The 67,194-nt window shown below is 40.4% G+C and overlaps 1 protein-coding gene across 1 annotated transcript; it reads left to right on the top strand.

Moving 5' to 3' along the window:
- The first annotated feature begins 28,196 nt into the window (after window positions 1-28,196).
- On the top strand, window positions 28,197-43,476 carry LOC104088300 (uncharacterized). Its single transcript, XM_009592955.4, has 3 exons — window positions 28,197-28,600; window positions 33,582-33,740; window positions 42,846-43,476. Exons 1-3 carry the CDS (start codon window positions 28,343-28,345, stop codon window positions 43,200-43,202), a joined length of 774 nt encoding a protein of 257 aa, XP_009591250.1. The 5' UTR covers window positions 28,197-28,342; the 3' UTR covers window positions 43,203-43,476.
- The last annotated feature ends 23,718 nt before the right edge of the window (window positions 43,477-67,194 follow it).

The raw sequence follows: 67,194 nt of genomic DNA, 5'->3' as shown, positions 1-67,194 counted from the left end.
TTTGTTAATGAATTTTAAGCTTTTCTTGTCCATAATTGAGCCCAAATTCGAATCTTCCACCTGAGCCCAATCCCTTGACCCAACAGCCCTTTTGGAGGAATTAATCCAAGCCATGCACTCCATCCCCATCTGATGGCCAAGGTCATTTTTCATAGCCATATAAAAATATCATCTTCCTAATTTCAAGAACCCTAGATGAGCCGCAACCCCCTCACTCTGAAGACTCCTAACAGCGCCTCCCCCTTCTGATTTTATCTTCTTCTTGTTCTCAACTTAAAAAGAGGCACACATATACAAATATAGGGGGTCACGAAATAGAGGGAGGGAAAACGAGCGAGGAACATAATAGAAAAAAAACAGAGTGAGAGGGGAATTGGGGGGAATTAGAGAAACAGATGAAGGGACGGTGAGGAGAACGGATAGAGTTCAAGAGGAGAGAGCGAAAAAACCGAGTATTGGAAATTCCCTAGAGCCGTAGACTCTCATCCTCACCGTAACTAATTACGTTTTCCCTTCTCAATCCAGCTTCTCCATAAAAGCTCATCATTAAATAAACACCATCCAACCACAACTAGTAAAACTCATAAAAACCCAGTAACACCACCTTGAACAAAGATTGGTAACCATTATTTCTCCTACCGCCATGTGAATCACCTACAACACCAGCATCTTTCCCCTTCACTGTTAGCTAGCCAAATCCTTTGAGTTGAAGCTTGGGATATTCAGATCTAAGCAAAAGAAGTCGAGTAAGTTGAAGTCTTTCATTAGAGGTTCTGGCTGCCGGTTCTATTTGTTTGCCATGAGGTTCAATACATTTGGTTGATTTTCTAAAGAGATTTTCAGCAGCTTCAAAAGGTCTGCTCTCATCTTACTTCTATTGATTGATATTTCAATAATTTAGTGTTGAAATTTCTTGTTATTAATTCTCTGTTGAGTTTCGTGCTAGATTAAAATGTGAAAATGCTTCTGCTTGTTTGTTTTAGTTTTAATATAAGATGAAGAGGGTTAAATTACAGCAACTCATTTGAATTTAAGTGTTTGGATGCTATTCTAAAATAAAGAATATTAGTTAGAGTATATTGGAAATAAAATGACGTAAAGCATTGATGCAAAATTTTGGAGTAACAAGGTGTGTCGTAAGGTTCGGGAATTAAAAAGTAAAAATTGATTTAGTAATTTGATCGCTAGGAGCATATTTAGGCCGTAACTTGGCTAGGCAAATCTTAGGTTTTCTTTATTTTATTTTTAATCGAGGCGAGAGGTCGTTCCCTTTAGTTCATATTCAGGGGAATGCCCCGTAGACCTTGTAAATATGTTTTATCCGGGGTATGCCCCGTAGTATCATGTATTTGGAGGCCATGACGAACCTCGTGGAAAAGTATAGTATATATTAGTGTTTAGGATTTTACTTTACTTTTCCTTTTATACTTTCTTTTATTAGGCGGGGACTACCTCGAGCCTCTTTTTGTGTTTATTTTCTTTTTTATATATTTTTTTTACCTCAATTGAAATATTTTAAAAGCCAACTAGATCGAGTACGCAATCGTACTAGTTACGGGACCCGGTGAATGCCTAACATCTTCTCTCCGAGTCAAATGAACCCCCTTACCTGAATCTCTGGTGCAAACTGGTTTAAGAGTCAAATGTATTTTCAAAGGAAATTATTATTTTAAAAATATGGTGACCTGACACACCGAAATCAAATGTCAGGTGGCGACTCTGAAAATCCTTTAAAACACGAATTTTGTCACTTTTAAATTGAAAACCCTTTTGAGCTTTATAATCCCTTTATTATCTTTTAAAGCGTCGTTAAGGTAAAAAAAAGGGGTGTGACAGCTTTGGCGACTCTGCTGGGGAGTTGCAGGTTCGAGCTGGTACTTAATCTTGTTGGCTTTTTAGAATATTCGATTGAGGTTTTTATGATTTTATTTGCTTTATTTGATTTTTATTTTTGTATATGTCATTTTATTATTTTTTAGTTGTTTACCTGTTTACAGTTTTTCCTTTATGTGTTAATGCTTTATAACTATCATCATTTGCATTACCCGGTCAATTTTTTCTGCAACAAGTCTCGTAGTACGCGTCGCGTACACGAACTCTTTGTTGAGTCACCCTTATTTTAGGAGGGGGCCGTCGGACGTATGGAGTCGGTGGAAAGCTTGAGCAACCACTATCGACCATACGCTCCCCCGAATTGCCTTGTTAGTGAACCCCAAACGTAGGTCAGCCTTTAGGTCATTTTTATTTGCATCATATCATTATGACCTAGCAGGGCCCGGTTCTAGTACCGTGTCCTTTGTAAAAAGCCTGTCCAAATTGTGTCAAATGGGTCGATGGCCCAAGAGGACATTCAATCATCCTATGTGCTAAATGTTGCATCTTTGAGGGTAGAATGGTCATTTAGCGGACTGATGTTTGGGAAAGAAGGGTGAAAAATGAAGCAAGAGAGAATATTGAGGGTTTTATCACTTTTAGTTTCTCGCTCCGTTTTCGAAAAGAAAAAAAAAACAACAAAAAGATTTTACACTTTCTCATCATTTTTCAAAAAAGACAAAAGTATTTTTTCTAAATCAATTGCATTTTTCAAGCTTTCCCTCATATCCAATCTTCCCGAACTATGCATACCTGATTATCTTCTTTCGGGGCGGGATACGTAGGCAACCCACATAGGGTCTGGTCTTCTTAGTGAGTCTTAGGTTCTTGGCTTCGTGGGGTTTTAGCCAAATCTTGCATGTCTAGCCACGTTCGGCCACATCGACCTTTTTTGCAAAATAGGGATATTTTCGCAAAAAGTGATTTGTTAACCCATGTCTTAGAGTCGTAAGTCTATCACAATGTGTCCTCTCTGTCTAAGGACCATTCCTATTGAATTTGCATGCTTAGCCATTTTTCGACCACATAGGCCATTTCTGCAAAGTGGGGTCATTTTCACAAAGCAACTTTAGGGACCGCGATTCCCGAGAGTTTATGGGCCTTCGTGAGGTGTTTTCATGTTTTAGAGGTGGTCCTAATTGAGTTTTCACTTCTAGGCACCTTTTGGCCACGTAAGTCATTTTGTAAAAATAGCCTTAATCATGTCTTGCATATGTCCAACAGGAAGTGTTATTGTCTCATATAGTGTTTTAAGTCTTTAACTCTATTTGGTCTTATTTTTCTCATACAGGTATAGATCCATTTACCAGAGCTCGAGCATGACAGACACCCCAGGACCATTCCAATCAGGGTCATTGCATACCTAAGCTGCTTGAAGATACTTTTATGTTTTGAGTCTGTCATCCATGTTGTCTTTTAGTTTCTAGTCTTGTACAATAGTATCTAGTATTTTAGGGGATGTCGGAGTCTGTCATAGTCTAGTTGAGTTCGTCGAGTCTTTTGTTATCGTATTTCCTATTTTGTATGTGAAAACCAAAAAAAACTTATAAATGAAAAAATCCAAAAAGATTCTTGTTTTTTTGTTTTTTCTGTCCATTACTTTTTCAGAACTACGCTTGGTCTGATTCATATAGAACATGATACGTAGGCAACCTACATCAGGTTCGATCGAATCATTTTAAAAATTAAAAGAAAAAAAGAGAAAAGAAAAAAGAGAAAAAAAGGGGATGTGAGAAGTGAGAGGAAAGAAAAGAGTGATAATCAGAAAGAAAAAGATAGGAAAGAAAATGAGCAAACCAAGGAGTGTTAAAGAGGAAAGAAAAGAGGGAGGCTAGAACAAGCAAATTGGGATGATGCCCTATGACCTTCGTACCCTCGAAGTCATTTTAGAACCGTTAACTGTGACTAGGTGCATTGCACATAATGTGAGATTATCTTATGTTAAATGCCCTAACACTAACGTGATGACTTCACTTTGTTCCTCTTTGTTGCTTCAAAATAAGGGTGGTTGGTTTGTTGTTCTTAAACTGTTAACTCTTCCCTACAACATAAAGTCAAAAGGCAATGGCAGATGATAACGGAATTGAATTGGTTGATACTAGTGCCCAAAAGCAATTGTCTGAACGAGACACTGGGTTGGTTGAAGAGGTAAGGATGTTAAGACAACACATGACAGACATGTATCAGGCTTGGATGACTGGTAAGGCACCACCCCCGCCACCACCTAGCTTCCTAGATGCTACCCTTACCCAAGCTCCAGTCATAGTGTCAGATGATCCACCATACTCTCTAGAATTTCCCGCTTATCATCGCCTTCCCAACCTTTATAGTAGCTCCATCACTCGTCCTCCAACTACCTTTCCCAAAAATAGCCCTCCTCATGTTGTTGAGCCCCGCCAACGACAAGATCCAGTGGGCGTTCCTGCTCAATGCTTTCAGCCTCAACATCGACCCCATAAATATCCACGTACTCCAGATAATCCTCCCAAATTCTACTTCTCTCCACAAAATCCCCAAAGTCATACCTCACCTTCCCACTACTCTATCCATAATGCACCACCATATGCTCCACATCCACAGGACTCGTATTGGCCTGCACCACCTCCACAAATGTTTTACGCGCCTCCTCAAGCATGTCAACCACCTACCCGCAAGAGGTTCCAACCGAGGCCGGAGTACAAAATAAAAAGGCAGCAGCAAAGAGAAAAGTCTTTCACTCCTATTGGAGAATCATATGCTAGTTTGTTCCAAAGGTTGAGGCAATTGGACATGTTGAAGCCGATTCAGATAAAAATGCCGAACCCCCTTCCAAAGAATTTTGATTTTTCTAAAAGATGCGCATATTGTTCTAACACCCTGGGGCACGTCATAGAAAAATGTTGGCATCTGAAAAGAGCAGTCGAGAAACTTGTTGATGCATGTGACATTACCGTGCAAAATCCAAATGCAGCAGATACTAGCCAAAGTTCATTGCTTGTTCATAACGAGACGTATATGGTGGGTATGATTTGTGTTGAAAAGGAATATGAGAACTTTCCTGAATCCCTTGGAGGGCCACTTACCGCAAAGTTTTCAGCGCTATCAGTCTCAATTCCAGAAGTTGATCTTGAGAATGAGTTGGCAAAGGGGACCCCAAAGCCACTTGCCGAGGTCAATGTGATGGAGACTTGTGAAGGTCCTAGTAATGTCGATGTGCGACTCAGTGGCTAAGATCTCGAGCTTGGTAATTGGAAAGACACTTCTTTCTTAGCTAGCCAGGGAGGAGTTTTGGTGGTTTATTTTGTTGTCATTTCTGTTGTCCGGGTTATTTCAGGGTTGTAATCCGGATATTGTCTTGTGGCTCAAACCCTCATTCCTCTTATTTTTCCTAGTTTGTTTAGTTGTAGTAACTCATCTAGTGTTATCTAGGATTGTTCCAGGGTTGTAACCCATGTCTATTTTGCCTGTTTTGTTTTTCAAACCTTTTCACCGCCTGTCTAATGCAATCTCCCATTTTCTGTTATTTCTAGTCAGTTTTTGTTTAGTTCTCTTTTTCTTTTATAGTTCTTTTCATGGTGACTCTAGTGACATGACATGCACGTGGAATTCTCAGCCTGGTCTTGAAAGTTAGTCTAATCATGAAGCAATGAAATAAGTTTTGAAGATGACATAGACATTTGAGGGAAACAAATAAAGATTTGGACATTTTGAGATCATTTAAAGCCCGAATTATGTGAAACTAGGGCAGATAGGTTGGGAAGTTAATAAGACGACAAGAAATTATTACAAGAGAGTGCATCCAGATGATTTGAAACAAGTAACTTGGAGTTCAAGTGCATCTCAAGTTACAAGATAAGGCCAAGGGAGTTTGTCCCAAGTTGACAAATGGTATCCATTGTAAAGAAGAAATCTCCCAAAGAAGGTTCTGTACTTGACATGGCACTAAAGAAAAGTGGAAGGCATATCAGTGATATCAATGCCGAAGCTACAAAAGAAATATTATGCATGATCTTCATTTTTCATCCTCAAGTTGCATGTGTCGTGCTTGGCATTTTCAGAGATTGGGAGGCCCTCTTTCAGCTACCCAAACACTTTATACCCTTCGGTACTCTTTTGAGCCTATGCTGATCTCTTTGACCTCCCCTCTTTTGGAATCAAGTTAGAGTCATATAAAAAAAAAAAAGAAGTTCGTGTCCCCATAGGTTTGTTTTAGAAAGTTCATTCCAAGAGAAAAATTCAAAAAAAAAAAAGAAAAAGAAAAAAGAAAAACGAAGAAAAAGAAAAATAGCAACAACAAAAAAGTAGTCGTTTGAACTACGTTCGACCTGATTCTTGTCCCCACAAGATACGTAGGCAGCCTTACAGTTCGGTCGCACCAAATAAAATATTTCATAATCCCACGAAGTCAAGAGTGGGGCAATTTTCTTAGAAATTCCATCTAAAAAAAAAAAGAAGAGGTTCAAATTCTCTTGTTTTAGAAACCGGGGCAAAGTTTTAAAATAGATTCCAAAAGTTGTAAATAAATTAACCATTTTGTCTTAGTTTGAATTTGAGCCTTCATGCCTTTCTTTCTTTCTTTCTTTCTAACCCTGTCCAAAAGCCACATTACAGTCCAAAAAAGACCTCCCAAATGATCTTTGAGAGTGCCGAGTTAGACATGCGAGGAGCATAAGATATTTTTACCATGGTTAATGCTTTGTCATCTGCAGAATAAGAGGAAATAAGAAGAAAAGAACAAAATAAGAGAGTCTTATCGGTGAAAACTCTCACGGGCACCATAAGGCGACAGTGAGTTGAGAGAAAGAACAAAATGAGAGAGGCTTGATAGTGGAAACCCCTCAGGGCACTACAAGTCGACTAAGGATCATGAATTAGATAGGACAATTGGAGCATTGAAGCCTAGTTTCACAACTTAGAGGTATGACAAGAATGAAAGATTAAACTTGCTTGACAGATCAGACCACTTAATCCAAGATGCACGTCATGGTCATTAGAGTTGGTGTCACATCAGATAAGTTTCTACTTGGTAATTCTCTTGTTAGATATCATCTCTTTCCACTGTCCCCTTACTTTGTTCTTCTTGCTTTGTTTAAGTCCTTTTTTTTTTTGAGTCTGCTCTGTCAGAACAAGTAAGAAATGACTTCAAAATTTACTACCAGCTTTCCAATTGCACAAAGTGGAGTGTGACTAACACATCAAAGTGGCATAAGTCAGGGAAAAGTGGCATGCGTACTGAGTTGATAACAATTGAAGTGCTTTGGGATTCATGTGAAATACAAAGGTTCGGTAAATGTCAATTCATGGGCAAATTGCAACAGATAAAGGATTTGGGCTTGAACGGATCATAGGTATTTTCTGTGATAAGGGTGATAGAGAAAGTGGTTAGCCAATAACAATCAAGGTCTTCCAAGATGAAATCAAAGTTATCATGGCAAGTGTAGGAGCAATCGCCCTCAAGATCAAGGCCACAAACAAACCACTATGTTTTAAACTCACAAGTCTTCTTTGCTTGAAACAGGGACGAAGACTATGTCCAAATCAAAGATTGGAAGCTTGAATTTTTCAGGTGTCGTGCCCAAATTTTCTAAGCACAAAGGTTGTTTGAGAAGGTTTTTACCTGCTAGAATTTTTACCTAGTTGAGAAGATCATACCTCCTAGGAATTCTCCCTAGTCGCAAGAATTTTTAGTTTTTCCGTAAGTTCAGGGGTCCTGCCTGGAGAATAGGGTCAATTGTTAGCTTAGTCAAGCTCAGTTTATAGTTTTCCTCAAGCACAATTTTAAATCCAGGAGATGCACTTCCTAGTTTGAGTTTTTCAGATTTTATTTCTTTAGGAGACGTACTTCCTAGTTTGAATCATCGAAGTTTCACCCCTAGGAGACGCACTTCCTAGTCTGGGTCTTTCAGGACATACTTTTAGGAGACACACTTCCTAAATTGAGTTTTACAATTTTGCTAACAACTCACAAATCCTCCTAGTGCAAACTGGGGCAGAAAATTTTGTTTGTTTTGTTGTTTTAATTGCAGGCACCCACCTGGAGAACGAGGGTCAATATTTCAGAAATTGGTTTCAAGTTCAAGTCAGAGAGGCATTAGGAGCCCGCCTGAAAAATAGGGTAAACTTTCAATTTTTAAGTTCAAGAAGCATCATGGGCCCGCCTGAAGAACAGGGTCAACTTTCAGTTTTCAAGTTCAAGTTCAAGAAGCATTAGGGGCCCGCCTGAAGAACAGGGTCAACTTTCAATTTTCAAGTTCAAGCTAGAGAGGCATCAGAAGCTCACCTGGAGAACAGGGTCAACTTACTATTTCAAGTCAGAGAGGCATCAGGAGCCCGCCTGAACAACATAGTCAACTTTTAATTTTCAAGTTCAAGAAGCATCAGGGGCCCGCCTGAAGAACAAGGTCAACTTTCAATTTTCAAGTTCAAGTTAGAGAGGCATCAGGAGCTCACCTGGAGAACAGGGTCAACTTACAATTTCAAGTCAAAGAGGCATCAGGAGCCCGCCTAAACAACAGGGTCAACTTTCAATTTTCAAGTTTAAGAAGCATCAGGAGCCCGCCTGAAGAACAAGGTCAACTTTTAATTTTCAGGTTCAAGTTAGAGAGGCATCGGGAGCCCGCCTGAAAAACAGGGTCAACTTTCAATTTTCTAGTTCGAGAAGCATCAGGGACCCACCTGAAGAACAGGGTCAGCTTTCAGTTTTTAAGTTCAAGTTAGAGAGGTATCAGGAACCCGCCTGAAGAACATGGTCAACTTTCAATTTTCAAGTTCAAAAAGCATCAGGAGGCCGCTTGAAGAACAAGGCCAACATTCAATTTTACTTTCAAGATCAAGAGGCATCAGGAGGCCGCCTGAAGAACAGGGTCAACTTTCAGTTTTCAAGTTCAAGTTAGAGAGGCATCAGGAGCGCGCCTGAAGAACAGGGTCAACTTTCCAAGTTCAAGTTAGAGAAGCATCAGGAGCCCGCCTGAAGAATAGGGACAACTTTCAGTTTACAAGTTCAAGTCAGAGAGTCATCAGGAGCCCGCCTGAAGAACAGGGTCAACTTTTTGTTTACAAGTTCAAGTTAGAGAGGCATCAGGAGCCCGCCTGAAAAATAGAGTCAATTTTTAGTTTCACATTTAAGTCAGAAGCAGCAGGAACCCACCTGAAGAATAGGGTCGACCTATGGTCTTTAAGTAAAATCAAAAGTAGCACGAGCCGCCTGAAGGATAAGGTTTGCAAGCTCAAGTCTACTCCAAATTCAAGTTTATTTCAAGTTCAAGCAGCAGGATGCCCGCCTAAATAACAGGGACAACTTCCAGTTTTCTTCAAATCCAAGTCAGCAGGATGGCCACCTGAAGAATAGGGTAAATTTTTAATTTCATGTTGAAGGATCAAATGGAGATTCAAGGAAGATTCGAGACAAGAAGTAGATAGGATCTTGTATTTTTCTTTTATTTTTGCTGTAATTTTCCATTTTATTCTTGATGTAATGGCAGGAACCGCGGATCAGAACTTCAACGGCACCTCAATCGGCTCTCTACCTCGGTATACTCCATCACTCTTCTCACTTTTGAACTACACGTGGCCTGATTCCTTTATAACCAAGGATATGTAGGCAACTCAGATACCAGAGCTCGGTCACAATCTTTTTATCCATCTCTACCTTCTTTTGAATAAGTGTCGAGTCAGAACTCAATTGCGTTGCTTACTTATTTCTTTGCTCGAAAACACTTTGTGTTTCCAAGGAAAGAGGGGCAGCTGTAAGCACGTAATTTTTGACCCGTCACATTTTTGAGCTATTTTTAATGTTTAAAATATTTATTTAACTTAACTTTAATATTTATAGAGTTTTAGCCAATTCTTACTTACAATTACAATTAGTTTAAGGTCAATTAGTATAATTATGTTTATAGTATTTTAATTTTATCATGACTTTGCCTATTTTCTCTATTTTTTTACTTTATTATAACACTTGAAAATACAAAAAATATATAGAGTTTCATTTTTAAATTTTAGTTTTATTTTAACCAATTAGGAGTGATTTTAGGTTTTACAAGCATTTTATATTAATTTGGAACAAAGTTGGCTTTGTTAATGAATTTTAAGCTTTTCTTGTCCATAATTGAGCCCAAATTCGAATCTTCCACCTGAGCCCAATCCCTTGACCCAACAGCCCTTTTGGAGGAATTAATCCAAGCCATGCACTCCATCCTCATCTGATGGCCAATGTCATTTTTCACAGCCATATAAAAATATCATCTTCCTAATTTCAAGAACCCTAGATGAGCCGCAACCCCCTCACTCTAAAGACTCCTAACATCGCCTCCCCCTTCTGATTTTATCTTTTTCTTGTTCTCAACTTAAAAAGAGGCACACATATACGGATATCGGGGGTCACGAAACAGAGGGAGGGAAAACGAGCGAGGAACATAATAGAAAAAAATAGAGTGAGAGGGGAATTGTGGGGAATTAGAGAAACAAACGAAGGGACAGTGAGCAGAACGGATAGAGTTCAAGAGGAGAGAGCGGAAAAAACGAGTATTGAAAATTCCCTAGAGCCGTAGACTCTCATCCTCACCGTAACTAATTACGTTTTCTCTTCTCAATCCAGCTTCTCCATAAAAGCTCATCATTAAATAAACACCATCCAACCACAACTAGTAAAACTCATAAAAATCAGTAACACCACCTTGAACAAAGATTGGTAACATTTATTTCTCCCACCGCCATGTGAATCACCTAAAACACCAGCATCTTTCCTCTTCATTGTTAGCTAGCTAAATCATTTGAGTTGAAGCTTGGGATATTCAGATCTAAGCAAAAGAAGTCGAGTCAGTTAAAGTATTTCGTTAGAGGTTCTGGCCGCCGGTTCTATTTGTTTGCCACGAGGTTCAATGCATTTGGTTGATTTTCTAAAGAGATTTTCAGCAGCTTCAAAAGGTCTGCTCTCATCTTACTTCTGTTGATTGATATTTCAATAATTTAGTGTTGAAATTGCTTGTTATTAATTCTCTATTGAGTTTAGTGCTAGATTAAAATGTGAAAATGCTTCTGCTTGTTTGTTTTAGTTTTAATATAAGATGAAGAGGGTTAAATTACATCAACTAATTTGAATTTAAGTGTTTGGATGCTATTCTAAAATAAAGAATACTAGTTAGAGTATATTGGAAAAAAATGACGTAAAGCATTAGTGCAAAATTTTGGAGTAACAAGGTGTGTCGTGGGGTTCGGGAATTAAAAAGTAAAAATTGATTTAGTAATTTGATAGCTAGGAGCATATTTAGGCCGTAACTTGGCTAGGCAAATCTTAGGTTTTCTTTATCTTATTTTTAATCGAGGTGAGAGGTCATTCCCTTTAGTTCATATTCAGGGGAATGCCCCGTAGACCTTGTAAATATGTTTTATCTGGGGTATGCCCCGTAGTATCATGTATTTGGAGGCCGTGACGAACCTCGTGGAAAAATATAGTATATATTAGTGTTTAGGATTTTACTTTACTTTCCTTTTATACTTTCTTTTATTAGGTGGGGACTACCTCGAGCTTTTTTTTGTGTTTATTTTCTTTTTTTATTTTTTTTACCTCAATTGAAATATTTTAAAAGCCAACTAGATCGAGTACGCAACCATACTAGTTACGGGATCCGGGGAATGCCTAATACTTTCTCCCCGAGTCAAATGTACCCCCTTACCTGAATCTCTGGTGCAAACTGGTTTAAGAGTCAAATGTATTTTCAAAGGAAATTGTTATTTTAAAAAAATGGTGACCTGACACACCGAAACCAAATGTCAGGTGGCGACTCTGAAAATCCTTTAAAACACGAATTTTGTCACTTTCAAATTGAAATCCCTTTTGAGTTTTATAATCCCTTTATTATCCTTTAAAGCGTTGTTGAGGTGAAAAAAAGGGGTGTGACAGTATGAATTCAGTAAGGGTATGCAATCATGTATTGGTGCATCGCGCAGTGATTGAAACAATGTTCTTGTGTTGGAAGAAGGCTTAGTAGAGAATTTCGGATGTTGAAAATTGGATCTAAGGCTTATTTGCCTAAATAAAGGGGAGGATCTTCAGAATTGCTCGAGCTAATATGCTCAGCTGGGTTGTGGTAGCATAGGTAGGTGCATGAGGTGTTAAACAATAATTTCGGACATCTCCAGAGCAGTTTTTAGCACGTTCGAGGACGAACATATTTTTAAGTGGGAGAAAATGTAACGACCCGACCGGTCATTTTGAGCCCTAGCGCGTCGTTCGGTGGTTTGAGGTCATGGGTAGCTTCATTTCGGGTATTATGACTTATACGCGTGGTCGGAATTGGATTTCGGGAAGTTCGGAGTTGATTTGGAAAGAAAATTCTCATTTCGGAAGCTATAAATTGGAAGAATTTGACTAAGGTTGTATTTTTGAGCAAACGACCTCGGAATCGGGATTTGAAGGTTCCAACAGGTTCGTATGATGATTTTGGACTTGGGCATATATGCGAAATATGTTTTGGATGACCCGGGAGCGTTTCAACGCTTATTGTGGAAGTTAGCATTTTGGAAGAATTTCATAAATTTAGATAGAAGTAAATTTCAATGTTATCGATGTTCTTTTGGGATCCCGACTCTGGGAATAGCTCTGTATGGTGATTCTGGCATTGAGAGCGCGTCCGGATGTGGATTTGGAGGTCTGTAGGTCATTTTGAGGTCACTTGGCGAAAATTAAAAATTTGAAGGTTTTTGAGAAGTTTGACCGGAAGTGGACTTTTTGATATCGGTGTCGAGTTTCGATTCCGGAGGTTGGAATAGGTCCGTAATGTCAAATGTGACTTGTGTGCAAAATTTGAGGTCAATCGGATGTGATTTGATAGGATTCAGCATCGAATGTAGATGTTTGAAATTCTAAAGTTCATTAAGCTTGGAATGGGGTGCGATTCATGAATTCGACGTTGTTTTATGTGATTTGAAGGCTCGACTAAGTTCGTAATGTGTTTTGGAACGTGTTGGTATAATTGGTTAAGGTCCCGAGGGCCCCGGATGGATTCCGGGTGGTTAACGGATCGAATTTGAAATTTGAAGAAGGGCTATAGCAACTGAGCATATGGTGTAACCGCACCTGCGTGAAGAGGGCCGCAGGTGCGAGCCCGCAAGTGCAGGAAAATGGCTCGTAGAAGTGGAAGGGGCATGCTGCTGAGAACCACAGGAGCAGAAAGATTTGTGCACCTGCGAAGGCGCAGGTGCGAAGAGAGCAACGCAAGAGCGGACGCGCAGATGCACCGCATGGAGCGTAGGTGCGAAAATGTTGGGCCGAGCTGAAGCCATACCTGCGATGGGATTTTCGTAGGTGCAGGACCGCAGATGCGACCAAGGCATCGCAGTGCGGAAGTCGGGGCTGTGCAGTGTCTTCTTTAAAGCGAGGGTTTGGCTCTATCTCATTTCATTTTCGCCCATAGGAGCCGATTTTGGAGCACATTGGAGTGCCATCTTCATCAATCATAATGTGGTACGTGCTTTCTTCACAATTTTGAGTTAAATACATGAGTTTATATGGATTTGAACATGAAAATTAGTAAAAATTGGGGCTTGGGTGGAAAAACCTAGAATCTTGTATATTTGGATTTTTGACCATGAATTTTGGACATAGAATTGAGAATAAATTATATATTTGAATCTGTGATGTCATGAGCAAAGTTTATCTTCGAAAATTTTCGAAATCTGGGCACGTTGGACCGATGGTGATTTTATCGACTTTTCAAGTGGAGTTGAAAATTATTGTAAATAGGACTATAATGAGTATTTGAGTATATATTAATGGGTTTGCATAATTATTGACTAGTTTTGGAGTGTTGGGCATCGATTTGAGTTGATGGAACGACTTGGGAGCTGGTTATGGAGTTTCGGGGCGAGGTAAGTCTCCTTTCTAACCTTGTAAGAGGGAATTAACCCCATAGGTGAATTAAATAAATGTTTGTACCTAATTGTGGGGGCTACGTGTGTACGAGGTGACGAGAGTCCGTACGTAGCTACTATTATGCTATTGTCCGGGTAGTTTAGAACCTGTATCATGCTATACTTGGAATGTTTGTACCCTTACTTGCTAATATAATCACTTTAGTCATGATAGAAATTGATGAAAGAATTGTATAAGGTTAAATTCACTTACTTGAAGGTTGGTATGAGATACTTGACTGTAAAATGAGAAACTTGTGTTTTCTTGAAACAAAAATTGTTATTTGTGGATCGGGTCGAGCGCCTTGGTAGTAAATAGATGCATCTATGGTTCGCGCCATTCTACCCTTTGGCAGTGCACAGGTTAAATATTTGTTGGATCGGGCCGTACGACCTCAGCATGATTTGCGCATGACTTAATTGATTGTTTTGGGAATTATTGATAATTGATATGGACTCATTGGACGGAGATTTAAATTGTTAAAAGATGAAGATAAATTTGGAAATCCCCTATTAACAAGAGAATTATTTACCTGCCTCATGTTATTGTGTTTACCGTTGCCTCATAAAATCCATAATTCATCATATCATTGGTATATTAATTATAGCCCATAGTAAGTGTCTGAGTCGACCCCTCGTCACTACTTCTTCGAGGTTAGGCGGGATACTTACTGGGTACGCGTTGATTTACGTACTCATGCTACACTTGCTGCACATTTTTGTACAGGTACACATATGATTAGCGGCCTTATGGGCGCAGAGGCGCGATTATGGCGGGGACTTAGGTGAGCTGCATTCTATACGACGCTCCGCAACCAACAGAGTCTCCTTCAGAGTACTTATATTTTTCCTGTCCAATTTGTATTCCGGACAGTTATTGTATTTTATTTTACATTCCTAGTTAATGCTCATGCACTTGTGACACCGAGTTTTGGGATGATTATGGGTTGCACTGTATTAGAATTTTTAAAGATATTATTATGTATTTTGTAAACTTCATCTTCTACTATTTAATTGAGGGGAAAAACTATGATTTCAAGAATATTAAAATGAGAATTTACTAATTATTGGTGTTGGCTTGCCTGACAGTAGTGTCCGGCGCCATCACGGCCTTTCAAGGATTTTGGGTTGTGACATATGGACATGAATAAATTTGGTTAATATTTAATATTTTAAGTAAATAAATAATCTTAAAAATTTGTTATTACATGCAATAATTAAATTTTTTCATTTTATTTAAGTAAAATATAAAAATAAAATTTAAAAGTACTTAATTCTTTTAATATAAGTTAAATATATTAAAAGTTATTTAACAATATAAAAGCATTAACCCCTTAAGTCACTATATATTAGAAAGCTATCCTAAAAATAATAAAAAATATTTATACAGTAATATCCTAAGTATTAGGTTTAATGGTTATTTTGGTATATACTATATTTTGTTAAGGGTATTTTTGGTAAGAAGAAAAGTCAAAATTGCTTATGCTTATGCTTTTGGGAAGAAGCTACGTTTTTCTGCTTCTCAGAAACTCCTTTTGCTTCTTCCCAAAAGCACTTTTTTTCCCCAAAAGAACTTGGTCAAAAACCTCAAGTTAGAAAAAAATGTGCTTTTGAGAAGAAAAAAAAAAAGCACTTGACAAGCTTGGTTATCAGTACTTTGGTGAACAAATATTATCTTGTAGTTTCTCAAAGTGAACAACTTTCATCCAAAACTAACATGACTAGAAGATCACATGTTTCTCACTTGAATTCCTAGGCTATATGTCAAAACATGCTGCTTCATTGTCCAATTTGTTCCTTGCCCATCCTCACTCTTAAAATGATGGAATGCGATGAATCCTTTTAGCAAGAAAAAAAAATTATTAAATTAGTTTTAACACTTAAAAGTACTTGATTATTTACAATCATCAAGTTTGCACGAGTTTAGAAAACTACCCGTTCAGATATCTCTTTCAGACCTTCTTCTTTACCATCTTTTCAGGTTATCATTTTACCTCTACTTGAAGACCACAGACTCAACCACTATAATCCTACCTTGATCATTACAATACTATTGCAAGTTGATTTCTGTGTACCTGAATTTATTTTAGTATTAGGAGATCAATGCGGAGCTCTAGCATAGCTATTGGTGATTTAACAAAGATTAATAATGGAGTTGTGTCGATGGCGTTTCGACAAAGGTGAGAGTTCATTGTTTGAGACTTTGAGTTTTATCTGGTCCGATTTGAGGCTTGAGGGTGGTTTAAGGGGATAGAGACTAAGTTGTTGGAGGTTCTGAGTGTTGAAAAAACTGGTACAATAATAACCCTATTCTTCAAAGTTTAGGAACAAATTTGAACTATTTAGCATAGTTCAATGACAAATTTGATCCATATCTCATTGTTAAAAAGGCCCACACAAAGGGAAAGCACTTTCATTAGTTTGTTGAGTGAGAAGCAGATATTGGTGTAAAAAAGAAAATTGAGTTCAAATTTGGAGCACATGTGATGTTAGGCTAAAAATCCATGTTTTCGCATGTAATTTGCCTTGCATTATACCTCAATCTTGTTAACTTTGGTGTAAATATTTATGACTCGAGCTTAATAATGGTATGTGTAGGAGTCAACTTGAAGTGATTTGGCAAGTTTGCATGCAAAGTGAAGTAAAAACAGAAGAATTTGGAGGGAGTATGATTTTGGTGCCCAGGTTGGTGCCAGGCACCAACCAAAATGCAAAAGGCAGAATAGCACAGAAGTGAAAAAATTTCGGTGTCATGGTTGGCGCCAGGCACCAAGCGAGACGGCTAAGGGCGAATTTCGTCCTAATTCGGCTAGGACTTGGTAGTTTCGACCCTACACATTCCCAACATGTATAAAAGGGATTCTAAACCTATTTCAGAGGGGAGGAGACATTATTGGAGAGGCAAAAGGCTACAGGAACACTTGGAAGCAACGAATCACAAGAGTTTTCTCTTCTGTTCTTCCTTAATCTGTATTTAAATGCTCCTAATTATTATCATGATTGTTAGTATGGTTATGAGTAGCTAAACTTTCTCATCTAGGGTTTGATGAAACCTTTTGGAGGATGAATTCTTGTTACGTTTTAATATAATTTTGCCTTTGAATATATCTACTTGTTCAACTATGTGTTTATTGCTGTTAATTGAATGACCATCAAGTGACTGTGTCTATTTAGTATGTATTACTTGAGAGAGGGTACATATTTAGGTAGTTATTGAACAACATCACTCCTAATGTATGTGAGAGATCAATACAAAGGATTTAAAGGCGGGATTAGAGATAACGAAACCTTGGTGCGATCGTAGTGAGCGGTAAATTAGTGGCAGTTAGCATAGTTTGAGAGAATATGTCTAGTAAATTGTGGTAGTTGCTCGAGAGAGAACTATGACTCCCAAAGTACTCACGATCGGTAGAGAAAACTTAGGCGAAATTATAGAAGATATAGAGGGAAGGATTCCGACAATTGGGAAAATCATAACTCTAGACCTCCTTAATATTATATCCAATCCTTAGTATCTTTAGTTGTTAATTTACTATTTTAATTTATTAATTAATTAGTTAGAAAACCGAATCTTATTACTTAGGAATTGTTCGAGCTTGTCTTCTTAGTGATAGTAAACGGTTGTAGCTAAACCTTAGTTCTATGTGGGATTTGACTCTGGACTCTTAGACCAGATATTATATTTGCAGTGACCGCTTATCCTTTTTAGGACTAGAGTTGGGCGTGATCAAATTTTGGCGCCGTTGCGGGACTTAGAAATTAGCCTTTTTAATTGATTTCTGTTCAAGTTTTAAATTTTCTCATTTAGTTAGTATTGTTTTTTCTTTTTCTTATTTTCACATGGTATCTTGGAATGAAAATTGTTTCAATGATGGTTATTCTTACTTTGATAAGCCTTGTCCATATTGTAGAGGACCCCACTGGTGGAAAAATTGTCGACATATTCCCGGGAGCGAGTTCGATGCACAATCTCAATCCTTTCAGTGGAATATTTATAATATATATGGTGGTCAAGATGGCCATTGGGATGGCTGTACTAATTCTTTTTATCCTTCTTCGAGCCCTTATTATGGTATTTTTGATAATTTTTGTGAGTTTGATAGGAACAAGGTGGAAAATCTGGAATATGATGCTCAGACTATGGACCTGTTGAGGCAATTATTGGAACAAACTGTTGATCACAGAAAAGACTTTGAAAATCTCAAGGCAACAATATAGAGAATGAAGGCCAAAGTAGAAGAATGGGTTGAAACATTTAATGATCAACAAGTTGCAGACTTAGTTGATAGTCGGGAAGAGCCTAAAATTGGACAAGAGAGTGAGTTCGAGCAAGAGGAAACTTTCAAAGAAGAGGAGATTTTGAGCCAAACTTGGCTAATGGAACAAGTTGAAAGATTAGAAATATATGAGGCTTAACGTGAGAAAATTATAGATGGGATGAAAGACTTAATAGAAGGAAGAGTTGAACTGGGGCAAGAGATTGAAAATTTTGGCATTGCTATTCACAACTTGGAAGCTCAATTGAATGCAAAGGTTGTTGCGTCTAACGCCCAACAAAATAGTTCTGAGTTATGTAAAGTTGAAAAGGAACATATACGCCAAATGGAGAAGCTAAAAGTGGAGAGTCAATCATTCGACCATACTTTTATTGATGATGTCCATGTTGAGGAAAGCACACTAGAGTCATGCGAGGAAGTAGATAATGTTATATTTGAAGACTCTAGTGTGTGTACATATGAGGATGTAAATAGTGACGCAATTCTAGAGTTGGGGCGTATTGGTCCTCATTCCATGTATTTTCAACATTGTGTTTGGATGATGACATGGAAATCGATTTATCTAAGCCTTTGGAGGAGCCAATGGACGAAGAATAAGGTGCTTACATTCTGAAATTTATTGTGCCAAAGAGAAAGAATTACATACCTCATCTGAAGGCCAAGAAGTGTAGAATACAAAATTGGTTACTTGGCCCAATTACATTTGTTCCACCACCCCGAGAGCATAGCAAGAAGAATGAAGCCAAATTGGGGGTTTAATTCACAAGTTCGATATGGAGACAAAAAGTGGTTCAAGTCGTGCCGCAACATTAAATCATGCGCTTGTTGGGAGGCAACCCAACTTTACTGCTTTCTTTTATTTTTATTTTTATTATATTATTTTTGTAGTGTCTATTTTTATTGTGTAGGATTATAAGCATAAGAAGCAAAGCCATTGGAAGAGTGCAAAAGCGAGCTAGATGGTGAGAACTAAGTGTGGGGTGCCCACACAAAGGACCATGCCTGGGGGGAAGTCTAAGTACCATGTGAGCCGCTATTGCTTCGGCCTTTCAAGGAGTTTCTTGTCCACCCTCATTATTGTTTTGCTTTATTTGTGCATTAGGGATACTACACTCCTTTAATTGTAGGGTGGGAGAATTCCTCTAGATAATTAGTAGTAGTATGTTAGTAAAAATGTTAACTTATTATTTTGATTTTAGCTTCTTATTTTTTATTTTCGTAGTTGTGTAGTATGTTAGTAGCTTAATTTTATTTTTTTTAAATGTGAAAAAAAATAAAAAAATCGAAAAAGGTAGAAAAATTGGACTTTTCCCGACGATGGATCTCCTTGACAGTTTTTTTGAGGGATTAAAGTCTAAACAAAAATCCAAAAATATGTCTTTTAGTTTTCTTTAGGTAGAAATAATCCTCCGTGTTTTTTTTTTGTGCCCCGGTACTTTTTCATGGGATGTAGTTTGAACCAATTAGTAGTTTTTTTAGTGTAGGACTTAGGAAAAATGAAGGAAGAAATATGAGAGTCCTAGGCCCTAAACTTGTTTGATAGTAGCATATTTAGGCTTTGGCATGTGTAGTATCTTCCCTATGTTTTGAAATTGATCATGATGCCTTTATAAATTGGATGGCATGTCTCATGATGCCTATGTCTCGTATTCTTGACTTATGTTCACTTTGTGCTTAATGCTTAATATCTTGTGGCTCCGTGAATACTTGCATTAGTTTAAGAGTCGGAATGAGACCATCCTTAGTGAGTCATGTGCCATGTGTGAAGTGAGATTTTTGTGCAGTCCATGTCATTGTACTTGCCCCATATGTGAGTCGAAGCGAATTTTTAGGTGAGGCTCAGTTTGAAAAATGATTTTAGGTCTTATTTGATCTTTTTGAGCTTAATTGCTTATCATAAATAAAATTGATCTCTAGTAAACCCTTTTGAGCCCGTAGACCTTTTATTTGGCACCCACATTACGAGCCTATACCCTTTTTATTCTTAATTGACATTATTTTAATTTTTTTACCATTTAAAGCACTTTAATGGTGAAATGAGCGCTAAAAGAAGTAAGAAGGAAATTTGGATGGCTTTCGAGTGGAACCAATGAAAGGAAGAAAGGCGCACTTGTTTTGTAAAAGAATACACCACTAGCGAAAATTGTAAAGAAAAAAAAATCTAAAAAAAGAGAAGGAAAAATTTAGATGAATAAATTGACATCTTGTTCTTGGTAGTGAGTATGAATTAAAGAAGTGCCTAAAGAAAGAGGGAACGTTGTTGGGGATGATTTTAGTTGTGAAATTTAAGTTGGGATTAAAGAATTTACGCTTACAGTTGATTATGAGATGTGTTAAAGTGCTTAGGGGGGTTAGCCATTATTCCTAAATATATCCTTCCCATCCCTTAGCCCACATTACAATTATATAAAGTCCTAATTGATTTTAGATCGAGTGAGCCTACATTAGTGGAGATTTACATTAAGGGCAAGCCTATGGTACCAATTGCATGCATGTGACTTCTTTTGTGAGAGTGAGTAATTCTTTTTATATATATATGAGTCCTTAAAATATATTTGAGCATTTGATTTTAATGTATGGATTCAACTTACTCTTTTGTTCTTGTTGTGAGCGCACATAATTTCACGAGGGATAGGTAACGTTATTAGACTTCTCTAGGATGTTGGGTGTTCAAGCCATGAGTGCATTATGACACTAAGTCAGTTTTAGAGGCTAAGATTGTTATAAGTATAACGTCTTTGTTGTGAATATTTTTGAAGAATGGAAAAAGTGAAAGGGAAGTGTAAGTGATTGCATATGCTACAGTTTAATTTTTTCTATCAACCGTGGTCAGTGGTGTAGTGTACTTCAAATGTGTAAATATAAAGTGCTCAAGAATAGTGTTAATTGTTGGTTGCTCGAGGACGAGCAAGAGCTTAAGTGTGGGTGATGATGTTTGGCTAAAATTTCATGTTTTTGCATATAATTTGCCTTGCATTATACCTCAATCTTTTTAATTTTTGTGTGAATATTTGTGACTCGAGCTTAATAATATTGTTTATATATGTAGGAGTCAATTGGAAGTGATTTGGGAAGTTTGCATGCAAATTGACGTCAAAAAAGGGAAGAATTTGGAGGAAGTATAAGTTCTGGCACCAACGAAAACGCCATTGACAGAAGTGGAAAAAGTTTCCTTGTTCAGGTTGGCGCCAAGAGAGACGCCAAAGGGCAGATTTTGTCCTACTTCGGATGGGACTTGGGGATTTTAACCCTACACGTCCCCAACATGTATAAAAGGGGTTCTAACCCTAGTTTTGGAGGATCAAGCATACTTTGGACCAAGGGAGAGCACGAAGCCGCCGTGGAGGCCGGAATTCATCAGATTCCATCTTTCTTTCATCAAACTTAGTAATCTTTACGTTTCTTTGGATGAATTGTTGTTTTGCTATCATGTCTATGTGGAGCTAAACTTCACATTCTAGGGTTGTGGTTGTCATGAATATTGAAGTTTATTAATTACATTACCGTTAATTCGAGTTATCATCTTTGGTTGTTTCTCTAATTTTGTACATAATTGCTTAATTGTTTGGCCAGCAGTTGAATTCTATTTACTATCTATGCTATGCTTGGAAAAGCTGTGTTTAGATTAGAGTAGAATTAGAGAGAGTTTGTTTCTGAACCCGCGACTCGGGAAAATATTTTGCGGTTAGGATAGGAATATACCTAACAGTCTTGCTTAGTTGAATATCATATTATATTCATTCATGATAGATTCAATACCATAGGAATATATGGTTGATATATTGTGGATAGATAGATAGTATTGTGGGAACATGCTATTTATATAAACGATCCGGTTAACTAGCAACCATAGATAATTTGTATTAACAGGTGTAATTACGAACTCAATAGGATTGATAAATCGACCACAACCCTGGAATCTATATCTCCCTTGGTTATGTGTTTAAATTTTGCAATAGTAGTTGTAATAGAAAAACCAAACTTTTAATTAACTTGGACAGTGAATTGATTTTAGTTTGCTTAGTTAATGGTTAATCTAAGTCTCTGTGGGTTCGACATCCGACTTTCGAGTCACTTTATTACTTGACGGCCATGTATAATTGCGTGTATTTGGGGAACCAACAAGTTCTTGGTGCCATTATCGGGAAAATCATGCCCTGAAAATTTTTTGGTGTCGTTGCTGGGAAGCTAACGGTGTAGCTGTAGTTGTATATATTGCTTTTTTTTGTGGCAAATTATACTACTATGCATGCCTAGTAGCTATTTTATTAATAATAAAAGTAAAGAGAAATCACAACTAAAAAGTACAAGTAAGGGGCTAGCTACAGTAGTGTTACCTCTATGCCTTGGCTATATAATCACTCCTCTGCATCTCAATTGCATTAAGATGGCAGCCTCATGTAGAGGATCATGGTAGCTGCCCGCAAAAGTCTCACGAGGGCATATAATCTCATAGCCGCTTGGACCTTCCCAAAGGCATAGGAATATAGCACACACATACTGGGCTAGACCTTACCTTAAAAATCCTATTGAGGCATAATAAATCTCATCTACTATCAAGCATGAAGAAAATATGAACTGGAAAGAACTAAGTACTGTATGATCATCACAGAGTTTATAACATACTCTGATGACATTACAAATGATGATACTTAAAAAATGATAAAATAAAACAAGGTAAAAAATTGTGTCTTGCCCCTCTTTCTTCAACTTTATGCACTCTTCAATTTTTTTTCTCATTGGCATCTTCTTCCACTATCTTCAAATATTCTTCAAATTTTATCCTTTATTTTTTGATCTATTGGACCTTGTGGAGGTGGTTGGGACAACCGCCTTTTGCTTTGCACTTCTCATTGGAGGTTTCCTAATGACAAACTCTTGTGTTACCTTGCCGTTCCAACTATGTTGCCTTTCGAGTACCTTATTCTTATTTTTGTTGGATCCATTTCTCACTTGTCTAGGTGAAAGATCTCCCTACCTAGCTATAATGTTGAAGGTGGCATCCAGTAGTTCATCCTCTTCTCATTCCTCATAAAAATCTTGACCCATATGCATCACAAAATCGTCAATATGATTGTAGCCGGGCACTATTGCTCCTTGATTTTTCCTATGATTATCAAGAGCTCTAAATGTATCCATGTCATGCGAAACAAGTGCATGGATGATATTTGTAGGTGTGAGGTTGAAGGTTGCAGCCAGCGCAAACGGATTTGTTGTAGCTACTATCTTGTGCAACTCATTAGCATTGGATGGATTTTCAGTTTCTTTCACGCCTGCTGTGTAATTGCTCGTTAGCTGCTGCTCTACTGGTGTTGAATCCTTGTTGATGTCAGCAGCACTAGACCTAATGGTCGAAACAGTTACTGCAATTTGCTTCTGTCTAGTAGGTACAAACATATGAGCGTTTGGACTTAAACCTTTCTTGCTTGGCATATGTACACAGGAGTTGTATATATTGATAGGTTTCAAGTTTGAACATTTTTTTAGTATTTAATTTTTTTTAATTTTAGTTTTACTTGTTGATTTGAGAAACACGACATCTTAGAATTATGAGAGTTTTGATGTTGGTAATTCTACTTTTGATCTCCCTCATGCATATTGTGGAGGAAACCACTTGTGCCAAAATTATCAATATATTTCCGAGAATGAGTTATGTATACCAACTCAATCTCATGTGTGGAATATGTGTGATGGTCAAGATGATCACTTTTATGGTTGTGCTTATATTTCTTATCCTCCCCCCACCCCTTATTATGATAGTTCTACTTTTACTTGTGAAGTTACTAGGAAAAAAGAACGTGGGGATGCTGACCTAAAGGAGATCAAAGATATGTTAATGTGCCTTATGGAATAAAATAATAAGAGACAATTACAGATACTAAGGCAAGAGGTAACTATTCACAACTTAAAGGCTCAAGTGAGTCAAGTGGTGGAAGCTTTGAATATTCGACAAGTCAATATGGTGGATAGTAGCCAAAAATAATGTGAGTTAGAGTCAGCAGTTGACACTCTGATGGAGGAGGTCAGAGTAGAACACCAACAACCTAGCCAACTAAGATTTGAGGATGTCGATGTTGAAGGCGTGATACTAGAGTCAACCGAGGACATTAAGGATAAATATTCAGTTGAATCTAGTGTCATTGGTACAGAAGATGTTGAACATCTCGAAGTTCAGGTATTTGAGCGTGTTGGACCTCATTCCAAATACTTCTCTACATTGTGTTCGGATGGTGAAATGAAAATGGATCCTTACGAGCGTAGAAAGGAGACAAGGAAAGAGGTAGACAAGCCATATATTTTGAAATTTTTGAGGCCGTCTAGGCAAGGTGATACTCCTCAGCTTAAAGCCAAAAAGTGCATAAGGAATTATTTAACTTTTGGCTTTCAAGGCTTTACACCACCCCAAGAGAATAATCATAGAGCAGAATCAAAACTTGGGGTCCAATTCATAAGTTTGAAGTGGAGGCAGAAAGTGAATCATGTCGTGCCGTGACGTTAAATTAGGCGCTTGTTGGGAGGCAACCCAGCTTTACTGCTTTTTTATTTTTTCTTTTTTTCTTTTTTTAATTGTGTTATTTTTGCAGTGTATTTTTTATTTTATTTTGTAGGAGCATGGAAAGGAAAGCCATTCGAAGGAAGAAAAAGCAAACCAGATGGTTGGAACTAGGTGTGAGGTACCCGCACGAAGGACCGGGCCAAGGAGAAGTCTGAGTATCCCATGAGCCGCTGATGTTTTGGCCTTTAGCCTACCGGGGAGTTTCTTTCACCCTCTTGTTATTTATGGTGTGCATTGGGGACAATGCACAATTTTAAGTGTGGGGTGAGGAGATTGTTGGGGTGATTTTCTATGATATTTTAGTTGTGTTATTTTAACTTTAAAAATAAATGGGGACCTTTCCTGATGATGGATCTCTTGGACAACTTTCTTGAGGGATTAAGGTCCAATGAAAAAAAATAAAAAATATTTTCTTATTTAGTCGTAAGTAGATAATAATCCCCCTTGTTTTTTCTTTTGGCATCGGGTTCTTTGTTAGGGGATGTAACTTGAACCGAGTAATTTTTATATTTAGGAAATTGAGGGAAGAAAACTTGAGTGCTCTCATGTGCCTTTTGACCTGTTTGATGCTAACATAGTTAGGCCTTAGCATAAAAATTACCTTCCTAACATGTTTTGATAAAAATTGATACCGTGAAAGATTGAATAGCCTGTCTGTGACACTTTCTCTCAGTTACTTGACTCATTGTTCATGTAGTGCTTTATTGCTTAATACTTCTTGACTTTGTGATTACTTTCCTAAACTTGAGAGTTGGAGTGGAACTGTATTGATTGGGGTTATGTGCATTGTGTGATGTGAGATGGTGATTACATTCTGTGCTATTATGTGTTTGTCTAGAACTTGCCATGTGTGTTAGTCGAAGCGAAATAAGTAACCTTTGTGAGTCTAAGAGATGATGTAGGCGTTTCTTTGATTGTACATTGAGCTATTATGACACTATATATAAAATTATCCGTAGATAGCCCATTTGAGCCTATAAACCTTTTCTTTGGCACCCACGTTAGCCGATTCCCATTTTGTTCTTAATTAACTCTTTTCGAACCTTTACTTCCGAAAGCACTTAAGTCGCTAGAAGAGTAAGGTGAGAGTTGAGGTAGCTTTTGAGTGGAACCATAGAAAGGCCAAAGGTGCATGTATGTTTTGGAAGATCATTAGCTAGGCAACCTAACTTTATGAAGAGTGTTGAAGAAAAAAAAGAAAAAGGAAATATATATATATATATATATATATATATATATATATATATATATATATATATATATATAGAGAGAGAGAGAGAGAGAGAGAGAGAGAGAGAGAGAGAGAGAGAGAGAGAGAGAGAGAAATTACACCTCTTATTCATTGTGATCCGGTCTAGTGAATGCATAGTTGTGCTTAAAGAAGAAGGGCCAAGTTGTATATGATTTTGTGGCATTGCTTAAATTGGTCATGAAAAATATGTATTGGAAAGTTAAGTTTGGTGTATTAAAGTGCTTAGCAGGATTATTCACTATACCCAAAATATATCCTACACGTCCCTTAGCCTACATTACAACCAGTAAAGACCTAATTGATATACACTACGGGCAAGCCTATAGTACAACCATGGAGTGCACATGAATTTCTTTGTGAGAGTGAGTGGTTCTTTGTTCATATATGTGATGTCCTTAAATTATATTCGAGTGCATATTTGAATGTGTGGACGAAATACCCTCTTATTCTTTGGTGAGGAACATGATTCCATGACAGATAAGTGATGTTATTAAACATCTCTTGTTGGGTGAGTGCACGAGTTGAGAGTGCTTATTGGCGACAAGTCGGTCTTTGAGGTTGGGTGGTTATGGGCAGGTTATTTGAGTGTTTTTAATTGGTCACTAATACTCCGACATGTGAAAGTTGGGAAAGGCATGAATGCGTATGCAAGAGCTTAATTGTTGGTATCAACTATGGTCATAGGTGTAGTATGTTGAATTGCCAAATGCTCCTCAATTGTATGATGTCTTGCATGCATTGTTTGGTTAGCAAGGTTTTAGGTTGCTCGAGGACGAGCAAGAGCTTAAGTGTGGGGTAACGATGTTAGGCTAAAAATTCATATTTTCGCATGTAATTTGCCTTGCATTATACCTCAATCTTGTTAACTTTGGTGTAAATATTTGTGACTCGAGCTTAATAATAATATTTATATGTGTAGGAGTCAATTTGAAGTGATTTGGCAAGCTTGCATGCAAAGTGAAGTAAAAATAGAAAAATTTGGAGGGAGTATGATTTTGGTGCCCAGGTTGGTGCGAGGCACCAACCAAAACGCCAAAGGCAGAATAGCACAAAAGTGAAAAAAATTCGGTGTCCTGGTTGGCGCCAGGCGCCAAGCGAGACGGCCAAGGGCGAATTTCGTCCTAATTCGGCTAGGACTTGGTAGTTTCGACCCTACACGCTCCCAACATGTATAAAAGGGGTTCTAAACCTATTTCTAATGGGGGAGACATTATTAGAGAGGCAAAAGGATGCGGAAACACTTGGAAGCAACGAATCATAAGAGTTTTCTCTTCCGTTCTTCCTTAATCTCTATTTTAATGCTCTCAATTATTATCATGATTGTTAGTATAGTTATGAGTAGCTAAACTTTCTCATCTAGGGTTTGATGAAACCTTTTGGAGGATGAAATCTTGTTAAGTTTTAATATAATTTTGAATTTGAGTATCTCTACTTGTTCAACTACGTGTTTATTGTTGTTGATTGAATGACCATCAATTGACTGTATCTATTTAGTATGTATTGCTTGAGAGAGGGTACATATTTAGGTAGTTGTTGACCAACATCACTCCTAACGTATGTGAGAGATCAATACATAGGGTTTAATGGCGGTATTAGAGATAACGAAACCTTGATGCGATCGTAGTGAGCGGTAAATTAGTGACAACTAGCGTAGTTCGAGAAAATATGTCTAGTAAATTATGGCAGTTGCTCGAGAGAGAACTATGACTCCCAAAGTACTCACGATCGGTAGAAAAAACTTAGGCAAAATTATAGAAGACATAGCGAGAAGGGTTTCGACAATTGGGGAAATCATAACTCTAGACCTCCTTAATATTATATCCAATCCTTAGTATCTTTAGTTGTTAATTTACTATTTTAATTTGTTAATTAATTAGTTAGAAAACAGAATCTTATTACTTAGGAATTATTCGAGCTTGTCTTTTTAGTGATAGTAAACAATTGTAGCTAAACCTTAGTTCTTTGTGGGATTCGATTCCGGACTTTTAAACCGTATATTATATTTGCAGCGATCGTTTATCCTTTTTATGACCAGAATTGGGCGTGATCATATGTCATAAGCCAAAGATCCTGATCCGGAAATGAATCAAAAAACTAGATTCTGGTTAAATCGGATACTCCTCGTAGTAAGAAAAAATCATTTAAAATTAGAATCAAAAGAAAACATTAGAACCGATATAATTAAGGGTAAATCTAGCCTTTTCGATAACAAGAAAGGTGATATGACCACAAATAATAATGAAGGGCAAATTTAGACAATTTCCTAAAGTTTAAGGGCAGATACGACCATTTAATGTAGGAAAAATTAAGAAAATGAAAATAAAAGAAGAGCGTAAAGAAGGAAAAAAAATCAGGCCAGAAAAAAAGTAGAAGGAAAAATCAGGCAGGAGAGAGAGAGAGAGAGAGAGAGAAGCAGCAGCAAAAATTTATTGGGAAAAGAGAGACTGTTCGAATTTGAGAGAGAGGGGAGGGTGATCAATTTGTGTGCCGGAGAAAATGGAGGTAATAGAGGTAGAAGACAGTGGTGGGTACAGTCTAAAACCAAATCGTTTAGCGAGCGAAGACATACTGTTCTGCATAGATGTGGACAGTGAATCACTCGTGGAAATGAAAGTTTCAACTACAGCTGGTGGGCGACCCTATACGAGGTTGGACGCTATGAAGCAAGCCATCATTCTCTTCATCAATGCCAAACTCACTATCAGCCCTGATCATCGCTTTGCTTTTGCTGGTCTTGCCAAATCCGCTTTCCTGGTACTTCCCTAATTTCCTTTCCAAATTCACTATTTCCCTCTTTATTATTCCTGCTTGATAATTGGAATGAAACGGGTCCAAACTAGTTCAGGATTGAGGTTAGTTTTTTGTTGTTGTTGTTGTTTGGTGTTTAAGTATTTGGGTACTAAAGAAAATTTGGTTCGAATACTTGGAGAGGAGACTTTTATTAGTTACTGGAACTTTGGGTAACATTTTTCCTTTTTATTTGGGGGGAGAGGGCATTAAACATTTATACCATGTTAACTGCGGATGTGTGTGTATGGTTCTTGAGCTTGTGAATAGATACGATGTTCCTGAAACGGAATAATAGGCATTTTTTCATGAAAAATAGAAACTATTTGTGTGCATTTCAGAGGACTAGAAGGAAAGAAGAATTTCCCCAACTCTATATTTAGTGGTGGAAAAATAGGAGACATAAATGCCGCAGAAACCATTTATTTGAGCTTGAAATTGAATTTGCTTTCCTTAGATATGGTGATAGCATGAAATCAGAAACTTGAAAAAAGGAGGCCTCTTGTTTCCTCTGAGGTGGAATTTGAATAACTTTAGGGCAGATGGTGCGCAGTTTTTATCTCCATTTGCAAGGAATAGAAAGAGAGAGAAATCAATTCAACGTTGTGATTGTTGGGGAGATCGACGTCTTAACGTGATTTCCTGAGCTCAGTTGATTTCTGAAGCAATATCTCTGGATCAAGATCTGGATGCTTACCTAGCTCAGCGGATCCATTGTTCATGCGGTAGCTTAGTTCAACTGAATAAGGGAAGCCTTTCTATTAGTAAAGTAATTGGAAAACTCCAAAAAGAAAAAGGCCTCAGTTGGTGTGCAGGTATGCACTTTTGTCTGCCCTTTACTACTAAGGGGTCCCATGGTTCCCATGCCGTTGTTTCCCAGTCCTTCTGTTTTATGTTTTAAGTTTTAGCTCTGACTCAAAGAAATAACTTCTAGAGAGTTTAGTGGATAAGATGGCTGCACTCCAGTTTACACCAAGTGAGGTGTAGCAGTGGGTGGGGAAGTAAAATAACTGTGAATTAGCTACTCGACTTACTTTGTTTGCTCGGGAAATAAATTAACAAAGGAATTAGAGGTGGAGGATGGGCAATTCATTCGTGTTTAATGTTTTATCCCCTCCAGATTTGTATGAAAATGAGGAGTCAGCTTTATTTACTTCCCTCCCATTCAACAAAATATAAGAGAAGGTTATGTACTGTCACCACGTGAAGTAAATCAATGACTCCCTGAGAGCATTCTCGATGGAGGAAGAATATTGAATTAGCTAATTCTAGAGTTTTGCAATTAACTCTATTCAATAATCTAAAGAACAATACGCATAGTCAAAATAAAGATATGTGTTGGGTGAAATTAACATAATAAACGGTATATGGAACTGAATACATTAACAATATTCAAACAACTAATAAAAAGGGAAACTAACCCTGAATTCCCGTTCAATCGTACAATGCATTTATCAAAACGAAGAACGTTGGAATTAGAATAAAAAGTCAATCAAGTTTGTCAAAGAGTCAAGAAATCTTAACAAGGAATCAAATTACCTTGTTTAGATCACTACTTCATAAAATTAAAAAAAGATCTTGTGAAGATCAAGAGTTCAAAAAAGAACAAAAGAGAGGGTTTTTTCCTCTCTCGGTTACCATCTAAGTGTCAACCAATTTAATGAAAAAATGAGTCTAAGGGTCTATTTGTACTGGGTTCCAAATTAGGCAATTGACAAAAAACCAAACAAAACCACCCGCTGGGACATAGTCCAGTGCATTGCGTGGCTTTGAGTTAATGGGCCACTTGTTCTGACTTTAGATTTCATTGCAGGGCGCTAGGCTTGACTCTTGAGCCTGAACTCCGTTTCTAGCAACTCCTCGAGTCCAAGTTGCCTCCGTATGCTCTTTCAATGATGTCACAAGCACATTGAAGTACCTATGAGATATTTTCATGTCTTTTAGCTCACCTTCAGTACAAAGCACTTAATTGTAATTTGTAGACCAACTAGCTTCTCTTAAAGTTCCTTAGCACGTGACCTTGTCATAGGATGCCGGGGTGACTTCTTAGCAGCTATGCGACGTGATGGTGAGCTCTTGGGGCATCATCACTCACTACCTTGGCCTTCTAGTTGCTCTATTTCCCTAAGCCAGTGTTATGAAGAGCGTGAAACGAGGAAAAGCGACAACCCCCATTTCGCTTAAAGCGAGAAGCGAAGCGCTCGCTTTTTTGAAGTGAAGCGGAATTTAAAAAAAAAAATTTAAAATAAATACTGCATAGACAACACATGTAATTGTAAGCAAATGTTCAATACTTCAATTTAAAAACTAAAGAGTAGCATCAATTAAAGCATAAAATGAGCATTCTATTCTTGGGCAGTAATTTTCTGAGAAAGAACAGAAGGAAAAAAAAAAAAAATTCGCCAGCATTTCGCTGCTTTTTGGACGTTTAAACAGTGAAAGAAGAAGAAGAAGAAGAGGAGGAGGAGGAGGAGGAGGAAGAGGAAAAAAATCAGAACATACCTGTTGCTGTTGAAGACTTGAACTTGAAGTTAAAGAAGAAGAAGAAGAACCCTAGTTGATGCTTTCAGAAATCAGAAGTCGATGAAGAAGAAGAAGTCGACCAGTGTCTCTGCTTTAAAACCCTAGTCGCAGCTGTTCAATTAATGAAAGACTAGTGTTTAATCACAAAATCTCGTTTTTAATAAAATAGGGCTGGGTCTGTTTTAAAACACAGAAGCGGGCGCTTCTCTCGCTTCGCTTCGCTTTCCCACTTCTCACTTTTTAGTGGGAAGCGGTCGCTTTTCTACACCTGAGTCGCTTCACCCTGCTGAAGCGTGCCCCTTCTCGCTTCGCTTCTCGCTTAAAGCGAGGAAGCGTGCGCTTTTTTAAACACTGCTCTAAGCAGGACATAATGTTTATTTATCCCTAGACTATTTGACTGTAATTCATCTAAACCTCAAACTAAAGTAAAGAGTTCTGTTAACGTGTTCAGTAAATGCTAGTAATTGATCCTAATGCTCTCTCACAACATTTGTAATTTTCTGGTTATTAATTGAGATTATAGAAATCTTCCCCAAGCTTTAAGTTTGATAGATCAGAAATAGGAATGCTGACAAATTTTCTCAGGAACTCGCTATGCAATTATTGGTTTATTTTATAGTTTTGTTGAGGTGCAAGCCTCATATATACAAGTTCCAAATATTGGGAATGTTCATTGATAAGTGGTTGAAAAGTTGGAAGATTTGATATAAGATGTGACCAAGTTTTCCACAATAGCAATTATAAATATATACGAACATATCTTTTTCTTTTGTTTTTGGTAATGATGGTGTTCGGGTGAGCTTGCACTCACCTCAACTATTTCACTTGGTACCTGCTACCTCCCACCAATACTGTAACGGATAACTCTTCCACCCAAGGAGCATCGCCTAGCATATAATCTTCTGGGAACTATAGTCTTGCATGGTTTTCACCCATTTCATTGACTCCTAGGTCACACGTGGGTAAGTATAAATCCTTATAAGTGTAACTTTTGCTTAAATCCTTGTGAAAGGAAAGTATCATTGGGGACACTATGTCCTCAGACATCCTTATTAACAGTATGTATATCTTTGTAGTATGTGGCTCCTTATCGAAACCGATCACTCGTATAATTTCAGGGAAAATTTTACAAGGAAATAGACTGTAAGTAAGACACGAGTAGGAATAGAGATAATAGAAGCAAGACCTCATTGAAATGCTTATTGTTTGTTTCCAGTTTGCTTATGTGGCCCCACTGATTTTCCTTTGCTTTTCTTTTACGAGTAATTTGATGTTGATAGATCACTCAGTTTTGCCTATTCCTTTTATGTCTGAGATTTTTCGAGAGTCAAATTAACCAATTCTGGATTGAAACTGGACATTTTAGCTCATTTTCATAGATAATGATGACGTGCACTTCAAAATGTGTCAAAACAGCCATTGAGACTCTCAAAAAACATATTGTGTCACATAAAGGACTTGATGGATCTACTTCAATATTTTAATTTATATAGTTTTTTTCTTCAATACTATTTGATACTATGTCAATCAGTCAATTAACTATGCACAATCCAAATCCAGCTGGCGTCGGCTATTTGTATCCTTTGTATCTATTCCACTCTACTCATTCAGTATTGGATCCATCAAAGTTAGATTAATTTTATGCTGACAGTAACCTACTGCATCCCACCCCATTTATTCGGGTTTGGCGTTGGCCATGCTTTGCACTTAGTGAGTTAATACTTTATGTTCAGAGGCAGATCCGAGATGTGAGCTTTATGGGTTCGGGATGACACTGACCATTTGAGTTATTGGGTTCGAAATATAATATTTATACATATTTAGTAGATTTCGTGACACATATATAGGAGTTATTGGGTTCAGCCGAACCCATAGCTTTAGTTGTACATCCACCCTCTGCTTTTGATACTTCAAAAAAGAATCTCTCTTTATAATCTTATCCTGCATGTCAAGTGTTCCTTTAGCAGTCAACTGTGCGTGCCTTATAATAGCAAGATGAAACTGAAGTAGTGGTTGATTGTTTGCTGCTGTGTATGTTTTTGATTCTAAATTGACCTTAGAAATATTTGTTTGTTGGGAATACTTACCAGTTAAGTGGCAGGTATACTTGTTTGATTCTACTATGAGAACTGTCCAAGAATGTGCTGAATTCTAGAATTTTGTGTTTGTGCATTTCATTCAAAAATGTCTTGTCTTCTATTTCGGCATAGTTTTTTAAAAAGCATTGGGAATTTGGCGAATTGGTAGGGCCAAGAGTGTACTTGGTTTTTTTACATAGTGCAAATTCAAGTCAATTTTTTTTCCGCTTCGCTTAGTTGTTCTTTCATCACCATATTTCCTTCATGATCCTTCTATCTAGCAGTTGCTATATATGATCACAACTTCATTGGAACTAAACGATCTCCAAAATTTTCTATTTGTGAAGCTCCAGAAAGAGTTCAGCAGTGACATTGAGATGGCCAATTCTGCTCTTCGGGGTCTCACAGTAAATTCATCTTGTGGCCACGCTGATCTTACTCAACTATTTCGGCTCGCTGCCCATGAAGCAAAGAAATCACGTGCTCAAAATCGGATACTCCGGGTGGTAAGTTTTTCCATGTTATAACACAAATGTTTTGTTGCCTTTCATTTTCTCTGCTGGGTAACCATTTTCATGTTAAAACACAAATGTATTTAGTAGGCTCCCATTTTTTCCCATTTTTTCACTGTAACATATCCTTAATAGTGACTTTGAATGGTTAAAATGTCAACTGAGTTTTTGCTTTATAGTCTCTTCCTGAATTTCTGCTGGTGCATGCTTAACTGGGCTTATGCTACACATGAGACTACCTTAAAAGAGAACAGTTTCTTTGAAGCCAGATACTCACTCTATCCTTCTCCTTTTATGAAAGCCACATTTCAAAACTAAAAATGTAGCTGGCACATACGGTGCTTCGTCAAATATCATCAATTCATGCATGGAACAGACAATAAACTGCTTGATTGTAACACTGTAGAGATATATCACTTGAATGCAATTTTTCATCTAGCTATTCTCTAGCTTATTTTCTGTCAAGTAACCATATAGATAATTTTTTTCGAGTGTAGATGGGGCAAAAAGTTCCAGATTAGCTTGTCTTGGTGCCACTAATTTGTCCATTTTATTCATTAACCCCAGTCATTGTTTTCTACCAAAACATTCTTATATTTGAAAGAACTCTAGCAGTGAACATCTTATTGCTTCTGGGTTGTTGACGAGTCAAGAGCGACCGGCTGCTGATATTTATGGGATTTATTGGAATCTGGAGTCAAAAGGTAAAACCAAAGAAAAAGAGAACCAAAGAAAAAGAGAAGCCTCCCGGTTTGTAAGCTTATTTATCAAATCGTACAGTCAAGGGACCTACCCAGGCCATAAGGTTTCCTAACTAAATAGGAAACCTGTTTCTTTTAAGCTTCTGAAATGAGTACTAAGTCTTCTTCTTCCTAAAATTCCACCACACCCATCAAGAGCCAAGCTCCCCGCGTCCAAACCCAGTAAATTTCTTCGGCAACCGAGCCCTCACGCGCCACCAACTTGCCTATTTTTCCGGCGAGATCTCAGCCACGCGCCAGCGCGTGTGGCTTTTTCCGGCGACCTTTCAAATTTTTTTCTTCGGACAACCTCTTCTCGAGGCATTTCCGAGCCATCCCGTGCCAGCTTCACCAAATTCCGACGACTTTTTCTTTTTCCGGCCTTTAAACCCCAGATTCTGACGATTGTTTCCTTTGTTCAGTACGAGAAAACCTTCCTTCCTATATACTGTTTTCACCCACTGTGAATACTGTTATTCCAACTATTGAGGTTTTTTCCGGCCAGTTTTTCCGGGACAGCCACATTTAGAATATAATGGATTGTACAGAGAGAAGCTCTTTTTTCTCTCTAGAATCTAGAAAATTGGAAAACATGTCTTTTATCAAAGCTGTCTCTTGGCCAGCCCTAGAACTTGGGGGAAGATGCCATCGAAAGCTCGACGTAGGACATGAGCCGCACTTCTCGCTGTCCGAGGAGCACTCTCTCAGGTGCAAGGGTTTCTTGGAATCTAGTCTCATTAGGTCTTTCTCCAAATGGGTTGGTTCTCCGGAGGCTGTTAGGAACTGGGCAGCAGAGGCATGGAACGTCAAGGACGGCTGAAAATATCGCAATTGGGGGACACTCAATATCTCTTTCGTTTTGTTGACAAGTTTCAAGCTTCAGAAATTCTTGTCAGAGGAAATATGTGGTTCGATGGGAACTTTTTAAATCTAGACAGATGGGTGGAGCATGATGGGTGTCTTGACCCTCGCTTCACTGGCGAAACATTGGTGGTCAACATGGTGGGTCTCCCGGTGCATCTTTGGTGTCTTGACCTATTCAAGAAGATAGGGAAAATCTGTGGGGGTTTTATTGATGTCACTTGCAGTTTACATGATCTCTCGCGAGTGAGGATTGTGGTGAGAAAAGGGGGCAGAATCCCTGCCACTGTGGTGGAAGATGGCTACTTGAGTTATAGGGTTTAGTTGAGCCCTGAATTTCGCCCTTTCTTTATGCCTGTGATAGCGACGGAAGAAAAGGGAAGGTCAAATAGAAGGGAGGGGAGGGGAGGGCTCACCGGATCACTGGATTAAGCCGGAATCAGACGTTTGATCGAGAAGAGACGGGAGGTTTGAAATTGGGGGAGGAAGACAAAATTTTAACAGGAGGAGAAGACGTGAATTGGTCAGTGATGCGGGCTGGAAAGGCAGAATGGGACGATCCTGATCCTCTTCTACTTATCATAGGGCCGGGCAAGTTTTCAGCAAGTATAGGCCTGGGCCTCCTCACATGGGTCCAACAACTTTCCCCAATTCCATTAGAATTGATCCTAAGGGGCCCGGTTTATTTCAAGCTGCATATGATAAGGCTCCTAAGCATATGAGAACAGTCGTTCCTCCTTCCTCTGGCCATGGTGCTTCACACAGTGGCACTCCTTCACCGAGCTCTAGTGACCTGTGCCCCTCTACGATGGCCGCTGCTGCAGGGGCAGAACCGGCTAAGGATGGTGCTGTTAATCCACGGCCCCCCGCCTCTGATGGACCCAGTTCCATCAACCCCTCGCCTGCTCCTGGGCTTAGTTGTGCTGAGGTCACACTTAAAGTTTCTTCTTCTTCTGGGGAGATTGTTGAGCATGCCCCAATTGATGTTAGTGTCGGACCAGTACTTTCAGTTAATATGCCGCCAAGGGTTCCATGCTCTCTTCAGCCATGCTACCCTACTGATGGTTCTGGACATTCCTATAGCAGCCATGCCCCTCAAGGAAATGGTGAGACCCTTTCGGAGGTTAAAACTCCTAGTGCTAGCAATGCTATGGTCTTGTATTCCTCTGGTAGTAGCAAGGAAAGGGTACATATAGAAGAAGCCTGCCCAATTTCGTCAAGGATCGGAGGAGGGGATATCTTTCTGGATGGAGGATAAACTATTAAACTTTGGGAAGTTTCTAGGTGTTTCTGTTGAAGGAAAGGAAGATAGGGTGTTAGAACTGTTGAGGGAGATTGAGCAACAATCTCTTTACGATGGTGCAGGGAGTGAGTTGGGTAAATGTGTTAGGCAAAATAACTTAGGGGATGTAGTGGTGTATCAGAGAGAAAGGGACCTCGGCTAGGGGGGGTGGGGAAATGAGGGCTATTGTCGCTTATGGAAGTTAAGATCCTTTCATGGAATGTGAGGGGGATGAATGACCCAAACAAAAGGACCATCATCAAAGTGGGAGTTAGGGAGTGGGGTGCCAACCTAGTTTGTTTTCAGGAGACCAAAATGGAAGTTTTGTCGGATGCGATCGTGAGAAGTGTCTGGGGAAGTAGTTGGGTGAAATATGACTGGGTCCCAGCAGCGGGAGGTACCGGAGGCATTCTACTTATGTAGGATGATAAAAGCTTGGAGGTAAAGGAGATTAGGACGGGAGTTTTCTCTTTGGCAGCTCTCGTCAAAGATAGAGTGAGTGGGGTGGAGTGGGGATTTGGGGGAGTGTACGGGCCGGTAGGGGAAGGGTCCAAGGTGTCTTTCTGGGAGGAACTGGCCAATATTATGGGGAAATGGGACATTCCATGGGTTCTAGGGGGAGACTTTAACACTATTAGATTCCCGGAGGAGAGATTAGGGTGTAGTGTGATTTCGAGGGCCATGGAGTAGTTTTCTGACTTCATCAATGATCACTTTCTCATTAACCTTCCTCTGTCAGGGAAAAGGTTTACTTGGGCCAGGGCGGAGGATTCCAACTCAAGGTCTAGACTTGATGGATTCCTGACATCTCCCTCATGGGATGAGCTGGTGCCGAATGTGCTGCAGATTCCTTTACCTAGGTTGACTTCAGATGATTTGCCTATTTTGCTAGATGGATGCAGAGGGAGGGGGTGCGTGCTCCCTTCCGATTCGAAAACATGTGGTTGAAAGTGCCAGGATTCGGTGACAAGGTGAAAGAATGGTGGACAAGCTACGGGGTATCGGGGACACCTTCATGTTGTCTTTCGAAGAAACTCAAATTGCTCAAGGGAGATATTATTAGGCAGAATAAGGAGGTTTTTGGGAGGGGAGAGGTTAAAATGAGGGAGCTTATGTATGAATTGGGGGATTTAGAAAGAGGGGAAGGGGCGGGGGAGTTAGATGAATCTGAGAAAGAGAGATTGGGGGAGGTTAAGAGGGAAATAGTCGAGTTAGCAATAGCTCAGGAGACTAGTTGGCAGCAAAAATCGAGGGCACTCTGGTTAAAGGAGGGGGATTTGAATACCAAGTTTTTCCATAGGGTGGCGGTCGCAAATTGAAAGAGAAACATCATAGAGTCCTTGGTTGTGGATGGAGTGAGGATTGAGGGAGAGGAGGAGGTAAAAGGGGCGATAGCGGGGTATTATGAGAACTTATATAAAGAAGAAGTTAGTTGGAGGCCGACTTTGGGGGGAATAGAGTTCAACCATATAGGGGAGGGAGACAACGAGTGGCTAGAAAGGTTTTTCGAGGAGGAGGAGGTGCACGAGGCTGTGTCGAGTTGTGCTGGCGATAAGGCCCCCGGGCCTGATTGTTTCTCCTTGGCTTTCTATCAGCTCTTTTGGGACACCATCAAGGGGGAGTTGATGGAAGCCATTGAATACTTCCATGCGAATGGTGTTTTCGAGAGAAGTATCAATGCTTCCTTTATTACTATTGTGCCTAAGAAAGAAGGTGCATCTTGTATCAGAGACTATATGCCTATTAGTCTCGTGGGGAGCATTTACAAGATTATTTCTAAAGTGCTTTCCAACAGACTTAAGAAGGTTCTTGACACGACTGTTTCGTCCTCCCAGAATGCGTTTGTGGAAGGTAGGTAGATCCTGGATGCTGCCTTGGTGGCAAATGAACTTGTAGACTCCAGAAGGAAAAATAGAGAACCCGGCTTACTATGCAAGTTGGACCTTGAGAAGGCTTTCGACCATGTCAATTGGGAGTTCCTGGACTTCATTATGATGCGGATGGGGTTTGGGGAAAGATGGAGGGGATGGATCAAGTTCTGCATTTCCTCAGTCAGATTCTCTGTCCTGGTTAATGGTAGCCCGTGTGGTTTCTTTGGTAGCTCCAGGGGTCTCAGGCAAGGTGACCCCCTATCCCCCATGTTATTCATTCTAGTGATGGATGCTCTGAACAAAGTGATGGATCGTGCGGCGGGCAGAGGTTTCTTGAGAGGATTCTCAGCTCCGATTGGGGTGCTCAGTGCCCGAAGAGTCTCACATTTGCTTTTTGCGGATGACACACTGGTTTTCTGTGATACCGATATGGATCAGTTGACCTACCTGAAGCAGGTCCTGTAGTGGTTTCAGTTAGTATCAGGACTCAAAATCAACATCGGCAAGTGTGAGATTTTCCCGGTAGGTGAGGTTACTAATATTGATGCCTTGTCTTGTGTTTTCAGATGTAAGGTGGGCTCCCTTCCCACTACTTACCTGGGCCTCCCTTTGGGCGCTTCATATAAGGATACTACGGTTCGGAATCCAGTGATCGAGCGGGTTGAAAAAAGATTAGCAGGGTGGCAGAAACGGTATTTGTCAAAATGAGGTAAGGAAGTGCTTATCAAAAGCACTTTATCGAGTATGCCCACCTATTACTTATCCTTGTTGTAAGCACCGGTGAGCATCACAGAAAAACTGTAGCGACTTCAAAGGAACTTTCTGCGGGATGCGGCGGATGGAACTAGAAAGTTTCATCTAGTGAATTGGCAGACAGTCACTTTCCCAAAGAAGTGGGGTGGACTTGGAGTGAAAGATCTTAGGGTATTTAACAGAGCTTTAATGGGAAAGTGGCTGTGGAGATTCGGGGTAAAAGAGCATGCTCTATGGAGTAAGGTCAGTAAAAAAGTACGATTCAACGGGAGGGGGTTGGAGGACCAAGGCGATCACAACACCTTTCGGGTGTGGCATGTGGAGGAGCATCATGAAGAATTGGGAAGCATTCAGTGGCAACATCACTTACAGGGTGGGAGATGGAAGGAGAATCAACTTTTGGAATCATAGGTGGTGTGGAGAGGATACTCTAAGGGTCTCCTTCCCCCACGTCTTCAGAGTTTCAAACCAGAAGAAACTGATGGTCCAACAGATTCGTAAGGAGCATGAAGGGGGTTAGTATGGGACCTCTCATTCAGAAGGAACATGCAAGATTGGGAGATTGCGGAGCTCCAAGATTTGTTGGCACTGCTATACGGGCAAGACAGGCTCCAGCCATCCTGCGACTCTTGGAGATGGGGCTTGCGTGGCGATGTTTGTTCACCGTAAAGTCCTTTTACCAGAGTATGTTGGTGAGAGAGGAGACCACTTTTCCATACTCCTCGATATGGATTCCTAGGGCGCCCACGAAGGTGCTTTTTTGCATGGCTAGCGGCGAGGGGAGTGATCTTGATTGCTGAAAATCTCCGAAAGAGAGTAATTACACTTGTTAGTTGGTGCTACATGTGTAAAAGCTCAGGGGAAGAAGTTGATCACCTTTTGTTGCATTGCCCTGTGTCCTCTGCTTTGTGGAGGGCAATCCTGAATCTTTTTGGTGTTCAATGGGTGATGCCAAGCACGGTAAAAGAAATGTTATATAGCTGGGACGGTTTTCGTAGAAGAAGAAAGCAAAAGGCGTGGAAGTTCGCCCCGTTAGCTCTCATGTGGGTAGTATGGGGGGAGAGAAATAGGAGAGCTTTTGAGGAGATTGAGTCTCCTTTTTCACATCTTAAGAATAGTCTTTTATCTTTGATCACTTTTTGGTGCACTCATTTAGCTAGCCCCTACTTGTATAGAAGATTGGGCGACTTTTGTAGAGAATCATATTGTGATTTAAATTTTCTACGTCTTTGGTATACTTCGTGTATACGGGAGTTCTCTCCCTTTTGATTAATACAATTTACCTTATCAAAAAAAAAGGTTGATGACATGGCATTTTCTTCTCTTTGGCTCAACCTTTGGGATGACCATTAATGTGGTACTTCACAAAGCAAAGAGGAAGGGGAGAGTTGAGTTCTGAAATGTGTTGAAAGCCGGAATCGTGCATAAAAAGTTAAAAACTGAGAAATAGAGAACCCTCCGGAGTCCGGTCTATATGGCTTTAGCAGGCTGTTTTTCAACCTCGGCTGAATATATCATTGTGCGCTTCAGAAATCTGTTTAGGTTCTGATTGGTGGAGAGACAGGAAAAGGCTAGGACAACACAGTAGTTTTGCTTATGAAATGGCACTCTTGGTGGACCTGTCTCCTTTCTTGGACAGCAGATGTAAGGATGTGAGATATTCCATAGAATTATCTGGGCAACTTCACTTTATACATGTCAGCCCTTGACATTGTTTTACCGGTCATTTGCTTAATTAGTAATTAGTAGGGGTGTCAAATAGGCGGGTTGGGCCAAATTTGGCTACTTAAAACAGGTTAAGTCACTGCACGAGTCATGACTCAACCCAACCAAAGTTTGCTTGGATCTTTGGGCTAAAAATTGGGCCACAAACCAACCCCAGTTCAAACTCATTTTTTCATTTGCTTGTTTGTTTTTTAATAATTTGTTTAACTCCAAATCAAACGAGAAGCAACTTTTCTTTTCTTCAAAGAAGTGTGTGAAAGTGTAGAGAAAGAAATATACCTAACATGACCGAACCAACCAAAAATTTTATGCTATTTTTTGGTTGTGCCCAAATTGACCCATCTATGAATTTATTTTCAGCCTAGACGGGTTGGAAGGGTTACACTTATATGTGCGAAATTTGACTACCCTAGTAATAAGTAATGGTCTAGGAGTTACCGCGCCCACGCATAATGGAAGTTCATGTAAGCCTCATGGATTAAGATAGTAGTTCTATGTTTCTTACATAGAGTTGGATCGGGGAACATGTATATATTATCCAGGAATAGTTGAGAAAAGCTGTAGAGAAGTGTCAAAATAGGCTGCATGTGCCCTTTTGGTTAAATAAAATGGGATAGAACTTATTTGTAAAAAAAAAAGAAGTAAAATGGTATGTGTTAAAACTCTCTTTTAGGCAGCAGATAGTCAAACTAAAGAGAAAAGGGACATTTGATTTGGGGCAGAGGAAGTGCCATTCATGAGGTGGTATAGGAGTTGCCACTTGTTGTCAACTTGTCTAGGTGATTACAGTGCTCAAGTACTCTTTCTAGAAATTACTTTCTAGTTTGGACTTTGGATACGTGACTTCTATTGATTACTTTCCATCTAGTACCTTCCTTCTTATAAATACATCTAATTACAACTTCTCAACTTACTATTATTATTGTTGTTATATCATTTGACTTTTTATTTTCTTAAAAAAAACTATTCCACAAATCATCCTTACTGCATAGCAACCTTATAAATGCTTTCCCTTGATCTCCCTCTGACAGGTAAGGCTTTGACATGAATCCCTGCTTCATTATTGTTTTGGGGGACATCGTTACTTGTAGCTTCTTGTCTGACATGTCTCTTGTACACGGGAGTAACCCTTCTTTGTTCATATGAAACGAAAAAAACAAAGAAGAGGTGAAGTGAAGGAAGTCACATGATATAAATAGATATTTGTTCTTGTTTTCGCTTTTTCTCTCTTTACTTGTTTCCAAAATGAAGGGGTTATAGGATGTTAACATCATTTCACTAGATTCAGCTTACTATATAGAAGTTGTTTCCCCCCCTTTTTCAACGTAAGAGATCCATTCTTTATTGTAACGAAAGAGTATATCATGAAATGAACTGGAACAATAATCTTAACTATTTTCACTTGATTAATCATTTATATGGTTCCCTTGCAAGTTGCCAATCCCAAATGAAGTTGGCATCTCAAAAAAGTGCTGCTTCAAGTACATAGAGATGCCCTTTTGCACCTACGCTATCCTGCTGCAAACATTGTGCATTGTGATGGCCTCATGCTAGTACTAATCAGGATATTATAATTTTAGTGATTTCAAGTAACTCTGCCTAGTTCAAACAAAAGATAAAAAAGGGAAAAAGTAAACCAGCCTAGTGAGGTGACAGAATATCCGACAGTACATTAAAGTTGAGAACGAGATGCCTCTGTGGGTCTTCTGAACCTTAGTTGATAGTTAATATGCTCTCACTATGCTCCATGGGAGTGCTTGCTATATCTGTCTTTTAGTGTTTAAAATGATATTTGCCTTCTGAGTAGCTATTTAGATGTGCATTTCACGGGAAGCATCTCATTCATGCTTCTCTTCAATATATGCAGATACTCTTATATTGTAGGTCGTCAATACCACCACAGCATCAATGGCCTGCTACTCAGAAGCTTTTCACTTTGGATGTAATTTACCTCCACGACAAGCCTGGACCTGACAACTGTCCTCAGAAGGTGTATGATGCCCTCGTGGAGGCCCTTGAACTTGTCAGCGAATATGAGGCTTTCATATTTGAGAGTGGTCAGGGGCTTACTCGTGTCCTCTTCCGTCATATCTGCACACTTCTATCCCATCCTCAGCAACGTTGTTGTCAAGATGACATTGACATACCCAAGTCCCTTGCAAAGAAGTCACCTGTGGCTGATCCTGCACCAGTTGACGAAAATGCTGTTGTTTCCAGCCAATAATACAGAACACAAACATTTGAATCATCAGACTTTCGGGGAGCTGCTTATTATTCATCTTGTTTTCCTGTCTAGAATGCAGCCCCCATTTGTTGATAACACTTCAAAGTTAATTTTAGAGGTTTTAATGGATTGGTATAAACGTATCACTGTATCAGGAATGGTAAGCAGTATCTGCTTCCCTTATTTGCCTTTTGCATTTGCTGTGTACCTACATGTATGCCTTGGAATATTCTACCAGAGATGTTTATTCTAGCATTCTAGGTTCTTAACTGAACATTATTTGGTTGCTAGTCGTGAAACTAAGGCGTCGATTGAAATTTCCTCATATCTCACAATGAAAAGAAGCATTCAAGATAAAATTAACTGATAACATGTCTGAAGTATATAAAATTGAATAATCCATTCATTGGTCAAGCAATTTTTGAATATCAAATATAGAAAAAGAATTGTGATTAGGTCTTATCAATCAGCCTATGACAAAGTCCTCTCTCTTTGGATAGATTCATTGAGTCGCATCTCCAATTATGCTGCCTCTCCTGAAATCATCTTCATTTCCTAGCTTTAAAATAACTTTCAAAACTATCATTTATTTGATTTGGTGAGTAATAATTCAAAAGCTCAACTCAAAACAGCATAAACCGTGTCATATGTTAGCTTCAATCATGTGCAGCTTGTTCATAGCCTACTCATGCTTGGCTAATATTATATGCTCAAAAAATTTGAAAAGGAAAAAGGTGAATTCTTAAAGGATAAGTGCTGATAGAAGATTGAATTCCCAAATTATGTGCTGCCAAATCCCTTCCTTTAGTTTTTTATGCTGGTTACTCTGCTCCTTAATTATCCCTTTTCAGCTAGACCTTAGCATAGTTATTATTTGTGGATCATACTATAAAATTAAGACGATACAGAACTAACACACTCTTAATATAGGAGTATCTATTTTAATATGTCATGGGATATTCAATTAAGAATATTTATCCTTCTGAATAATATTAATACCTGTTTAGTTATTGATGAAGTTGAGGCATTGACTGGATCACTTTCTCTATATCTCAAGATAATTTTTTCTTGATAAGCTATCTGAAATGAAGACGACAATTATTATATTGCTGAGTTCATTGAGAAAATTGAACCAATCATAATCTATAGTCAAGCAAGTTTTTAATCTGATATAACTAGGAATTCTGCTTAGGCACTATGTTCGAAATGTCAAAGGTCCCCTCTTTTTGGATAGACTCATTGAGTCATATCCCCCATTATAATGCCTCTCTCCACGAATCACTATTCTTTGGTTCACCTTTAATTTCCAACTACAAATGATTTAATATGGAGCAAAATAATTCGCAATTTTTAATTGGAGTCGTCAACTCAAGGATAATAATCTCATTAGTTAGCTACTACTTATCAACTATGTGTGGGCAGCTTGTTCATAGCCTACTCATCCACGGCTGACGCTATTTGTTAATTAAGAAAAAATAGAAAAAGAATAATAGGAGGATTATAGAGACTGTAGTTTGGTTCAAGGGATGAGGTGGATTATCTCGATACAAATTTTGGAATTAAATTTATCCTGTATTTGGCTGGAGGTATTCGCTAAATCGATATTATTTTTATTGAAGGTGCGATAAGTTATACAGATTATAGTCCTGATTTTAATTCTAAGATCATAATCGTGGAATATCCTAATTTTGAACTAAACGACCCATATTGTTGGTAGAATTGGAATTTTGATCAGTTGCAGCTAACCATGATGTCAATGTACTGGGAAATCTAACAAGGAACAAAAAAGAGGAATGAGTTCCACTTCCATATGACAATATGCGTTTTGAATTGAGTTTTTGCTCTTATATTTTGACTTTGACTGTACAAGTTTAAAAATAAACCTTTCCTTTTATCTAATGGCATTGAAAATCCTAGCGAGAATATTTGAGATCTTGCGCATAATTCTTTTACGAAATTTGAATAATTTCTACATTTCGTTTGCCATTTTATATATTTGCAGGTTCTTACCGATCGATATCTCAATTTTAAACTAATTCATTTATCTCAAGTGTAATATCCTACCAAAGATGTTGTTCTAACATTCCAGGTTCTTAACTAAACATTATTTGGTTGATAGTCATGAAACTAAGGCGTCGACTGAAATTTCCTCATATCCCACAATGATAAGAAGAAGCATTCAGGATAAAACTAACTGATAACATATCTGAAGTGTATCGCGTATAAGGAAGTATATAAAATTGAATAAACCATTCATTTCAAGCAATATCAAATATAAAATTGTATAGGGCAAAATATGCTATGACACGTGGTCGTCCAAAAAAGGGACACGTGAAACCCAAGGCGGGGATGGCCAAAGACCGAAGGCAACTGTTTCGTTTGTCACCGGAAAGAATAACACTCATAAAGATGTGATAAATGCTCTTCGCCCGGTAGCATTTAATAGAGAATATTTCATGACATTAAGAGCAATTACCCGTTACAGGGAATTTGACATTTATGTTCACCGTTGCATCTTCATCAATGTCCCTCATAATTGACATTAAAGAAGGGCACGATCCTAGGACTTCTTTCATAGCTATAAATAGTGAGCTCAGTTGTCAATGTAAAGGACATGAGTTTTCTCACAAACATACGCTACATTCTATACAAAGCTCAATACAATCTTATCTTCTTACTTTTTGATTTCATTATTGTTGTGCCCGAAAACCCTGTTTCCGGAACTGTTGTTTCTGTTGTTTCGTCTATATCCTAAAGCTAAGTATTGCATAATTCTTCAATTTATTGTTTCAGGATCAAATTAATTCATTTGTCTAGAAACCACGTATAAATTTAACTGCACCGTTTTATAAGTAAATAATTTGGCGCCCACCGTGGGGCCTAGACAGTCGTGTAATTAAATTGATCCTTGCCTATTTTACTAACGTGTTGATTATTTTGCCTTAGAAAAATTAATAAGAAATGGCAAATAACACTATTAACGACATGCACGACCCCAAGATTCGAGGGGATCAACCTTATTTTGAGGACTCAATCAGTGACACCCATAATGAGGGGAATGACGCTACACCGGTGCATGACATGCAATATCCTCGATATATTCGGGAGACCACACCTGATGATGCTGATGAGGAACATGTCGTTGACGCGGTAAGAGTCTTGCAAGAGCAACATGTGATTATTCTAGGCCACCTTACGCTACAGGATAAGGTCATGATGGAGTTAAAGCAGGCGCTGTCGGGAGCTTCAAATAATGCAAACAGATGAGATCCGGTTCCTCCTAGGATTCCCACGAATCAAACGATGCAGAGGGTCGACAACAATACTCCCAGGGGTGAAATTGGCTCCGATGGGGTAGGGGGAACAGATCTAGCCTCAACAACGAGAATGATCCTTTCAAGAATGAACTTTTACGATTTATGAGGGAAGTGAACGCCCGCATGGACCAGATCTCAAGTGCGCCACCAGTGCTGAAAGGTCCATACTCGAAAAAATATACTCCATTGCCATACAAGCCAAGTACGGCACCAGAGTTAATCCCGAAGCGGTTCAAAATGCCTGAAGTGCCAAAGTATGATGGAACTTCAGACCTCCAGGAGCATATTACCACCTACACAATGACGGTAAAGGAAAATGTTTTAGCTCCTCACGAAATTGAATCTGTGTTGCTAAAAAAATTTGGAGAAACCCTCACGAGGGGAGCCTTGACGTGGTATTTGCTGTTACCCAAGCATTCCATAGACTCCTTTGAAATGCTCTCAGATTCTTTCATCAAGGCTTATACCCGGGCTAGAAAAGTATAGTCCCGAAAGGCTGACATATTCAGGATTGCGCAAGGAGAGTCCAAGTTGCTACGAGAGCTCGTTACCCGACTCCATAAGGAGAGAAAGTTGCTCCCGGCTGTCCCAGATGAATGGGCAGCTGAAGCATTCACCAAAGGATTGAATCTGAGGAGTTCAAACGCTTCCCAAAAATAGAAGGAAAGCCTATTCAAGTTTCAAGCAACGACGTGGGTGGATGTCCACAACCGATATGAATAAAAAATAAGGATCAAAGAAGATCAGGTTGGTTTTCCATCGTCGACCAAAGGACAAGAAAAGAATAGAGAAAAATCAAAGGATGATTATGACGCGGACATACGAAGTTTGAGGGGCCGGTTTTTGCCCTACGAACTGACCGAAGGCCGCAACAGAGGTTCCTAGACAGCGGACAGGTTCACCGTTGACAAGAGGACTGATCGCGGTCTGAACAATTGATCGCTGCAGGATAAAGAAGTGTCAGGATCGCGGGATCCTTCTTACTCCAAGTTAACGAAATACAACTTCAAAATCAGTATAGTGGAGTTGGTGTCGGCCATGAGAAATATCAAAGAAGCACGGTTCCCGAAACCGATGAGATCTGATCCTAGCCAGAGGGATCCCAACTTGTGGTGTGAATACCACGGGACGAATGGCCACCGGACAGGGGACTGTCAACACCTCCGGGAAGAAGTGGAAACTTTATTGAAGAATGGTCACCTTAGAGAATTATTGAGTGACCGAGCTAAGAACAATTATGATCGTAACCGGGACAATGCGGAGCCCTCGAAAGCAGGAGAAGATCCCCCGCGTCAAACAATCAACATGATCTTCGGAGGGAATGAGATTAACAGGGTCACCTTTTCAACATCAAAGAAGATGAAATATCAATAACGCATAGCAAGAGGTTTCGGGAAGACGATATCACTTTTACGGAGGAGGATGCAGACGGATTGCTGCTACCACACAACAACACACTGGTAATTTCTTTAAATGTGCTAGATTTTAAGATTAAACGTGTTCTAGTGGATCCAGGAAGTTAGACTAAGATCATACAATTGAGAGTATTGGAGCAAGCTAAACTTATCGGAAGCATTATTCCGGCCACAAAGCTCCTCGCCGATTCAACCTCGCAAGTGTGACAACCCGGGGAGAAATTTTATTACTCACGAACGCTGAAGGAGTAATAAAATAACTCTTTTCGAAGTAGTAGATGGTGATATAGGATACAACATCATTCTGGGAAGGCCATGGTTGCACGAGATGAAAGATGTACCATCAATGTATTATCAATTGTTGAAGTTTCCAACGCCCGAAGGAATTAAGCATTATTCCATCCACAAAGCTCCTCGCCGATTCAACCTCGCAAGTGTGACAACCCGGGGAGAAATTTTATTACTCACGAACGCTGAAGGAGTAATAAAATAACTCTTTTCGAAGTAGTAGATGGTGATATGAGATACAACATCGTTCTGGGAAGGCCATGGTTGCACGAGATAAAAGATTTACCATCAACGTATTATCAATTGTTGAAGTTTCCAACGCCCGAAGGAATTAAGCAGATAAAGGGTGATCAACCAACGACAAAGGAGATGAATGCAATTTTAGTTTCAAGTAGCAAATAAAAGGAACATGTGGCATAGAAATTACAGGGACCGACACCTACTCCCGAACTAGATGAAGTTAGCCCGGGGGCAGAGGCGTTGAAATATTATCAGGTTCCGAGATATTTCCAAGTTCCAGAAGAGACCAATACAACGAAGTTGACAATGGAAGAGCTGGAGCAAGTGGCATTGATCGAAGAATTCCTAGAAAGGAAATTTCACTTGGGGACATGACTGCACCAGAACTCAGGTCCAACTTTATTAAATTTATTAAATCTAACGTCGATTGTTTTGCATGGTCACATGAGGATATGACAGGCATCCTGACAGAGGTAGCCGTACACAAGTTAAGCTTGGATCCTAGCATACCTTCGGTAAGACAAAAGAAATGCCCGATTGCCGAAGCCAGGAATAAATTCGTCAAAAAAGAGGTAACCCGCTTACTTAATATCGGTTCGATCCGAGAGGTATGATATCCAGACTGGCTAGCCAATGTAGTAGTAGTTCCTAAGAAGAACAATAAGTTTTACATGTGTATAGATTATAAAGATCTTAACAAGGCGTGCCCAAAAGACTCGTTCCTACTGCCAAACATCGATCAAATGATTGATGCCACGACTGGACACGAGTTAATGAGTTTCCTCTATGCTTATTCTAGGTACAACCAAATTAAGATGAACCCAGAGGATCAGGGAAAAACTTCATTTATAATGAATTTCGGTATATATTGCTATAATGTGATGCCCTTCGGGTTGAAAAACATCGGAGCCACTTATCAACGGCTCGTGAACATGATGTTTGAAAATAAAATAGGAAAAACTATGGAAGTTTATACAGATGATATACTCGTTAAGTCTTTAAATGCAGGTAATCATCTTATACATATGCAAGAAACTTTCGACATCCTAAGAAATCATAATATGAAACTTAATCCCAAGAAATGCGCGTTAGGGGTCAACTCTGGTAAGAATCTGGGATTTCTGGTATCACAAAGGTGAATTGAGGTGAACCCCGATAAGATCAAGGCCATAGAATATATCCCGGACCACTATAAAACGTGAAGGAAGTCCAAAGGCTTACGGGGAGATTGTCAGCTTTGAGCAGGTTCATTTTCCGATCATCAAAAAAGTGTCATCGTTTCTTCTCACTGCTCAAAAACAAAAATAATTTCGAATGGACCCCGAAGTGCCAGTAGGCTTTGAGGGATTTAAAGAAATACTTGTCAAGCCCTCCATTGCTTTCAAAATCAAAAGAACATAAAACGTATCTGGTTTATCTTACGGTCTCGAAAGTTGCGGTAAGTGCGGTTTTAGTCCGAGAGAATAAAGGTTCGCAATCTCCTATTTATTATGTTATTAAAACTTTAAATGGAGCAGAAATTTGTTACCCACATTTGGAGAAACTGGCCTTAACTCTCATAGTCGCCGCTCGAAAGCTGATGCCCTACTTCCAATGCCACCCGATAGCCGTGGTGACTACTTTCCCTTTGCGGAACGTCCTCCATAAACCTGAGCTCTTGGGTAAATTGGTCAAATGGGCCGTCAAAATGAATGAATTCAATATAAAATATAAACCAAGGGCTGCAATTAAGGCACAAGTCTTGGCTGACTTCGTAGCCGATTTCAGTCCGGGATTATTTCCTCTGGAAACCAAGGAGGCAGTAATAGTATCAGAATCGACATTAGGGGTTTGGAACTTATTTACGTATGGAGCTTCCAACGTAAAAGGGTTCGGGCTCGGTATAGTCTTAATCACGCCTTCGGGGGAAACCCTAAGGCAAGCCATTAGGACGGTCTATTTAACTAACAACAAAGCAGAGTATGAAGCTTTGATTATAGGGCTCGAATTGGTCCGGGGACTTTACTCCAAGGTCATAGAAATCAAATACGACTCACAGCTGGTGGTAAATAAGGTCTACGGGATCTTCGAGACCAAAGAGGAGCGCACGCAACAATATGTGGTAAAGGTTCAGGCTCTGTTGGCGTGATTTTGGGATGGTCAATTACTTATATCCCAAGGGAAGATAACACAGAAGCACACGCATTGGCAAACCTAGGATCATCGACGAAAATAAATGGATCAAAGTCCGAGATGGTAGTACAAATGATAAACCCAGTCATGGATACAAATGGTCACTATGAGGTAAATTCGACTAATCTAAGTGTAGGACTAGAGGAATTAAATCATAGATTATCTCGAACACATAAAGCTACCTGAAGACCCCAAACTATCCCGGGCATTGCGCGCCGAAGCAGGTCGATATAGCTTCAAGAGAGGAAAATTGTATAGAAAATCTTTTCAAGGTCCATTGGCCCGATGCTTAGAGGCATCTGAAGCAAACTATGTTATGAGAGAGGTTCACGAAGGGATATGCGGCAACCACTCGGGCGTAGATTCCTTAGTGCTGAAGATGGTAATGGCAGGATATTATTAGCCCCGCATGGAGCAAGATGCCAAAGAATTTGTACAAAAATGTGATAAGTGTCAACGCTACGCATCACTGGTGCATCAACCGACGGAGCCCTTACATTCAGTTCTATCCCTGTAGCCGTCCATGAAATGGGGGATGGGCATCGTTGGGCCACTGACACCGGCTCCAGGAAGGGTAATATTTCTTCACCCTATCATCCGAGCGCAACCGGTCAAGTGGATTCGACAAACAAAGTGATTATTCAAAAACTCAAGAAAATGTTGGAAGCTGCTAAGGGTAACTGGCCCAAGGAATTACCCGGAGTTCTATGGGCATACTGAACTACGGCCAAGTCAAGCATAGGGGAAAACCCTTTTTCCCTCATGTACGGTGCAAAAGATTTAATCCCGGTAGAAGTAGGGGAACCCGCCTTGAGATATTTCCAGGCAGATAGAGAATCGAACAACGAAGCAATGTTAGTTAACTTGGAATTGCTTGATGAACGCAAGGACTTAGCGCATGTAAGAATGGTAGCTCAAAAGCAGAGAATGGAGCGGTATTATAATCGAAGAGACAACCTCCGTTATTTCAAAGTAGGAGACTTGGTCCTAAGGAAAGTAACTCAAAACAACTAGGAGCTCAACGCGGGAAAGCTAGGTCCAACGTGGGAAGGCCCCTACCGGGTTTCAGCTATCACCGGGAAAGGTTCATACGAGTTGAAAAACCAAAATGGAGAAAAGTTGCCCAACAATTGGAACGTGGCACACCACAAAAGATATTATTGCTAATGAACATTATCCGATCAGAAAGTATGTGCTGCACTCTTTTTCCCTCATTTAGTTTTTGTCCCAATTGAATTTTTCTGGCAAGGTTTTTAACGAGGCAGCAATAGAAAGCATACTACAAAAACAACAATAATAAGACCTTTAATAGAAAGGCACACAAGAAAAGATCCACTCGGGGATGGTTAGATAATCTTTTGCACTATAGCAAATTCCTACCGGGAAGTTAAGTTTGCTATTGAGCAAAGGTTAACTGATCGTTCACGAGCACAAACCACTAGAAGGTCCTTCACTCGATAGCATAAATTCATAAGGGGAAGTAAAGTGTGTTTCCAAGTTAAGGACTATCTAGCAATGCATTAGTGGAATCTTCAAAGTGAAAAGACTTCGAGTGTTCCAATTCGCACTCTTCGCATTTGAACACTAGGTGGGGGGAAGGGGGGATGATATGAGGATACGACAACAATGACTGCCACATCGACCGGGAAATGAAAAATCGGAAATATAATTGCATCATCGGGACCGGGGATGCGTGGCCAGCCCCGTAGAAATAAGTTGTATAAGTTAGCCACAAGTAATGGCAATTTCTTTTCAGCATAGCAAATGCTTATGTACTTTGTAAAAATAGAAGGAATAAAATGATTTTTTTTTGTTTTTATCTTGTTTCTTGCGTGAAAGATGAATTAACTTTGTCATTTGAAAGTTAAACAAGTACTTCAAATGCTAGTGCCATAATGAACATGAGACATCCTCTTCAAGAGCACCATAAACATAAGAGGCCCCTCTATTATAAAAACTCTCACGTTAAAGGGTTGGTTCCGGAAGAATTTATGCCCGAAATCATAATGCCTTTGGGTAAAGATACACCCGAATCCATATACGAAAGGACGCAAAAAGTAGACTTGCACAAATACTTATCAAAGCCCTCACGAAAAATGGCTAATGCTCACAGCCAAAAATGCTTTCGGGGAGAATACACCCAAGGCTTCACATAATAAGATGCAAAACAGAGAAGCTTGCGCAAATTCTTAAGCAAAAGGAAGAAAATGCAAAGATTAAAGACTTACATAAATATTCAAATGAAAGGAAGACTCAAACAATACTTGAGAAAAAGATGTTTTTACTTACAAAAACACGTCAAAATGGCACAAGAATTGGAAAAAGAAAAGAAAATCTAAACTGCAGTATCTCCAGAAGCAGGAGGAAGAGAAGTGTCTGCGCTCTCGGTAAAAGTAAACGGACCCACTATGGCTCAACATTTTTACCAGTTTGGCCTTCAACATCATCATCCTCCGATTCTTCTTTAGTTCCCAAAAACTCGGAACAGAACCAGAAGGAACAAGTGCATCAGACGTCGCTGAGAGTCCACTTTTAGCAGCTAACTCAAGCTTAGAGGCCTTAGCAATTTCGGCATCAAATTCAATGACACCAACTTTGGCCTCTTCCAAGGTTTCTCTCCTCCTGCTGTACATATCGTAAGTTTTCTCAATAAGGAAGGAAGCCGCTCGGCGCTTAAGTTCTTCTTTGAGTTGGGTTACCTCGGCAGAAAGGTTTTCCCGGGCGGATCTAGCAGATTTGAGGTTAAATTCAAGGTCACGTATAGTTGAACTAAAAAGCCTATTATGCTCGATAGTTTTTCAGTACTTCCTTCCAGCTGGGCGTGTTTCGCCCCCGTAGCAGCAAGCTCCTCAATTTTGGAGTTCAAGGCTGTCTCTAAGTTGATCACCCTTTCAGCAGAGGCAGCTTCGTGTTCGGTTGCAGCAAGAACAAAGTTATAGACTTCATCCTATTTGGCCCTGGCTTCGTTAAATCTAACCCTCAGCGGGCCAATTTCTTGGCTAAGGGTCACCACTTCTTGCTCGCTTTGCCTCAAATGAGCCTCCAATACAACAACCTCAAAAGCTTTGGCTTGCAGTTCCGAAAGGCAAGCGACATGTTGCTCCTGCTCTGCCAAAAGATGATTCCGTGCGGAGGTAATCTCTTCCTTTTCACGAATCAATCTCTGAAGTCCCTCGGAAGCAAGAAAGTTGGCCTATAAAGTAAGAAGGGTTAAATTCAGGATATGTTCATACCCAAAAATATAAGGAGTAATAAAGGAAGAAAGGAACGTACCGCTGCGACGTTGTGCATGGAGTTGTTCAACAAACACTCTCCCGAGAGTGCCTGAATCTTTTCCCAGTCTTTCTCTGAAGCCAAAGGCTTCAGATAATTAGCAAGTTCCACCAACCGGGATAACAAGTTGCATCCGGTAGAGATCGAAAGAGTAACATTCCTCATCCTTTGCGGATCTTCAAAAAAGACAGCATAATTTTGCTCCAAATTTCCATGAACTGGGGACTGTGGAAGAGGAACACTTTCTTTATGGTCAGGTGCGGCCAGTGGAGATGATGTAGCAATTGCTGATGGAAGAGTGGAGGAAGATGGAAATGATGTAGCAGTTGTTGGTGTTGGTAAGGATGGATATGAAGCTGATGGAGTTGAAGAGTGAGAAGCAGTTGCATCAAATGTAGTGCTGGTTATTGGATGCTCTCCAACCAAAGACGACAGGGATCCAATATTGAGCCTCATAGTACCGGACACATCAATTAGGGCCCAAAACGGGAATTGACATTATCTACCAAATCAAACTCTCCCCAAAGTGCCGAGGCATCGTCCTTGGTTGGTGTAACTATCTCAACATGTCGAGCATCCTTTGAGATGATGAGGATCATCGTATTCTATATAGAGAAGTTCCCCCATCACTAGCTTCTTCATCATCGTCGATCGTCATAGTGTCTATGACCGAACCGAAAGGAGGGCCAGTCACCATCACTACCGGAGATGACTCGGGGGCATCGGTCCTCGCCCTCTTATTCTTTTCCCTGGCTGCGGATAAGCGTCTTCTCCTTGGTTGTTTGTCTTCCATCTAGGGACTCCGTAAATAAAAATTTGCTCCAGAAGTAGTCCCGAAGACACCTTTCGAGTAAGCGCCTCCTGAAGCAGCCTCGATGCATCAGCAAGATCAACCAAGACATACCCCTCGGGAACAATAACAGAGCTCGCGGGTAGACCTAATTTCATAGACAGGTTTGAAGGGATCAATCAAGTTATTCACATGAAAATTTGAAACAAGGTGACTTTGAATTACCATGATTCTTGGCCTTTCATCCGTATTTAGGGGCCAGTTCTTTCCACAAGCGAGTCTCGAGTGTCGTAACATCAACCACCAGTGGGATCCATCGAGTTGCTGAACCAGGAGAAGGATGGAGGATCAATACAGCTATAGAAAAATATTTAAGTAAAAGGAAATACTAAACAAAGAGCTTACGAATGAGGTTCCAAGCGGCCGGAAAGGATGGAGCCGTTGCCGGAATGATGTCGTTTGTGGCAGCTGCAACGAACCATTCCATCCACCCACGGTTATTGTCATCATCCATGCTAGATAACAAAGTATGGTGGCCATATTTGCAGAGGTTTATCATTCCCCCACGAAAGATTTTGGGAGAATAAAGATTCATCATTTGAGCTAAGGTTAGCTCCTCTCCAGTCTCCTAGCCCAAACGCCAAAGGCAAGCAACCGTCCTCCACACAGAAGGACTTACTTGTGCCAAACACACTTGGTAGTGGACGCAAAACTCCGCAATCATGGAGTCAAGCTTTTCGCTTAAAGAGAACTCACCCAAAGTAAAGGGATACATGTAAAAATATGTAAAACCCTCCTTGGGTAGGGTGAATCGCTCTGATATATTAGGAGCAATAATATCCAAGTCATGGCAGCGATAATCTTCCTTCACAGGAGGAATGCTAGAAGGACGTATGGAAGAAGGATACCTACTAACGGCCCATGTACGAGAGTTAGCAGTAGGGAATTTCTCTTCGAAGTCTTTTGTGGTGATAAAACTTCTAGGGATGATGGAGCCCACTGTTGGAGGAGCAGAGTCCTCGGCCTTGTTCTTGCTCTTTGATAAACCGGTACGCTTTGAGGAAGAATCCATTATGTGGAAGAAGGAGAAGGTTTTTTGTTTGAAGAGAATTATAGAAAAGATGAAGAGCAAGATGCAAGTTAGATCAGGGAAGCTTGAAAAATTATGAAGTATAAGGGAGAAGGTTGATACGTATAAGTAAAAGTTTTGGCGGCTAAATTCATGGCCATGATTACCTCGATAAACGGTAAAAGTTGTGCTGAATCATGGGATGACACGTGTTTGGGACATTAAATGCGGAGAGACATGCGTCTAATCAATCGTTAGAAGCCTTAAGAGGGAATTATAGTAATTCTCGCCAAAAGAGTATTTCTACCAACTTTCTGGTAATACAAAATTATGTCACCGGAAAGAAGGGGGACTATCTCTATAGGGTAAAATATGCTATGACACGTGGCCGTCCAAAAAAGGGACACGTGGAACCCAAGACGGGGGAAAGGGGGGTGGCCAAAGACCGAAGGCATTATTTGATAGAAGATTGAATTCCTTAGTATATAGTTCATATTTGGGGATCAAATTATAAAGTTAGGGTGATACATAGGTCAAATTATTGGAATATATCTATTTTACTTTATGTTATGGAGTATTCAATTGAGAATATTTATCCTTCTTTAATTTCTTCTTCTGAATAATATTAATACATGTCTGGTTATGAAAGTTGAGGCATTGACTGGATCAATTTCCCTATATTTCTCAAGGATAAGAAGAAGTATTCAAGATCACAAAATTTTCTTGATAAGATATCTGAAGCTTTATACGGGTGAAACCGGACCCATAAGCCGACCCGGTTCCTAATTAAATAAATCGAGTAAGGAACGCGATGACAAGGAACCGAAATTGAGGTAAGGGACTCATCGAGTCAGGCACCGGGAGGACGATGCCCGCCCTCGAGTATATAGAGGCCATGGCCCCGGGATTGGTCTAAATCCCAAGAGACTTCGGAGAGCATTATTGGGCAATCAAACAAGATTAACGGAAGGCCATAATATCCGCGACCAACTGGGTATCACGACGCATATCTCGGCACATATCGACGGGAATCCAGTAATCAGTTAAACGAGAGATTTTTATATTTTATAGAATTGTACTTAGGGTAAAACTTCCCTACTCTATAAAAGGGAGTCTATTATTCATTGAACACATTGTAACACGCATCTCAAAGCAATATACTATTATTTTTACTGTTATTCATAGCTCCTGTTCTCGTTCATCAGTGCTAGCCATTGTGAATCCGGATCGAGGGTGGATATTTCATCAAGGCTGGAATCCTCCTTCTCACGTGATTTGAATTTACAATATCTTTATTGTTTAATATAACGCAATTTATCATTTGTATTGAATTAATTCACGTATCCTTAAAACCACTTACAAATTTAATTGTTATCCATTTTTGAGGGTAAATAGTTTGGCGCCCACAGTGGGGCTAAGGATAATAGTGGTAATTTGATACAAATTTCCATAACGCACCCTATTTTAAACTTGTTCTTTGAAGTGTCTTCAATTTCAGGTCAAAGTTCAAAATGTCGAACTCCCAATCTGCACATCTAAACGTGGATGCTGAGTTCGGTCACCACGGCGAGAACAACAATATGGTACCCAGTAACGAGGTGCCCCCTGTCGATCCCAGCGGTGTTTCGGTCGCGGACCCGATCGATACTAACTGACATGTGTCCATCAATGCGAATCTGCCTACCGATCCTGAGAACAATGTCCGCGGGGAAGTCCGATTGATAACCCAAAATACACACGACGATGAAGGAGGTAAGATCAACTTGCAAGTGATCTTCGAAATGCTGCAGGCCCAACAGGCAGCGATAGCCCATCTGTAGAACCAAAGCCGTGCCCCCAGCAGAATTGAGCCCGATCCATCCCGAAAAATCACTCACAGAAATGAACCAATTACGAAGAGGTCGAGTGAAGCTGAACCAGAGACTAACCCCGAGATCATAAAAATTCTCGAGGAACTGACTAAATGGGTAGAATCGGGAAAAAAATAGAGGCCAATGACAAAAAGGTGGAAACCTACAATTTCAGGGTCGTCCAAATCCCAGGAGCACCACCAATATTGAAGGGTCTGGATTCCAAGAAGTTTGTTCAGAAACTTTTTGCTACGAGCGCGACTCCGAAGCCAATTCAAAAGAAGTTCCGCATGCCCCAAATTCCTAAGTACAACACAATAACTGACCCAAATGAGCATGTGACCTCTTATCCGTGCGCCATCAAAGGGAACAACTTGGAGGATGATGAGATCAAGTTCGTCCTGCTAAAACAATTCGGGGAAACTTTGTCGAAGGATATGATATGGTATCATAACTTACCCCCTAATTCTATTGACTCGTTTGCTATGCTTGTAAGCTCTTTCGTGAAAGCACATGCCGAGGCCATCAAGGTTGAGACCAGGAAGTCAAACATTTTCAAAGTGAAACATAGGGATAATGAGATTCTCAGGGAATTCATGTCCCGGTTTCAAATGGAATGAATGGACCTGCCTCCGGTCGCGGACGATTGGGCTGTTCAGGCCTTCTCCCAATGACTCAATGCTCGAAACTCATTGGCTTTACAACAGTTGAAGCAAAATCAATTAGAGTATCCGGCTGTAACTTAGGCCGACGTACATAACCGGTGTCAATAAACAATTAGGGTCAAAGATGATCAACTTAGGGCCCCTTCCGGGTCCGTTTATCCCATCAGAACTATCGACAGACCCAAAAGAGATATTGATCGTGAACTGAGATCAAATAGGGATCGGTATCAACCATACAATGGGGACCGAAGAGGCAATGTGTCTGGATGTAATCCTTTGAGAAGTGAAAGAAGAAACGATCGAGGTCAAAATAGTCGGGGACTCATGAGCAAAAACGATTTTGACAGGCCCATCGGGCTTAGGGAAGCACCAAAGTTATCGGAGTACAACTTCAACATCGATACCACTACCATCGTATCTGCTATAAGACACATCAAAGACACCAAGTGGCCTCGACCTTTACAGTCCGATCCAACCCAAAGGGACCCCAACCTAATGTGTAAATATCACGGCACTCATGGCCGCAAAACGGAATATTGCCGACAATTGAGAGAGGTAGTAGCCCGGTTATTCAACAACGGACATCTCTGAGAGTTCTTGAGCGACTGAGTCAAAAACCATTTCAGCAATAAGGACTCCAATAAGCAGATCAACCAGGAGGAACCTCAGCACGTCATTAACATGATCATTGGTGGGGTCGACGTCCCCCAGGGGTCGATGTTAAAGCGCACCAGAGTGTCCATCACTAGAGAAAAATGGACTCGAAATTACATGCTAGAAGGAACCTTATCTTTCAACGACGAGGACGCTGAAGGAATTGTGCAGCCACACAACGATGCACTGGTAATTTCTGTAATCATAAATAAATCTCGAGTTAAGCGTGTGTTAATTAATCTAGGTAGCTCGGCTAATATCATCAGATCGAGAGTTGTAGAGCAGCTGGGTCTGCAAGACCAAATTGTGCCTGTAGTCCGAGTTCTAAACGTATTCAATATGGCATGTGAGACCACTAAAGGGGAGATAACACTACCGGTGAACACCGCCAGAACCATTCAGGAGGCAAAGTTCTACGTGATCGAAGGAGATATGAGATAAAACGCTCTGTTCAGGAGGCCGTGGATTCACAACATGAGAGTAGTGCCGTCGACACTATACCAGGTGTTAAAATTCCCAACGCTAGGAGGGATTAAAGTAATTTACGGAGAACAACCGGCCGTAAAGGAGATGTTCGCGGTCGATGAGGTGGTCCCGATATACGCACTTTCTACACCAAAGGATCCGAGTTCAGTCGCCAAGGAAGGAACCAAATAGCAATCACCGGCCCCGGCCCCGACCGAACTGGAGAAGCAGGGGACGGATGAGGACGACGACTACGGAGTTCCCAAATCTTTCATAGTCCCCGACGATTCCGATGCCACCAAATCAACGGTCGAAGAACTGGAGCAAGTCATATTGATCGAGCACCTGGCCGATCGTAAGGTATACCTAGGCACGATATTAAATCCCTAGCTCAGGAAAAAACTCATTAAATTCCTTATGGTTTACATAGATTATTTCGCTTGGTCCCACCTCGACATGACAGGGATCCCGTCGGAGATAACTACCCATAAGCTAAGTCTGGATTCGAAGTTCCACCCCGTCAAATAGAAAAGGAGGCCTCAGTCCGAAGTCAAGCATGCATTCATCAAAGACTAGGTATCTAAGCTTCTTAAAATAGGGTCCATCCGGGAGGTTAAATACCCGGATTGGTTAGCAAACGTAGTGGTAGCCCTCTAAAAAGGGGAATAAATTAAAAATGTGTGTAGACTACAAAGACTTGAATAAGGCATGCCCCAAGGACTCTTTCCCTCTGCCCAATATCAATCGCATGATCGATGCGACTGTCGGCCACAAGATCCTCAACTTTCTCGATGCTTACTCCGGGTACCAAAACATTCGGATGGACCCGGGCGACCAAGAAAAATCATCCTTCATCACTAAGTACGACACATACTGCTACAACATAATTCCATTCAGACTAAAAAACGCCGGTGCCACTTACCAACGCCTAGTAAATCGAATGTTCAAAGAACAAATAGGAAAATCAATGGAAGTTTACATTGACGATATGTTAGTTAAGTCCCTGCGAGTAGAGGACCATTTGAAACATTTGCAGGAAACCTTCAACATATTGAAGAAATACAACATGAAGCTGAACCCCGAGAAATGCGCATTCGGAGTCAGGTCTGGGAATTTCTCGAATTCATGGTATCTAACCGGGGAATCGAGGTCAATCCCGATAAAATCAAGGCCATAGAGGACATTACCGCTGTGGACAATGTCAAGGCCGTTCAAAGGCTAACCAGGCGCATAGCCATGTTGGGTCGATTTATTTCAAGGTCCTCCGACAAGAGCCATCAGCTCTTCTCATTATTGAAGAAGAAGAATAATTTCTCATGGACACCAGGGTGTCAGCAAGCTCTGGAAGAACTCAAGCGGTACCTTTTGAGCCCGCCTTTACTTCATACTCCAAAAATGGATGAATAATTATTCCTATACTTTGCGGTATCCGAGATAGAGGTAAGTGGAGTCCTAGTCCGGGAAGAAGAAGGTACGTAATTTCCTATCTACTATGTTAGCAGGACTCTAGGCGAGGTCGAAACTAGGTATCCTCACCTGGAAAAATTGGCGCCCGCTTTGCTAAGCACCTCTAGGAAGTTAAAATTATATTTAAAATGATATCCCATATGTGCCGTGACTACTTACTCATTAAGGAACATAATGCATAAGCCTGAGATCTCGGGATGATTGGCCAAATGGGCCGTGGAAATCAGTGGGTACGATATCGAATATCGACCCCGAACTGCCATCAAATCTCAAATTTTGGCGGACTTCGTGGCCGACTTCACGCCAGCCCTGATACCCGAGGTCGAAAATGAGCTGTTGCTTAATTCGAAAACCTCCTCCAGATGTTGGATTCTCTTTACGGATGGTGCCTCGAACGCAAAGGGGTCCAGACTTGGCATCGTGTTAAAACTACCGACGGGTAATGTAGTTAGGCAATCTATTAGAACTGTAAAATTGACTAACAACGAGGCCGAGTATGAGGCGATGATTGCAGGTCTTGAACTGGCTAAAAGCCTGGGGGCCAAGGTGATTGAAGCTAAGTGTGATTCTCTCCTTGTGGTGAACCAAGTCAATGGAACGTTCGAAGTCAAAGAGGAACGAATGCGAAGGTACCTGGATAAAGTACAGGTAACGTTACATCGGTTCAAGGAATGGACTTTGCAACATATACCTCGAGATCAAAATAGCGAATCCGATGCCCTTGTCAACTTATGATCGTAGGTTGATGATGATAAATATAACTCAGGAACGGTCGTACAACTCATGAAATTGGTAGTGGAAGAAGGCCACACCGAGATAAACTCAACAAGCTTAAACTGGGACTAGAGAAACAAGTACATAGATTACTTGAAGACCGAAAAACTTCCCCCGAATCCTAAAGAATCGAGAGCTCTACGCACAAAGGCAGTCAGGTTCAGCTTGTCTGAAGACAACAACCTATACAAGAGAATGTTCGATGACCCACTCGCCATATGTCTGGGACCGGGAGATACCGAGTATATTTTAGGGAAGTTCATGAAGATTTTTGCGAGAATCATTCGGGTGCCGAATCATTGGTTCGTAAGATAATCAGAGCGGGAGACTACATGATCGACATGGAAAAAGACGCAAAGGAGTTCGTATGAAAATGCGAAGGATGTCAGAGACATGCACCGATGATTCATCATCCCGAGGAGTTGCTACATTTGGTCTTGTCGCCCTGGCCATTCATAAAATAGGGAATGTACATCGTTGGCCCCCTACTATGGGCACCCGGTAAGGCTCAATTCATATTATTTATGACTGACTATTTTTCTAAATGGGTGGAGGCCCAAGAATTTGAGAAAGTCAGGGAGAAAGAAGTTATTAACTTCATTTGGGACCACATAATATGCCAGTTCGGAATGCCGGTCGAGATCGTGTGCGACAATGGGAAGCCATTCATCGGCAGTAAGGTGAGTAAATTTTTTGAGGACCATAAGATCAAAAGGATCCTATCAACACCCTATCCCTAGTGGGAACGGGCAGGCGAAGTCCATGAACAAAACCATACTCCAAAATCTTAAGAAGAGGTTGACCGACGCCAAAGAAAAATCAAAGAAAATTTTGCCCGAAGTCTTGTGGGCATATCGAACGACTTCAAAATCTAGTACTGGGGCCACCCCGTTCTCATTGATCTATGGTGCCCAAACACTAATACCGGTAGAAGTAGGAGAATCGAGTCTCCAGTTCCGACACGCGACCGAAGAGTCAAACGACCAGGCCATGAACACGAGCCTGGAATTGTTGGACAAGAGGCGCGATGCCGCCCTCGTTCGGCTGACCGCCCAAAAATAACAGATCGAGAGGTATTACAACCGGAGTGCCAACCTCCGACACTTCAATATCGGAGACTTGGTGTTAAGAAAAGTGACACTAAATACCGGGAACCCAAATGAAGGCAAGCTGGGACCGAATTGGGAAAGTCCATATCGAATTATTGAGATCACCGGCAAAAGATCATATAAACCTGAAGCAGGGAATAGTGAGCGACTACCGAACAACTGGAACGTGACCCACTTAAAACGGTACTACTGCTAAGATATGACCCCATTCATTCTTTTCTTTACCTATATTACGAATTGAACTAACAATTGCAGGCAACGACCAAAGAATGATGCAGTTATTAGGCCTGAAAGCACGTGTTGCACTCTTTTTCCTTGAACTGGTTTTGTCCCAAATGGGTTTTTTAACACGGTTTTTAATGAGGCAACGGTAGATCGTGCTAACTTAGAATTGAAGAACGGCTATGAACCAAAATCAAGGGTAACATAGGCCTCGAATACGAGGGGCCATCACCCTTGATAATGATTTTAGCAAGAAAGGAAACTTTGTGCTCGGACAATCTGGGTTTGGTGGATAGGATTTATTATAAGGGCAAAACGGTCAAATGAACCGTGCCCACATAGACCACCTAAGTCATAACACGAAGCTTGTACATATTTCCATCTTGTATGTTGCTCACAGAAATGAAAGAAAGTTTCTACCTTGCAGATACATATTTTGTCTCTTAAACACTACCACATTTTGCTCCTTAAGGACATCGGGCCCAAGGGACACCTCTATCCGGATCCAAGAGATCACCCCACTCAGGAACTATCATCCAAGGCAAACTCGGACGGCTCAGGCTATCGAAGCCCGGGGGCTTAAAGACCTATTAGGCAGTGCCCGAACTTTAAAGGCTACGACCACCCCCATTCGGGGACTATCGTCCTGGAGAACTCCGGATGGCTCGGGCATCGAAGCCTGGGGTAATAAGCCTATTGGGCAATAACCGAACTTAAAAGGCTACGGCCATCCTAGAAACGGTTCGGAGACGTCCGAAACCCGTAACCAAAACATAAGGCCTTCAAAATTTCCAAATCGGTCCAAAGCCTACCATTGACAAATTATAATCTAAAAACTTATAAATAAGCACTTTGGGAAAAGCTTCTGATCATACAAATCCCCCACGAGTTATAAACAAAATCATATTGAGAATAAGCATAGTTCGAACCTCCAAACAAGACCTTATTACTACGTGCTAAGGTATTTGAAATCTTTGCAATCGTAAAGAAAAAGCCAAAAGAAACAAACTTGAAAATTTCCAAAGGGAAAAAAGAAAAGCCTTGTATATATATAAATATCTTTTAAAAGGCCAAACGGCCTCTACAAAATATACAAAAATACAAAAACAAAGAAAAATCTACAAGGCGCCTAAGCCTGATCTTCGCCGGAGCCCGCCTGGTCACCGGGACCATCGGGGTCTTCTCTGGCCTCAAATCCGTCGGAGCCCTCGGAGCGTTCCTTGTCCTCGGGATATGCCAACTTTTTGGCCTCGGCCTCGAGCCTCTTAACGTTTTTGATCTCGACCGTTAAGTCAAAACCTTGGGCATGAACTTCCTCGAGAGCCTCTCTTTGGAACTGCCACTTCACGTATTCGGCAATAACTTTCAGGCAGTCCTGGTCAGCCTCAATGTCAGCTTTGTACTGGGCCACCAACTCTTTAGCGTCGGCCCTGGTTATTTCTACCTCTGACTTGGTTGCTTTAAGCTCCTTGGCAAGGTATCCCATTCGGCAGTGGCCGAGCCTAGTTCACACTAGAGGTTATCGATATTTTGGGATCGGGCCTCAGCTTTCTCCATCAGAGCTCGAAGTTGGGCCTCTGCCGATGCCAGTTGCTCCCGGGCAGTCTCTTTTTCCAAAGCTAATCGATCCATTTTGCCCTTCCACTCTTCGGCCATGGACTTGACCTCGTCCATCTCGGCTCGGAGTTAGTCGACCCGATCAACCTTCTACTGGACCTATGGGTTCTGACCATTAGTCACCATGTCTAACTCGTCATCACTAACTTTAAAGATCTTTACCTATTCCACCAGGTTGGCATGTCCTTTCTGAGTCGCATTCAACTCGACTCGAAGGTTCTTTTCTTCTTCTTCGCGTTGCTCGCTGAGAAGCTTATACTTGTTGCTCTTCTCAGCAAGCTCTTTGACTTCATCCTCAAGTTAGATAAGCTCATCTCGGTATCAGAGAAAGGTTTCATAGTGCAGCACCAAGGCCTGCAAAATAAGGAGAGAAAAAGGCATTAGAGTCATCAAAAACTGGACCCGAAGATAAAGAAAATGTGATAATACCTTACACGGTTCAGCGCCTGTTGAGCTTCGTTGAACAAGCATGGTGCATCCACCTCATTCATTTTAGACTGGTCATCTTTGGTTACTAGTGATAACGACGAATCGCTTCTAAACAGGATCCGTGCTCGGAGCACGAAATCGATTGATCAACCTCGGGCTCAAGTTCGACCCACCGACCTCCGAGGATGGGCTTTTCCTTGGCACCTCTAAATCGTCCAACCCGGTGAAGTCTTCTAGGGTGGTCGAGTCCACACCATCAAAGAAGCATCGAAGGGGATCGTCCGCTCCATGAACCCCTTTATTAGATCTCTCCTTCGTCGCTCGGGCTTCATCGAACATAGACTCTATAAACGAGGGCGATCCCGAATTATCTATAACACACGGCGGGGAAAATCTGATGTCTCGGGAGATCTCGGACCTCACTTCGGCACCAGCCTCATGAACTTGAAGGGGATTAGCCTCCGTCGTTTCCCTCTCGGCTACTATCCGTTCCTCAGAGACAGATGACTCGTGGGCCACAAAGAGATCGTCCTCCTCAGGCTCGTCATTGAGCTGGAAAAGTGAGTTCGAGTCAGGCACTCAGGAGCTGGAGCTTTCCTTTGGCTTACGAACCAACCTTCTCTTTGGTTTCTTTTTCTCCAAGCTCGGGGAACTTGGGGCCCTCTTCCTTTTCTTCTCTCTTGCCGTGGCTCTGAGCTGCCCCAAAGCAGAAGAATCAGCGAGCAAGTCCTCCTCCCCTACCGGAGGCCTAAGCTCGACGATCTTAGGCAAACCTGCAAAAAGGAAATAAAAGAAATAAGAACGTGATGCTAGAAGAAGAAGACTAGCACAACTTATCCGGGAAAGAGATCTTACCATGTGAATGGCCCTTCGGGAGTTTGTGCTACAAGCGCTCGGAATTGGACATATGTGAGACAATGCCTTCGATCCACTCCTTTAACTGAAGGACAACATTTGGGACTCGAGCAACAACTGCACCACCATGAATACCAATAAGGAAAAAGGAGATGAGCATGAAATCAACATTCAAAGGAAAGTTGTACTTATGTGATGCATTCCACTTCTCGGGGAATGTCCTAAATTCGGCCGGAATCAAGTCCGAGGTCCTCACCCGGAGAAAGCGTCCCTGCCAGCCTCGATCCCGGTTTTCATCGATGCTTGAGAATGGGGATTTACTAGCCCGATGCATTAGTTTTATCAGTCCCCCTCAGAAGATTCAGGGACTGTACATGTGGAGTAGATGATCCACGGTGAGCCGACAAGAGTCGATCTTGTTCACAAAAAATCGAAGGAGGATTACGATCCTCCACAATGATGGGTGGATCTGACCGAGGCATGCCTCGTACCTCTTACAGAAGTCTATAATGACCGGGTTCACCGGGCCCAGTATGAAGGGATAAGTGTAAACACTTAGATATCCCTCAACATGGGTAGTAATGGCCTCCTCGGAGTCGGGGACGACTATGTCCTTGTCGGCCCAGTTTCAGTCCTTTCGGACCGCGGGGAGGTCATCTTCGGTGATTAAGCAAATATATCTCGATGCCTCCTCATGCCGGCCCTGCACCGAAGAGGGATTCTCAGCTTTGAAGTCGTCAGCGACCGAACAACCCCCGGGAATGAACATCTTCAAGGGATGTTCAGCATCCGGTTCATCGGTAGCCATGTTAGTGGCGGGCCTCTCGAGGTCAACCACATCGGGAGTAATTTCATTAATGTCGTCAATCGGTTAGGAGGTAGAAGAAACCTTTTGGGGAACAGATTTGGAGGTTTTGGCCATTGTTATCTGGAAAAACTTGAAAAATATAGAGAGAGGATGAAAGTTGAAAGCTCAGATATGTTGGCTTGAGTAGAAGATGAGTAAAAATTTTTCAACGTAGTGAGAAATCTTGAGTAACAGAGGTAAAAATGCTAGAGTATAAAAAAAGGGTAATGAAATCCTGAAGGTACGAGGGTAGAAGTTTGGACATAAAGTGAAAAATGAGCGAAGGAGGGAATATTTATAGTGTTTCCATGACATTTCGTATCCAGGGGCAGCCAACCGAGGGCTGACACACATTTGATGTCATAATGACACGACTGACGGGATGTTTCTATTTTTTTGTCATTTTGTGTTGCATCGTGTTGAAGAAGAGATCGAAGAACTCATGTCGTTCCTCGTCGTTTCCGTAAAACTTAC

The sequence above is a fragment of the Nicotiana tomentosiformis genome, chromosome 8 (genome assembly GCF_000390325.3).
Source record: "Nicotiana tomentosiformis chromosome 8, ASM39032v3, whole genome shotgun sequence".
In the NCBI taxonomy this organism is placed as follows: Eukaryota; Viridiplantae; Streptophyta; class Magnoliopsida; order Solanales; family Solanaceae; genus Nicotiana; species Nicotiana tomentosiformis.
This window is presented reverse-complemented; position numbering and strand designations above follow the sequence as displayed.

Bases quoted from the DNA above. Each gene is read 5' to 3' on its own strand.
- LOC104088300 (XM_009592955.4), top strand. From the start codon at position 28,343: ATGGAGGTAATAGAGGTAGAAGACAGTGGTGGGTACAGTCTAAAACCA. The intron at 28,601-33,581 runs GTACTTCCCTAA...CTATTTGTGAAG, and splicing joins TTGCCAAATCCGCTTTCCTG to CTCCAGAAAGAGTTCAGCAG. The intron at 33,741-42,845 runs GTAAGTTTTTCC...CAATATATGCAG, and splicing joins AAAATCGGATACTCCGGGTG to ATACTCTTATATTGTAGGTC.